This window comes from Cavia porcellus, unplaced genomic scaffold, assembly GCF_034190915.1.
Source record: "Cavia porcellus strain 051 isolate PalLab524CR breed Dunkin Hartley unplaced genomic scaffold, mCavPor4.1 scaffold_15, whole genome shotgun sequence".
NCBI classification, from domain to species: domain Eukaryota; kingdom Metazoa; phylum Chordata; class Mammalia; order Rodentia; family Caviidae; genus Cavia; species Cavia porcellus.
In genome coordinates, this window is record NW_026947498.1 from 66,452,364 (window position 1) to 66,513,311 (window position 60,948).

At 40.6% G+C, this 60,948-nt stretch overlaps 1 long non-coding RNA gene across 1 annotated transcript; it reads left to right on the forward strand.

Annotated features, from left to right (window-relative positions):
- Positions 1-33,182: 33,182 nt before the first annotated feature.
- On the forward strand, positions 33,183-58,079 carry LOC134470510 (uncharacterized). Its single transcript, XR_010039447.1, has 5 exons — positions 33,183-33,319; positions 49,086-49,311; positions 50,786-51,061; positions 51,635-51,721; positions 57,525-58,079. It is a non-coding gene; the product is annotated as an uncharacterized LOC134470510 (long non-coding RNA).
- Positions 58,080-60,948: the final 2,869 nt, after the last annotated feature.

The window sequence follows — 60,948 nt, forward strand, 5'->3', positions numbered from 1 at the left end:
GGAAACTGACATTAGAATTAGTGAAGCACATAAAATGCGAAATAGCCATAGCCAAAATAAAACTATACCCAGATATATAATAATTACCATCCCAGAAATCCAACAGAGAGAAAAGACATCGCCTGTAAAGGAAAACCTATCAGAATCACAGCAGACTTCTCCACACAAACAATGAAGTCAAGAACAGCATGGATTGAAGTATTTCAGATCATAAGAAAGATGATTCCCAACCTAGACTGATGTACCCTGAAAAACTGTCTTTCAAAATAGATGGAGAAATGAGATACTTCCATGACAAAGAACAGCTGACAAACTTCATAATCACCAACCCAACCCTGAAAAGAATACTGAAAGACAGTCTAGATACACATAGGAAAACACCACTAAGCAAAGCATACAATTCAACAGAATGTAAAGATAAAGATGCAACAGCAGAAAGATAATATGTCAAAAATAAATCAATATATAGCAGTTATAACCATTATTATAAATGGTCTCAATTCACCAATTAAAAGAAACAGACTGGCTAAATGGATCAAGAAACAACTTCCAACCCTATGCTGTCTGAAAGAAACCCATCTAACCCAAAAGGAAAGTCACAGACTGAAAGTCAAAGGATAGAAAACAATACTATATGCAACAGGAACCCCAAAAAAGGGAAGGGTAGCTATTCTGTTTGCAGACAATGTGAACTTCAAGCCAAGAATTATCCTAAGAGATAAAGAAGGTCACTACATACTGGTTAGGGGAAAGCTTCAAGAGGAAGAGATAACAATCTTAAATATATATGCACCAAATTCTAGAGCACCCAGTTATACAAAGCGAGTATTAATAGAAATAAAAAATGAAGTTAGCAATAACAATTATAACAGGAGACCTTAACATACCATTGACACCAAGGGATGGATCAACAAGACAGAAAATTAACAGAAGACCTTAACATGCCATTGACACCAAGGGATGGATCAACCAGACAGAAAATCAGCAAAGAAATAATAGAACTAAATCACACCAGTGAACAAATGGATTTGACAGACATATACAGAGTGTCCCATCCAACAGCATCAGAATACAGGTTGTTCTCAGCAGTACATAGCACATTCTCTAAAATAGACTACATAATAGTCCACAGAACAAATAAATTCAAAACAGTTGAAATAATCCCATGCATGTTATCAGATCATAGCACAATGAAACTATAAATTAATGATAAAAGAAACTGTAAAAACCCCAAAACACATGGAAATTGAATGATACATGCTCGAGAAATCAGTGGGTCACAGGGGGAAATTAAAGAAGAAATTAAACAATACCTACAGGCAAACAAAATGCAAATATAACTGACCAGAATCTGTGCGATGCAATGAAAGCAGTTCTCAGAGGAAAATTTATTGCAGTGAATTCCCACATCAGGAAAACAGAATGAACACATATAAACAAGCTGATGCTACACCTCAAACATCTAGAAAAAGAACAACAAGTCAAGCCCAAAGCCAAAAGAAGAGACAAAATTATAAAGATCAGAGCAGAAATTAATTCAATAGAAACTAAGAAAACAATCCAAAGAATCAATGAATCAAAGAATTGGTTCTTTGAAAGAATAAATAAAATTGATAACCCCCTAGCCAACCTTATTTTTTAAAAAGGAAAGAAAAAGCTCAAATTCATTCAATAAGGAATGAAAAATGCAAATATCACTATGGACTCTGTGAAAATACTAAAATCAGGCACAAAACAAGGATGTCCATTATCACCACTTCTATTCAACATAGTGCTGGAAATAGTCACCAGAGCAACTGGACAAGAGAGAGAAATACAAGGAATAAGGAAAGGAAAAGAGAAGTTAAATTATCCTTATTTGCAGATGACATGATACTCTACATAGAAGATCCCCAAAACTCCATTGAAAGACTCCTAAGTATAACAAATAAATTCAGTAATGTAGCTGAATACAAAGTCAACAGTCAAAAATCAATAGCAATCCTACACACTAACAACAAAACCACTGAGTGAGAAACAAGAGAAGCCACACCTTTACAATAGCATCCAAAAAAATGAAACACTTAGGAATCAATCTAACAAAAGAAGTAAAAGATCTTTTCAGGGAAAATTATAATACCCTGAACAAAGTAATCAAAGAGGACCTCAGAAAATGGAAAGGCATATCTTGTTCATGGATAGGAAGAATAAATATTGTGAAAATGGCTATTCTCCCAAAATTCTTATGCAGAAGCAATGCAATCCCAATCAAAATACCACTAGCATATGTCATAGATCTAGAGAAATCGCTCCTGAAATTTAATCTGGAACCAGAAGAGACCTAGAATAGTAAAGGCAATTCTTTTTTTTTTTTTTTTTTTGGCAAACTGTTGTCTTTGAAGGCAATTCTTTTTTAAAAAATTTAAAAGTGAATAAGACAAAACAGGGCATAACAAAGCAGATCAGAACAGAACAATGTAATCAGCACAGTATTTCACCTCAAAATAAGTCATAATTAACTCACTACCATAATGTGTCTTTCTTTGAAATAGTTAGCATAACTTCATATATAATAGTATCAAACATAACAAGATAGTATAAAACCATAAAAGAGAATGAAAGTTTTACAGGACATTCAGAACGAAGTAACAGAAAATGTACAATGGCTATTATATTATCTCATTTTCCATAGAAAATTTGCTTATGCTATCACACATAATACAATCAAATAAGATACAACATGATGGAACCAAAGGAAGCGGAAGAACAGAAGCATGGTAGGACTTCAGAGTAAGATGACATTAAATCAGCACTGGCTATTATAATGACTTGTTTTCTTCAACATAGCTGTTCATACCATCACAGATAATAAAATCAAACAAAACAGATTAAAACCATTCCAACTAATGAATGAAAACATTATAAGACTTCAAAGCAATGCAATGGGGAATCAGGATTATGGGATTATAAACTCTTATGTACTCTTACCATTTCTTACACTAGGGAGACTATATGGTATTTATACATGTGAGTTTGATTTATTTTGCTTATGAATATGGTCTCAAGTTGTGCCCATTTACTTATAAATATCTCAATGTGATCATTCTTTATAGCTGAATAGTACTCCATTGTATAAAAATACCACAACCTTTTTTACCCTTTACTCAGTTGATGGACACTTAGGTTGTTTCCAAGATCTGGCTATTACAAATTGTGGTGCTATAAACATGGGTGCACATATATCACTGTGGTATAATGCTTTCAATTCTTCTGGGAATATGGCTAGAAGTGGAATAGCTGGGTCAAATGGGACTTCCAATCCTCGTTTTTTAAGGAATCTCCAAACTGATCTCCACAGTGTTTGCTCCAGTCTACAATCCCAACAACAGTGCAGGAGAGTTCCTTTTTCCCCACAGCCTCTCCAGCATTTGTTGTTGGTACTTTTCTTGATCCTGGCCATTCTTTCAGGAGTGAGATGGAATCTTAGTATTGTTTTAATTTGTATTTCTCTAATGAGTAATGATGATGAACTTTTTTCATGTATTTATTTGCCATTTGTATTTCTTCATCTGAGAATTGTGTATTCATCTCAGATATCCATTTTTGGATTGGTTCCTTGAATTTCAGGGGTCTGATTTTTAAAAATTCTTTATATGTTTTAGACAAAAGTCCTCTGTCTGATGGACAGTTCACTAAGATTTTTTCCTAGTTTGTGCATTTTCTTTTCACTATGTTGGAGATTTCTTTTGACATGCAGAAACTTATTAGTAAGAGGTGATCCCAGCTATTGATTCTGGGAAGTATTTGCCATGCAGTTTGATTCCTGTTCATGAATTCTCTACCTACCCCTATGTTTTCAAGTTTTTTTTACCAACTTTCCAACAGTTTAGTGTTTCTGTTTTAAATTAAGATCTTTCATCCATTTATTTATTTTCTTTTTTAAAAATTTTATTTAAAGAAAGACTAAACAAAACAGAAAATGGGTAGAAATAATACATACTTTTGAAGAAAAAAATAAACAATAAGAAATTGCTGGTTGATGATTATAGATTGTCCTCTTACAGATAGTTATTCAAGATACTAAAGTGGAGCATACAAAGTGGGGATTCACACAGTGAGATTACAACCAATTCTGTTCAGTTATCCAACAAAAACTTACAAATATGGTTATCAATCCTGTACACTTAAACATACATGCAGTTATCCATATCTTCATTTATGCTGAGATCGAACAAACTCAAGCAGGCTAATATCGCTCTGAACAAAGAATAATACTATTGCTGGGTTTCACATTATGACACTCCAGGATCAGCACTGGGTACGTTAATGTCTCTTTTTCTTCAAAGTATCTGTTCACTTCATCATATGTCATAAGATCAGTTCTAATAAACCTTTTATAGGTTCTACACATGCATGAGTCTTAACATGTATTTTTATCCTTTCAATATTAGAGGGAGAAACAAAACAAAGCAAGGCAAAACAAAATGTATTCCTATAAACACATGAAATGAAAAAGACACATAAAGGGGCTGGGGATTTAGCTCAGCAGCATAAGCACCTGCCTTGCAAGCAGACGGTCATGAGTTCGATCCCCAGTATCCCAGATAAAAATGAAAAAGACAAAAAAAAAAAAAAAGAAAGAAAGAAAAAGGCATATAAGACCATTGTACAAGGAGTTCTATCATAGTTCCTATGTTGTCTCTTGTTATCTTCAATAGAATTGGCTATATCATCAGACATAGTATAATTGAATATATCAGTACATAACAGTATTAACAAAAACACAACTTTGTAAATACTATAAAACTTCAAAAACAGGCAGTTATCAAACCAGAATGTGTATCGTAGAGTCTTGTCATCTTCAGTGCAGTTGCCTATAGTCTCAGACTTGATAGTATCAATTGTATCAGTTTTGAATAAAATCTGTTGATACCAAACAGCAATCAAACAAACCAGATTTAACTAAGATCAGTCATGATAAAACAGTGGAAGTCATACAGGGCTTCAGATTAAGATAATAGGAAATTAAATATGATTATTGTGCTATATCCTGATGTTTTTGGGATAGCTGTCTGTTCCCTCAAATCTAATGCAAGTAGATAAGCTGGGACAGAATAAAATCTATTAAAAAAGAGTATAATCTATCTAAGCAGAGTGGTGAAAGTAATGTGGGTTTTAAATCCTGATACACTATTAACAATATCTTCTGCCATCTTTTTTAACACTCTCACCTCCCCTTTCACTTCCCCAGGGTACACTGTGCATTTTTGGGTCTGACCAAAACCCTTGGTTTCAAATTGATGGTGGGGGGCAACCTGCTATTTACCTAAGTGGTTCCGAACCTTCTCTCTCCTGGACTTGATCTCTAATTGTATTCCTTTACCTATTAAAGCTTGTCTTTCCAAACTCTTCACAAATACTGGTCTAGTTGCCCCTGTTACTCTCTGGTTCTCTGTCACATAGAGCATTGTTTTCTCATATTTGATTTTCAGTCCATGTACTCTTTTTCATGTTAATTATATTTCCTATAAATAACATCTCGGTGGACCCTACCTCCTGATCTATTCCACGTGTGGTTTTTTTTTAATTTAGTGTATCAAGGCCATCTATATTAGAGATTATAACCAATCTTATCCGCCTCATTTCTGTTATGCTCTTTTTTTGCCATCAGTTGTCTGCTTGTCTTCTTCATTCTGTTTTCTGCTCCATTCATTGAGGCCTCTCTGCCACTGTTCCTGGAATCCTAGTACTTTTCTTTCTCTCTAGAATGCCCTGCAGTATTCTCTGTAGAGTTGGATTGGTGGTTGTGAATTTCCCAAGTTCCTCTTTGTCTTTGTCTTGTTTCTCCATTAATTTCTAGAGACAGTTTAGCAGGCTATATCAATCTGGGATGGAGGTTATTTTCTTTCAGGGCTTGGAATATTTCACTCCAGGCTCTTCTTGACTTGTTGGTTTGTGTCGAGAAGTCTGCCATTATTCTGTTGGGCCTTCCTTTATAGGTTATCTGTTTCTTATCTCTAACAGCTTTTAATATTCTGTTCTTATATTGAATTTCTGGGATCTTGATTATTATATGCGTGGTTTGGCTCTGTTTTGGTTGTAGGTGCTGGAGTTCTGTGTGCCTCATACGTCAGAATATCATTTCCTTTTCCTACATTTGGGAAGTTTTCCTTAATTATTTCTGTGAATAGCCTTTGTAGTTCCTTTGTTTGTACCCCTGCTTCTTCATTCACATTCTTTTTTCTCAAGTTATAGATCCTCTTGCTGTCTTCTAGCCTTTGTGTTGTTACTGCTTGTTTCCTTGTTATTTTTAAAAAGTTTTTCCTTTAATAATCCCACGTTGCAAACCTGTCCTCCAGTTTGGATAATCTATCCTTAGATTTTTTCAAGCACATTTGCCATCTTTCCATAGAGTTTTTAATTTCCTGGTAATCTCTTTGAATCTGCTTCATGTATTTTATATTTTCTTTATATTCATCATCAAATGGTTCTCTCCTTTGTTTGAGTTCCTCCCTTCTTGTGTCTGTGTCTGCTTGAGGGGTGCTTAGTATCTCTTTTATTAATCTTCTTATATCTTGCTTTATTTGGCTAAATATTTCACTTTTGAACTCATCTATGAGGTCCCAAAGATATCTTTTTATGTCCACTGGTGCCGTGTCTGATATTGCATGTTTGCTGTTCTCATTCTCCTTTGTATTTGTCTGTCTTGGGTCAATGTTCTCAGGGTTGGGACCTGGGGACTTTTTGTTGTTGCTTCCTCTTCCTATCTTTTTTGTTTCTTCCAGGAGACCCCAGTTTGTTTATTGGTTACAATTCTTCTGAAGCACGCTGGCTAGATGACCCTTCCCACTGTAGTGTGCTAGTGAGTTGCAAGCAGGGGCAGTGTATACTAACCCCTCCCCTTCCAGTCAGTCAACTTCTGAGGCTTCACTGCATTTGTATATGTTGCCACATAGGGAATTGATTTCAGATAACCAACTTATTGGATCTCAGCCAGGTCACATGATCCAGGCCTACCTCACTCCACCAAGCCCATTCAGGAAGGGAACAACTTCCTGAAGTCACTACTTCCCCTTATACTTGCCAGTGCTGCCTGGTCCCAGAATGTCACCTGCCGGAGCCCCCTCTTCCATGGAATGGCTCCACTCCTGTCACTCACCACAGGTCTATGCAGGTTCCACACTAGCTCAGCTCTCTGTTCAGCTGGCTGACCCCCTACTCGGTGTGACTGCACCTCCAGTGAGTCAAAGCGGAGGGATCTTGGGCAGCTCAGCAAGTTGGCTGCTGTGGTGGGAGCACTAAACCTTTAGCTGTTCTGATAATTGCACCAGGACTGTATGTTTGATTGGTTCTTCTCACCTTAGTTTCTTCTTGGGACGAGAGAATTCATCTCCCTCTGTTTGGGGCTTCCCCTGCTGTATTATGTTGAATTCTAAGTTGACTATCTCAGGGAGCCTCTGTAGCCAGCTGTTATCTATCTGCCATCTTTGCACCCCCATTGATCCATTTAGATTTTAGTTTAGTACATGGTGATAGTCATGGGTCTAATTTTAGTTTTTGGCATATGTAGAGCCAATTTTTCCAGCACCATTTATTAAAGAGACTGTCTTTCTTCCAGTGAACATATTTGGCCCCTTTATCAAAAATAAGGTGGTTGAGTGTGTTTGTAGTTGTGGTTGTATCTTCTAATCTATTCTATTGATCTTCAGATCTGTTTTTATTCCAGTGCCATGTTGATTTTATTTACAGTAGCTTTGTAGTATAACTTCAAGTCAGGGATTGTGATGCATCCTGCCTTACCTTTGCTGCTTAGAATTGCCTTTCTGTTCTAGGTCTCTTCTGATTCCAGATGAACTTTAGGAGGGGTTTCTCTAGATCTATGAAGTATGTTGATGGTATTTTCATTGGGATTGCATTGAATGTGTGTAACAGTTTTGGGAGAATGGCCATTTTCACAATATTTATTCTTCCTATCCATGAGCAAAGGATGTCTTTCCATTTTCTGAGATCCTCTTTGATTTCTTTTTTTCAGGGTATTATAATTTTCCCTGGATAGTTCTTTTACTTCTTTTATGAGGTTAATTTCTAAGTATTTCATTTTTTTGGATCCTAGTATGAAGGGCATGGCTTCTCTTATTTCTCTCTCAGTGATTTTGTTGTTAGTTTATAGAAATGCTATTGAGTTTGTATCCAGCTACTTTGCTGAATTTATTTATTATATCTAGGAGTCTTTCAATGGAGTTTTGGGGGTCTTATATGTAGAGTATCATGTCAATTGCAAATAATGATAATTTAACTTCCTCTTTTCCTATCTTTACCCCTTTTATTTCTCTCTCTTATCTAATTTCTCTGGCTAGTATTTCCAGTACTATATTGAATAGGAATAATGATAAGGGACATCCTTGTTTTGTGCCTGATTTTAAGTTAAAGGCCTTCAGTTTTTGGCCACTTAATATGATGCTGGCTATTGGTTTGTCACAGATGGCCTTTATCATATTGAGGTAAAGACCATCTATTCCAATTCTCTGTAAGATTCTTATCATGAATGAGTGTTGGACATTATCAAAAGCTTTTTATGCATCTATTCAAATGATCATGTGATTCTTACTTTTGACTTTATTGATATTGATATAGTGGGTTACATTTATTGATTTATGCATGTTGAACTATTCCTGCATGCCTGGGATGAATCCCACTTGGTCATGGTGTATAATCTTCTTGATGATTTGTTGCATCTTGTTTGCTAATATTTTATTAAGGATTTTTGCATTTATGTTTATTAGGGAGATTGGCCTGTAATTCTCTTTTTCAGTTGGGTCTTTCTCAGGTTTTGGTACTAGAGTAATATTTGCTTCCAGGAATGACTTAGGAAGTATTGCTTCCTTTTTGATTTCCTTGAAGAGTTTGAAGAGTGTTGGCATTAAGTCTCCTTTGTATTTCTTTTAGAATTCTGCTGTGACTCCGTCTGGGCCAGGGCTTTTCCTTGTACATAAGGACTTAGTTACATTTTCAATTTCCTTAATAGAAACTGGGTTATTCAGCAGTTTTACATCTTCCTGACCCAGCTTTGGTACTTTGTATGTTTCTAGGAATCTGTCCATCTTTTCTGTGTTATCGAACCTATGAGAGTAGAGGTTTTTGAAATAGGTGTTGATGATGTTCTGTATTTTCACAGAGTCTGTAGTGATTGTTGCTTTTTTCATTACTTATTAAATGAATTTGAGCTTTTTCTTTCCTTTTTTAAAAATAAGGCTGGCTAGGCGCTTATCAATTTTATTTATTCTTTCAAAGAACCAATTCTTTGATTCATTGATTCTTTGGATTGTTTTCTTAGTCTCTATTGAATCAATTTCTGCTTTGTTTTTATAATATCCTCCCTTCTTTAGGCTTTGGGGTTGACTTGCTCTTCTTTTTCTAGATGTTTGAGGTGTAGCATCAAGTGGTTTATTTGTGTTCATTCTGTTTTCCTGATGTGGGAATTCACTGCAATAAATTTTCCTCTGAGGACTGCTTTCATTGCATCACACAGATTCTGGTCAATTGTATTTGCATTTTTGTTTGCTTGTAGGTATTGTTTAATTTCTTCTTTAATTTTCCTTGTGACACACTGATTTCTCAAGAATGTATCATTCAATTTCCATGTGTTTGTGGGGTTTTGCAGTTTCTTTTATCATTAATTTATAGTTTCATTGTGCTATGATCTGATAACATGCATGGGATTATTTCAACTCTTTTGAATTTATTTGTTCTGTGGACTATTATGTAGTCTATTTTAGAGAATGTGCTATGTACTGCTGAGAAGAATGTATATTCTCATGTTGTTGGGTGGAACATTCTGTACACGTCTAACAAGTCCTTTTATTAATAGGTGTGATTCAGTTCTGTTATTTCTTTGCTGATTTTCTGTCTGGTTGCTCTATCCCTTTGTGTCAATGGCATGTTAAGGCCTCCTGTTATAATTGTGTTGTTTATTATTCGATTTTTCATTCCTTTTAATACTTGTTTTGTATAGCTCAGTGCTCCCAAACTTGGTGCATATATATTTAAGATTGTTGTCTTTTCCTCTTGAAGTTTTCTCCTAACTAGTATGTAGTGACCTTCTTTATCTGTTTGGATCATTCTTGGTTTGAAGTTCACATTGTATGAATAGGTACCCTGCTATTTTTTGAATTCCTGTTGCATGTAGTATTGTTGCCCATCCTTTGACTTTCAGTCTATGAGTTTCCTTTTGGGTTGGATTGGTTTCTTGTAGATAGCATATGGTTGGATGTTGTTTCTTCATCCATTCTGCCAGTCTGTTTCTTTGAATTAGTGAATCGAGGCCATTTACATTAATGGTTATAACTGTTCTACCTTGGTTTATTTTTGACATGTTATCTTTCTGCTGTTGTTTCTTTACCTTTCCACTGTGTTTAATTGTGCACCTTGCTTTGTGGTTTTTTTCTATGTCTATCTTAAATGTTTTTCAGTATTCTTTGCAGGGTTGGTTTGGTGGTCATGAAGTTCTTCAGCTGTTTTTATCTAGAAGTATCTTATTTCTCCATCCATTTTGAAGAACAGTTTTGCAGGGTATATTAGTCTGAATGGGAAGTCATTTTCCTTTAGGATCTTAAACACTTCACTCCATGGTGTTCTTGACTTCACTGTTTGTGTGGAGAAGTCTGCTGTGATTCTGATAGGTTTCCCTTTATAGATGATCTGTCTTTTCTCACTAACTAGCTTTTAATATTCTCTTTTTATGTTAGATTTCCAGAATGGTGATTATTGTATGTCGGGGTATAGGTTTTTTGTTTTTTGGTTTTTTTTGGTTATGGCTATTTGGAGTTGCTTCACTGATCCATATGTCAGTTTCCATTCTCATGTTTAGGAAATTTTCAGCTATTACTTCTGTAAATAACCTCTTGATAGCATTTGTGTTGTACCCATCTTTTTCATTTATCCCTATGAATCTTATGTTGTTTTTCTTTGCATCATCTTGCAGCTGTTGAATTGGTATTTCCTGATTCCTTGTTATTTTTAAAAGATTTTGCTTTCTTGTTCACTAGCTCTAATCATGTCTTCAAGGTCTGAAATTCTATCTTCACTCTTGTGGCAATTTTGAAAACTTTCCGTAGAATTTTTGATTTTCTGTATATCTCTTTGAATTTGCTTCATGCATTCTGTTTGCTTCTTACATTGTTCATTCAGGATTTCCATCTTTTTACATTGTATTTCTTTTTTTAACTGTTAACTCTTTAGATGTGCTTAGCATTTCTTTCATTACATTTGTCATTTCTTCTTTCACCTGGGAGATTCTGATTTGAGTTCTTTTATAGCTTCCCAGAGTTGTTTCTTTATTTCAGTTGTTATCATTTCAGGTGTATGGCTTATATTTTCTTATATGTACATGGCTCCTAGGCTTGCTTGGGATGGGCTGGAGTTTTGAGATTGCATTTTGGTCTTTCATTTTGTCATTTTCCTATAATTCTAGGTTCTAGTGATGTTCCAAAGCTTCACCTGGGGATGCTGGAAATCATCTGCTCCCCTGGAACTGAATGGAGGTTGCTTGGCATGGTCCAGTCAGGCCCACAGGGGCCTCCTGGGCCTCCTTCAGTGGTTTATGTCACTGAGTGTGATCCTAACCACTGGGAACAATGGTCCAAAGCTCTCCCTGAGTGCAAGTTTGCTGGAACTCACCTAGCACACCCTTGGCTCCTGGGGCTGAATCAGTTTGCAAGTTTTTGACCTCACAAGGGTATGGAAGTGACATTGCTTTTATCAGAAGACATACTTTACATTTTGAATTTTGACCCTTCCTATTTTGATGCTGGACAGCAGTAATGAGCCTCAGTGCACAGCCAGCTAGTGATCACAAGACTTATCTTCCACAATGTACTGTGTTGCTGAGGTAGGAAGTGTGGTAGGTTAGGTTTGGCATTTATGATGAGTTTATCCAGATGTAATCTTATTGCAAGTTAAGTAGCACCTGCAGTTTATGAAACTTTCCACAATGACAGTCATTACTATTGCTTTTAGTTTTATTACTCACAAAATGTTATAATGATGAACTTCTGTGTGATTTGGGGGAACACATATAGGAATTTCTCTATGCTAGTATCTAGAACTGGAAGTACTATTTCAAAGGTGTGTACATTTAAGATTTTGGTAAAGAATGGCAGATTGTTTACTCAAATGATCACACCAATATATATCTCCACCCACACATACACAGGTAGCATTTCTCCACAGCTTTGGTAATGTTGACTGGAACTAAATGTAGTTTTGATTAATTTGAATTGCTACAGGTTCTAATGAGCTTGAGAATTTTATATTTCCTCTTCAAATAATTGCTTATTATTTTCATAATATTCTCCCAGCTATACCTTATGTTTTCATCATATGCACATCTAAACAGGTAATGAGAAAGGTAAGAACGTATGCAGGACCTCATACAGCTTAGCCAACCTTTCTCTATGATGAATATGGATCTAAGAAATGGTCAAATGTGGCAGTCTGACAGTTACTTGAATGCATTGCATCTCCCTGACCAGTCTATAAACTATACAACATCCCTCCATCTTGTTCAAATGAATATTTTGGGCATCTTTGAAGAAGAACACTGTTGAAAAGGAGATTCACTGCACTTGCTACTTCAATATTCTATTTTTTCAGTTGCATTGGAAAATAGTATGAAGGTGGTTTAGCCTCTCTCTGTGAATGATTAGCTTACAAATGTTGATGTAATATGCATTCTAGAATACTGTACAATGTAGTGCTGAGCTACTTTGTGGATCTGATAACTATTTTCTCTCCTTTAAAAAAATCTGCATCCTTGCCTCACTTAGATTGCTGACACCAGCCCCATTTTCTACTTCTGAGACCTACGATCTTTTATCCAGTCTGCAAAGCCTGTGTACCAAGTTATTTCAGACTTCCTCCACAGTTTACTTTCTGTGGTATCTGTCCTACCTTTCTCACTCTCAAGATCATGTTCCTTGCTGGAGAAGAGAGAAACACTGAATAGCTCCACCTTTTTTCTGTTAAAGGTCATTTAACAGATATCAGGTCTAAACTTTCAGTTTATCCTCCCCTATCTTATTGCTTGAAACTGTGTGTGTTTTCAAAGTCTTTTCTGGGTCCTCAATTAGAATCCCAGCTTTGCCTTTTATGTGGGGTTTATGCCACCATCTTACCTTGGTTTAGGTCCTGGCCCTGTTTGCATATGGCATTTCAAAAAACTGCCCATCAGAGAAAGCCCATAAGGTCATACTGATCTCTGCAGATAATACTGTTGTACAAAATTTAATTTTCAGTTTCATGTACTCTTTTTTTATTGTCTCTCTCTTTGCATTCTATTTATATTCCTGTGAACTTTTTGAAACTTCTTTTCTTAAAGCCTGAGTGATATTTCTGCCATGATCAGAGGTTTTTTGTTTTTTATTTCATAATCTGGTGTGATGTGATCTCTTTCTTTCATCTGTAGGAAGGGAAGGGATGCATTTTATTTCACGTATTTGTTGAAGTGAAGATTTCTATTATATAAATGTCACCAACAAAGCCTTCCTGGCTGGTTAAATTAAGTTTAGAGTATCAGTTCCTGTCATTTCTTCTTGCCCCTTTTGAAAGATGTGATTAATGAGAAAGCACGTCGGGAATGTATTAAATTCGAAGATTGCTGCAGACATTTAGAACAGATGTCTAAATAGCTGAAGTATCTCATCAATATTACATGTTGCCTCTGTGACATTTTTATCGCTTGATTTAGGAAAGCATCTTCCAGCGCCTCCATTTAGTCTGGCATCCTGAGTACACTTCCACAAATAACAGCACTGCCTCGCCCTTGTTTCTCTCCATATGCTCTCCTTGTGGATTCCATAGATTTGCAGTCTTCACACATGGTGGTACTATGCATCCATTTTTATTCAATCTATTTAGTACTGAAAAGCATACTCCATTCAATCATGTAAGCCAGTTCCATTTTCCCAGTAACATTGTCTCACACAGATATTATCTCTATCTGTGTGGTGAAGGCTGTGACAACCACTCTTTCCCCTTCAGGAACAAAGGAATTGAGCCTCCAGCTACCAGAAGTGTCACCAAAGGCAGTACTTGCTCAGTCTGTCCATTTGGGGGCTGCCTCAGTAAGAGGTGTCTTCATCTCCCCAAGATTGTGCCCTTGTTAGGATAGCCTATGCCCATTGACTGACTGATTGCAATTCAGGACAGCTTTGGAAGGGTTGTCACATCTTCAGAACTCCTCAGAAGGGTTGGATGAGGCATTGTACTGAGCCTCCCTGAGAGCACTGCTTCTCCCTCTTTGTACAACTGCTTCTTCCCTTCCATGGGTAACAATCCCAAGACCACTGCCTAACAAATTCCCCACCTACCAGGCTCCATCTCAGGGCCTACTTCCTGGGAAACCTACCCTGAAAAAACCTTTGTGTTTGAAAACTTTAGTTTAGTTATATTGTGTTTCCTTCTTCATTGAAATGGAAATAAGTGAGCTAGCTAGTTCTCATTTTCTTAGAATAACCAGGCTTCCCTTTTTCCCTCTGTGAATCTTCTATGTCTTTTATGTTAACTTTCTTTTATGTGAGTTAGACCTTTCTTCTTAGCCTTTTTTTTTCTCCCTGTCCCCTCAGACTTCTTGTGAGGAAGTCCCATCATCATTTCTGAAGCATTTTTCTAATCTACCTAACATGTACTCCTTGTTTTGTTAGCAATCTTATTTTGGAATTATAAACTCAGAGCTGAGAAGAAAAAATATAGTGCCATCTTCTGAGACAACTTTTTACTTCTAGCAGTCTTCGTTATCTTCCAAAACCCAAGCTTTCAACTAGAGAAACGAACTGAGCTGGAGCAGCCAGTCTCTGCCTGTGACCCTCCCAGAGCTGCAGCACAGGTGCTGGGTCTGAGTCTTGGCAGCCAGTGAGGTTCCAGGTCAGACAGCGCCTCTCAACATAGGACCATGGGGTCTCACATTGTTGGGTAGGTTCTGGGGAGGACGATGACTTCCTTGAGTCAGCTAGAATCTTTTGGGAGCATAAGATGTAGTCAAGAGTTGAAGATTATAGCCTAGGGTGCAGACCTGTAATCCTCAGCATTCTGGGAAGCTAAGGCAGGAGGGTTACACGTTCAAGGCCAGCCTGGGCAACTGAGTAAGACTTTGTCTCAAAATTTAAAAAAATTAAAAATAGGCTTCATTTGTAGATCAGTGTAAAAGCCTTAGGTTCAATCCCCAGTACCACAAAAATGTCAGGAGTCAAGAACAAGGGACAGGAAGCAAGCTGGGGTAAGAAAAGATTTCAGGTCATCATGAAAATCTGACACCACTGAAGGAAAAGTGAGTGAAGAGTAGAATTGGGCAGGGAGCAGTCCAGGCCAGGCTGTAGATCTGACCAGGTCTCAGCCAACCAGTGAGATGGCCTTGCTCTCCTGTGTTTGCTCAGTCACTGTCTGAGGGCTGCCTGAGAAGAGCCTGGGCCGGAGCTTGAAAGCATAGGAGGATCTTGATGGCTGAATGATGATCCTTTCCCTGCAAGGAGATGCAAGTGGTGCTCCTCCATGGATGCCCCAGTCCTCCTGCTGGCCATGGGAACCCCCTTCTCCCTACACAGTCAGGGAGCAGCTTCTTAGGATTCACTGGACTTCACTTCCTTGGGAAAACTTTGAAAAGGAAAATCGTGGGTCAAACTACCTCCTCCACCACTCCAATACCATCTGGAGGTTAACCTCTCATGGTCAACTAGGCAGGGACAATCCAGGCCTCCACCTCAGCACTTCCGTCTGTGAATCACTGCCTATTTAAACTGTGTATATTGGGTCCTCCAAAAAGATACTGAGTCACAAGTAGGAATGAAAGAGGTTTGAGGGAGGAGAGGCACCTAAGAAAAATGAAGGAAAGGAGGCAGGACAAGGTAGGGAAAGACCACAGTCTAGATCTAACCTTGGAGAGAAGAAGAGAGGGAAGCAGAAATGAAACGGTCTAGAACCAGACGACAGTAGAGAGCTGATATGCTTGGTCCACCCAATGAGGAATTCTGGATTCAAGAGATTTCATAAAGGAGTCCTGCACTGGGTAGAAGTGGCCAGGCTCTGACTGCCATCCCCCTGCCTTGGGAGAGTATGGTCTTGGCATTCTAGCTACAACCTGTCAGCTAACTAGATCCTTGCATCAGGGCAGCACATTCTGTCTCTCTCTTTTTTTTTTTTTTTTAACAGTGTCTTGCTATGCCATTCTGGCTGGCCTTGAGATCACTTGGTAACCCAGGCTGGTCTCAAACTTGCAGTGATCCTCCTCCTGCCTCAGCCTCTCAAGTGCTGGAAGCAAATTCTCTTTTGAAAGGAAATCTGAGCAATGCACTTCTGTAGTAAAAATGGTTCTTCAAACCCTAGCCCGCATACCTCCACACCCCCGTTTAGCTGCTTATTGGGCCCCCAATGCCTTATCCCCCACTGCCAGCTGCAGAGGCTGTGTGCCAGACTACAGCAGAACAACTCATCCATCCTTGTGGATGGACAGTGCTTACTGAGACTGGTAGAGCTTCCTGGTAAGAAAAGGATACAAGTGAAGTATGTACAATTTTTCCAAAGAACCCTTCTTGCTGTTTTAATCAGTGCACTTTAAAATCAGTCGCCTAGCCTAGGGAGGTTAATGAGTTTGATAGTATCATAGCCCACAAGTCATCCACTTCTCTGTATGTGTGCCCTAATAAACTCATTTGCATACCAAGCCAGACTTGTGTGAGTTGTTCCTGGACTGTTAGGTCCCTCTCAGGTTAGAGGGAGACATTTGTTTTATGTCTCCTGGGAAATTTGTACAACTTCCATTATCTCTACATCTGGCTCAAAAATGCTTTAGGCTTAGGAACCAGGTTTTTTCCTTCTCTTATGGGATGGTTATGTACTTGGCATGACCATGGCTTCACAAATGACCTACCATCAAGAGATATAGAAATCTAACTTGGGATAGAAGAAAGCAGCCCTTGTTTATAAACTTTCATCCATGGGGAAGCTTGCTTCTGAATGCTAACAGAACAAATGCTCCTCAGTGCCTGGGAAGGTTAACTCTGCTGCTATTTCTGCTGTTAGATTCTGAGGCAGTTGAAGACATTCAGCCATTCCCAAAGAAATGGCAGGGCGCGTTAAACATGGGAGACTTCATTAAGAGAGTGGACCTTAGACAGGTCACAGAGAGCCCTAGATGTCCTTCCTTCTGTCATCAGACGCCATGAATAGACTGAAATTTGGATGGAGTTGGATGGAGCAGGGGACCCAGAAGGGATCTCAGTTACTCAAAGGCCCAAGAGAAGAGAAGACATTAAATACCTGGAGAATAAATCATGCTTGAGATTTAGATTGTCTTCTAGGTGATATTCCTTGCATTCTCAGTTTTACTAGGCCTTATATAATATTCCTCCTTTATAGAGGCCATGTTTTTGTTTTCAAAGGAAAGATCATTAGTCTATGCTTTGGTCAAGAGCGTTTAAAAATGAGGTACTCAGTATTAAATGGGCAAACACAAGATGGCTGTTACCAGATGCTCTATTAGCTAAGCCTGAAAATGGCACATTTCCCACTTTGTTGTTTGTCAAACCTTATCATTTCCTCTCCTGAGAGGATGATCATTTTGCATACATACAATAAGTATGTGATTAGTCATTCAGGGAGGGAGACACAGCACCACCCATCAAGTTACAACATAGTCCACAGAAAGCATAATATTAAGCCTCAAATCCTCTTTCATAAAGAAATAATTTTATTTTTATTTATTTATTTATTTTTGTCTTTTTCCTTTTTATCCGTACCAGGAATCGAACTCACGACTGCCTGCTTGCAAGGCAGGCGCTTATGCCGCTGAGCTAAATCTCCAGCCCCCAATTTTATTATTAATAGTGGCCAACACTTAAGTAGTGATTACTATCAAGGACTGTCCTGAGTAATTTATAATTACATACGTTAACTCATTTTAACTTCACAACAGTAAATTCTACAAATGTGTGTATTCAGAAGATGACATGGGGAAGTAAGACAGATGCAGTAACCATTCAAAAGAGTCAGTAGGTTCCAGAAGAACATGGTGGATAGATAGCAGCAGCTTCGGAGGCTCTCTGAGAAACCGCACTTGAAATCCAGGAATGGTGCCGGGCAGGAAGTCCTAGGCAAGGGGGGATATTCTTTGCCGACCGAGGAACGAACTAAATTAAGAGAAACCAACTGGAAATGCAATCCCGGTGATACAGCAGGAACAGATAAGGTCTCAGCACAGAAGCTGGACCCCGCGCCACTGAAAGCTGTGATTTGAATTTTCTGCAGCCGCTGCTGCGTCCCAGTTGGCACAGCGGGGAGAGAGGCAAGAAGGCTCTGAGAGTGGGAAGCTTTGAATGGAGTTGGAGGCCATTGGGAGCGGGATTGACCGGGTGCCCTGCATCGACCTGCATAGTGAGTGCCCTGTATAGTGAGTGAGCAGATTGGGAACCTTTCCATAGAGAAGAAGGCTTCAGCAGAGGACATACTTGGACCAGGCAGACTACCCAGAATGAGATGCTGCAGTGAGTTCAGTCACATATCCCCTTCTCAAGCGGGATTGGTGGGGAGTGCCTGGCCTGCGTGATGCCACTGACTGAGACCCAGTAGGCTAGCCCAACCCAGGTCCCAGCACCTGGAGGTGCACCCTAGCGGTGAAGCCTTTGGTAGGTTGACCTGGAGGGGCGGGCCCGGCATAGGCTGCCTGGTCCGTATCTCCCTGGTGCGCTGCGATGGGTGGGAACACCTAGCCCACGCAACTCAAACAGACTGTGGCTGACAGGGAAGGAAGCTGGGCTTCCTATATATGCTTGTATATAAGGAACAAAGAATATGGGAAGAGGGAGCAACAAGAAAGGGTCCTCGGCCCCCAATCCTGAGAAACATGCAATAGCAGACATGGCACCAATAGACATAAAGCGCTGTCTCCAGAGCCTCACAGATGAGTTCAGGAATGAAGTTATTAATGACCTGAAGCAAGACATAAGCAGAATAGTTAGAGAAATGCTAAGCACCGCCCAAGAAAAAACAGATGGTGGAATGAAAGAACAGAAAAAAAGGGCAGAATTGTTTGGTGGAGAAAATAGAGAAAACATAGAAACAATACAAAGGATAGAAGATGATAAGAGAATCTATAACTTAAGAATTAAGAACATAAAAGAAGAAGTGGGGACACAAACAAATGGACTACAAAAGCTATTCACAGAAATAATCCAAGAGAATGTCCCTAATTTAGCAAATGGTAAAGATACTCAGATAAATGAGGCATACAGGACTCTAGCCACCTACAACCCAAACAGAGCTACACCCAGGCATATAATAATCAAAATTCCAGAAATCCAATATAAGAACAGAATATTAAAAGCCGTCAGAGACAAGAAACAGATCAATTACAAGGGAACACCCATCAGAATTACAGCAGACTTCTCAGCACAAACCATCAAATCATGAAAAGCATGGGGGGAAATAATTCAAGCTTTGAAAAATAATAACCTCCTGCCAAGATTGATATATCCTGCACAACTGTCCCTAGAACTTGATAGAAAAACAAGGTGCTTCCAGCATAAAGAGGAACTAGGGGAATTTGCAACCACCAATTCAACTCTACAGAGAATACTGCAGGATAATCTAAAAAAGGAAAATACCAAGATTCCAGAAATAATGGCAGAGAGGCCACAATGAATGGAACAGAAAGCGAAATGAAGAAGACAAACTGACAACAAACGACAGAAAAAGAGCTCAACAGAAATGAGGCAGAGAAGGTTAGATGGTAGGAACAGCTATTTTGGAGAAAACAAGACATCATAATAGCTAGTGCTGACTTAGTATCATCTTGTTTTGAAGTCCCATCAAACTTGTATTCTTCTGTCTCCATTGGTCTTAAAAGGTTGCATCTTATTGGATCTTATTATATGTGATAATATAAACAAAAACTTTTATAGACAAGGAGATTATACAGAAACCAATATTCATTTTCTACTAGCTGGTTCTAAATACCCTGTAATAATGTCATTCTCTTGAATGATTTTATAGTGTCTTGATATGTTTGGTGCTATAGTATACGAAGTTATACTCAAAGATTTCGAGGAAAGAGACACTATGGTTAACTATTTTTATGTCAGGATATCTTGTGGTGAAACACTATTTTGCTTAAATGGTTATGTTTTGACCTGCGCTGTTCTGTTGTTATGCCCTTTTTTATCTTAATTCCCTTTTTTAAAAATTATTTACTTTTTTCTCTTTATCTTTTTAATTAAGGAAAAAATAAATAAAAAATAGCAGGATACATTATTATAACCTACTTTGATTTCCTGTTAACTTGATTTGAAACCCTGTATTGCTCTCACCATCTTGTTTTGACTGATTTTCCTCTATTCTGCTTTGCTTGATAATACCAAGTTTGAAAGTATAGACATAACTGTGAAGACAATAAGAATCATTATGACACCCATTCCAGTTGACTATTATTTTCTTTTATAGTCCTGTAATGTCTCCAATGCTTTGGTTTTATTCTTTACTGGTTAGTTCAATTTTATTATAACTGGCAATTCTTAAAATAGCAAGAGGCAGTATGGTAACCATTGTTGATCACCTTATACTTTGTTTTTACATTATCTGTTATGTCCATCCCTTTGATTTGACTGACTGTGTTCTGATATATCACATTTGGTTTTACTCTCTTCAAAAAAAGTAATAAGAAATGTGGGAGTAATAAAACCCAAAATGTGTAATTGTCATTGTACAAAAGAAAAGAAAAGAAAGTGCTCTAAAGGTTATAACTGCATATATGTTTAAGTGCATAAGATAGATAACCATATTACTGAGGGTTTTTTGGATCATTGAACAAAACTGTGCACTCTCACTGTTTGAAAGTCCACTTTATATGCTTCAATTTTGTAACTTGAACAACTATTTCTAAGATGAGAATATGTAATCTATTAACTAGTGATTTCTTACTGTTTATTTTTTAAATTTTGTATTACTTGTACCCTTTTTCTGTTTTTTTCTTTTTCTCTTTAAATAAAAAGAAAAGAAAAGAGTCAGTAGGCAATGAAATGAGGTACACATTAAAAGTGGCTTGCCTCTACCTCTACTTAGGAACCCCTAGACTACCCCATCCATTAAAGGATGCATGCAGCTTTCCCATGGTGCCTCAAGAAATCTTATAGAAAGATCTGAGAATAGATGGTTATTTGATAAAAATTTAAGCCAAAGACAGGTCATTTGATGGAAGGGTTGCCCACTGTTTTCCCACTGGGAGCCCCTGCTGCTGTACGCCAGGCCTCTTCCCTGGGGCTGCTGATGTTGGGCTGATGAGAAGAATGAGAAGCTAAGACCAAAAACTGGTCTTTCTCTGAATTTGTTACTCTCCTACTCTACCTTTCTAAGCATCCACTGTCTATTCACAAAGCACTTAATACCTGAAAAGGAGATCCCTTCCCCAGTAAAGCAATCTACAAATTATCTTTGCCCACGTTTGCCATGATTATTCTATGAGCTTTTTGGTGTAGGAACCTGTGAGAAGTTTTTAAATTGACTTTTCTCTTTTCTAAGTTGTTATTTTCTACCCTTAGAAAACAAGCAGAGCAGTGAATGCTTCACAATAAATTAAGGTGGAAACTAATCCATTTTAGAAAGATTTTTGTACTGCAAGTTTTTTTCAGGTAGCTATTACACAGAAAATTAAATTAAAAAGAATGTCTAATTTCCTGAGAAACCTGGTTAAACCATATTTCAAGGCAAAATCAAGTTAATATTCACAGTCATTAATCTGATTTTTCTCTAGAGGGCCTATTTATTTGATTACTATTTCTTTCTTGTAGCTTTTCTCTTATCTTGTGAATATTTACAATCTAATTCTTCTTTGTTTGAGTGTGGATTAAGAATTCCATCCTTTGTATAAGAAACCCATTCTTGGAATTTGTCTATTGGATAAATATCACAGAGATATTCATGAATATGGAAATTGATGCCATTTTTCTGATGACCTAAACTGGGGCAATTAGACATCTATGAGGTTCTGGTTTGTGTTGGACAAATCAGTTGGCCGTAATGCTGAGGGTATACATTGTCAGGTTTTAGAAGTAACTGCAAATCTAGTGTCATGTATTTTCATCAACATTATGGCCATAATATATATTAGTTAACTTTCCTGTTGCTGGGTTAAAATACATGCACGTACAGCTCATACGCAGAGAGGTTTTAGTTCTGATTTGAGAAATTTCAAACCAAGTTTGGCTTGCTTGAGGGCAGAAAATTGTAGCAAAAGGGCATGACAGAGTAAAGCTGACTGCCCTATACGGATGGTAAGCAAGCCCAAGGGAGGAGCCAGAAAGGAAGAGGCAGGACCCAAGTCACACCCTCATGAAGCACCTTCTCCTAATAGCCCAGTCAGCTGTAAACTCTGATCAGCGAGATTAGCCCCCCACAATCCAATCATCTCTCCAGGAGTCTCTCAGTCCAGTCAAACTGACAATCAAGATTAACCATCGTATAATATTTATAAGATTTTTCAAAGGCTGTGGGGCATTTCCTAATTTCCAAGGAAGCAGAGACCATGTTTCTGAAATCAGAGTTTATAATCACCTTAGGGATGGTGTTAAAACTGGAGATGTCTAGGTCTTTTGTAGAAATACTGAATAAGAATATTCAGAGTAAAGCCTAGGCATGTGCATTTTTATAATTCTTAAATGTATTGAAGTTTATGAACCACAGGCTGGCAAAACTGTGCAAGTCAAAAATTAGCTAAAGGTAGAGGGACTTTTTTGGTAAATATGCTACAATATACATATTTAAAAAGTTGATTCTACAATTTACATAGAAAAGCAAATAAAAGTTGCTTTTACAAGTAAATGCAAAAAAAGTTAGAAGCGTCAACATAGTTCTGACAAAGAGTGGAAAAATTGGAAAAGTCATTATTATTTGTTTTCAAGATATGATAAAAAGTTACAATCTTCCCAACTGTGAACACGAAGATATGGACATATTCATAAAACCAGAAAGGTAGAAAGATAGTACAGCCATAACCCACACAAATATAGTCAACTGAGCTGTGACAAAAGAGCAAGTTCAATTCAGAGAAGGAAAGATAGTCTTTTCAACAAATTGTGCAGAAATAACTGGATGTTCATAGGCATGAAAACGAACTTCAAATTACACCCCAAATCTCATACAAAAATTAATTCAAAATAAGTCCTGTACATTAATACAAAACTTTGACAAGAAGATATAGGAGAAAATCTCTGTAAGCTTCAGTTAAGCAAAGAATTCATAGAACAGCAAAAATACAATATCTATAAGAAAAAAGTTAATAAGTGGGACTTTATCAAAATTTAGAATTTTGCTTTGCACAAATAATATTAAGAGAATAAAATTTTAGTTACATATTGAAATAACATATTTACATACCATACATGACAAAGCAAAATATATAAGAAAGTCCCAAAATAATAGTAAGAAATGAGTAAAACATTAGAGCACTAGTTTATTTAGGCAAATAATATACAAATGGCAAATAAATACATGGAAAGATGCTCAATATCATTATTTACTAGGGAAGCACATATTAAAACAACAAGATAATTCTCTACACTTGTTAGAATGCTTAAAACATAACAAAACAAGTTGGCAGTTCCAAAAGCTGTTGAAGATGATGTGGAGAAACTAGAACTCATGTGTTGCTGATTATACCATGGCACAATTATGTTGTATCTTTACATAATGTTGGGAGTTTCTTATAGAGCCAAACACACACTTAATGTATCATCTGAAAAACTTGATTTTATGTATTTGTCCTAGAGAAATGAAAATTTATGCTCACACAAAGATCTGAACACAAATATTTACCAAAGCTTTATTCATAATTGGCCTGGATTGGAAATAACCCAAATGTCCTTCAACTGGTGAATGGACAAACTGCATTATATTCAGACAATGTTATAGCACTCAGTACAATAAAGAATAAATTACTTTTTAAAATTTTATTTAAGGAGGAAAAAAAACAGAAAAAGAGTACAAGTTGTACAGAATTTTTTTAAAAAAGGTAGGAAATCACTAGTTAATAGATTACATATTGTCATCTTAGAAATAGTTGTTCAAGTTACAAAATTAAAGCATATAAAGTGGACATTCACACAGTGAGACTGCAAACAGTTCTGTTTAATGATCCAACAAAAACTCCATAATATGATTATCTATATTAAATATACATGTAGTTATATCCTCTAGAGCACTTTCTTTTCCTCTCTTTTTACAATGACAATTACACACTTTGGGTTTTATTACTCCCACAGTTCTTATTACTTTTTTTTTAAGAGAATAAAACCAAATGTGACATAACAAAACAGAGTCAGTCAAATCAAAAGGATGGACATAGTGCATAATGTAAAAACAAAATACAAAGTGATCAACAATGGTTACCATAATGCCTCTTGCTATCTTAAAAAGAATTGCCTATATCATCAGTTATAATAAAATTGAACAAAACAGTAAAGAACAAAACCAATAAAACCAAAACATTGGAGACATTACAGGACTTCAAAAGAAGATAATAGTCAATCAGAATGGGCATCATAGTGAATCTTATTGTCTTCACAGTTGTTGCCTACACTCTCAAACTTGGTACTGTCAAACAAAACAGAATAGAGTGAAATCAGTCAAAACAAGATGGTGAGAGCAATACAGGGTTTCAAATCAAGTTAACAGGAAATCAAAGTGGGTTACTATAATATATCCTGCTATTTTTAATTCATTTTACCTTAATTAAAAAGATAAAAATAAAAAAATAAATAATAAAAAAAGGAGATTGAGATAAAAGAGGACATAACAAAAAAAAAGCACAGGTCAGAACATAACCATTTAAGCAAAATAGTGTTTCACCATAAGATATCCCGACATAAAAGTAATTACCATAGTGTCTCTTTCCTCGAAATCTTTGAGTATAACTTCGTATACTGTAGCATCAAACATATCAAGACAATGTAAAACCATTCAAGAGAATGACAGTATTACAAGGTATTTGGAACCAACTAACAGAAAGTGAACAATGATTTCTGTATTATCTCCTTGTCTATAAAAGTTTTTGTTTATGTTATCACATATAATAAAATCCAATAAGATACAACATGTTAAGACTGATGGAGACAGAAGAACAAAAGCTTGATGGGACTTCAAAACAAGATGATATTAAATCAGCACTAGCTATTATGATGTCTTGTTTTCTCCAAAATAGCTGTTCATACCATCCAACCTTCTCTACTTCATTTCTGTTGAGCTCTTTTTCTGTCACTAGTTGTCAGTCTGTCTTCTTCATTTTGCTTTCTGCTCCATTCGTTGTGGCCTCTCTGCCACTGTTTCTGGAATCTTGGTATTTTTCTCTTTTAAAATGTTGTGCACTATTCTCTGTAGAGTTGAATTGATGGTTGCAAATTCCCCTAGTTCCTCTTTATCCTGGAAGCACCTTGTTTCTCCATTAATTTCTAGGGACAGTTTTACAGGATATATCAATCTTGGCAGGAGGTTATTGTCTTTCAAAACTTGAATTATTTTGCCCCACACTCTTGGTGATTTGATGGTTTGTGCCGAGAAGTCTGCTGTAATTCTGATGGGTGTTCCCTTGAAGGTGATCTGTTAATTGTCTCTGACGGCTTTTAATATTCTGTTCTTATATTGAATTTCTAGAAGTTTGATTATTATATGCCTGGGTGTAGCTCTGTTTGGGTTGTAGGTGGCTGGGGTCCTGTATGCCTCATACATCTGAGTATCTTTACCTTTTGCTAAATTAGAGAAGTTCTCCTTGATTATTTCTGTGAATAGCCTTTGCAGTTCATTTGTTTGTATCCCTGCTTCTTCCTTTACATTCTTAATTCTTAAGTTATAGATCTTCTTATCATCTTCTAGCCTTTGTATTATTGCTGTTTGTTTCCTTGTTATTTTTAAGAATTTTTTCCTTTCATGCTCCCACATTACAAATCTGTCCTCCAGTTCAGATAATCTATCCTTAGTTTCTTTCAAGCTGTTATGCCAGCTTTCAGTAGAGTTTTTAGTTTCCTTGTAATCTCTTTGAACCTGCTTCATGTATTCTACGTTTTCTCTATTTTCTCTATCAAATAATTCTCCCCTTTTTTTCTATTCTTCCATTCCACCATATGTTTTTTCTTGGGAGGTGCTTTAACTATTGTACTTATATCTTGCTTTACTTGGTTAAATACTTCACCTTTGAACTCGTCTATGAGGTCCCGGAGATATCGCTTTATGTCTATTGGTGCCGTGTCTGATATTGCATGTTTTCTGTCCTCATTCTCCTTTTCATTTACCTTTTCTAGATCAGTGTTCTCAGGATTGGGGACTGAGGACCCTTTCTTGTTGCTCCCTCTTCCCATACTTTTTGTTCCTCCCATACAAGAGTATATAGGCGGCCCAGTTTCTTTCTTTGTCACAGTTTGTTTGAATCATGATGGCTAGGTGTTCCCACCCACTGCAGTGTACTAGGGAGACACAGACCTGGGCAGCCTATGCTGGGGCTGCCCCTCCAGGTCAGTCAACCTGCTGAAGGTATCACTGCATTAGGGTGCATTGCCAGGTGCAGAAACTGGTTTGGGCTAGCCTACTGGGTCTTAGTCCTTGGTGTCACCAGGTCAAGCACTCCCCACCAATCCTGCTTGAGAGGGAGTCACTGAAGTCACTGTGGAGTGACTTAAGTCACTGCAGCGTCCTGTTCTGGCTAGTCTGCCCGGTCCCAGGATATCCTCTGTTGGAGCCTCCTAGTCTATGGAAGGGTCCCCATTCCTCTCACTCACTGCAGGTTGATGCAGGGCTCCCTGCCAGCTCTGTTCTCAATTTGGTTCACTGATTCCCTTTCTCAGAGCTTTTGTGTCTCTATCCCTGCTGTGCCAATTCAGATGCAGCAGTGGCAGCAGGGAATTCAAGTGACAGTTTTGTGAGGTGCGGGTTCCAGGTTCGGCACTGAGACTTTAGCTGTTCTAATTGTAGCACCAGGATTGCATTTCCAATTGTTTTCTCTCAGCTTAGTTCGTTCCTGGGTCAGCAAGGTATATCTCCCCTTGCTTAGGACTCCCCACACTGCACCATTTCTGGAATCTAAGCTGACTATCTCAGAGAGCCTTCATAGCTGCTGTTACCTATCCACCATGTTCTCCTGGAAGTCCAGAATAAATTATTGTAGGTGCACTAACATGAGTGGCTCTAAAGGGTACTTTGAAAGTGAGGCTCTATATACTATATGATATCTCCCATATGATACGTAGAGAAAGACTAACCTGGATAGAGAGTTGATGAGTGGTTTCCAGGGACTCACAGAAAGGGAAAATTTGGACTGAAGGGACAAAGTCTATATGGGAACTTTTAAAAGAAGTAATGAAACTATTTAGAATCTTTATTGTGGTGTGTATCTCATCTGTCTATGCATTCATAGCGACTCAGGACTATATGTCAAGCAGTATGAATTTTACTTACATGAATTAAAAGAATTTTATAAAAATCAGTGGAAGCATATCTGATTAAAACTACTAATAAAACAGAATCAGTATTTATTGAGTACCTGTTATGAGTAGGGCTTGGACCTGTGATATGAGGAAAACAAAGGTTTACATTGAACTCATTCTGCTCATTAACATCAACCTACTGGAAGATACAAGAAAACACAATAACTATTACAGGGAAGAGCAGGATATGAGCAAAGACCATGTGAGTAGAAAACACTGGGTCCTCACAAAAAGAATGGTAAGCACAGAAAACTGCAAAGCTGAGTCATGACAGAAATAAATCAGACTGTAAACTAATCACAATAAGACAAAAAATAGCAATGGACATTTAAAAATGTGGCTATTGATCAAGGAAGGTAAGATAATAAAAGCCAACCCTAAATCTAATAAGATTGAATCGATGAATGTGGTGCTATTTTTTAAAAGGCAATGAAAGTAATTTAGTATTGGTTCCTCTCAAGAAAAAGGAAATGAACAGGTAAAGAGAATATAGTTATGCTGGTTTCAGACTCAAGAACAATTTCTGTGTTCTTTCTTCACCTCCCATGAAACAGCCCCCTACTCTGAGAGCTACCGTTGAAAGAATGAGAAAGCTTTTATAAGTAAAATATGAAAGTTATTATTTGGAAAGAGCTCTGTCCTCTCTGGGTATGAGGGGATCATTCAGTATTTAGAGTTGGTACTGAAGAAACATAAAATTAAAACATTTTAGTTTGAGCCTTGTGTATCTAGGATAGCACTGCTAATAGAGTGGACCCTAACCCAGCTGTGGGCATCATTTGGCCCTTGCTTTTGAGGCTTAAAGCCAGAGTACTGAATCAGGAACTCTGGGATTGGGCCCGGCAGTTTGGCTTAAGCAAGCCCTCAGGTGATTATGACAAGTGTTTGAGAAGTCTGAGAGCTGAGATGTTGAAAGTAAATCTCTGCTTTATTGAAACCCACTGAAGCTTACAGAGGATTGTGACCCCTCAGTGATTCCCTCAGGCCAGCCCTGACTGGGGCTAAGGACTGTGTCCTGCCCAAAGCTTTTACCAAATAAGGAAGAGTCTAGGTTGGTCCTATAAAAATTTTCAATGCTTAGTTAGCATAACTACCTACCTGAAGTCCCCACCACCTTTCTAAAGCATTTCCAATATTCTGTCTTTTTCCTCTCAGCAAAATAATCAGTGAATTTTTAGAAACTTATGGATGTTCTCTTTTAGGCAAAGACATAAACTCCTAACTCTGCTTTCTTTGTAAATGGTAAAGGTCTGGTGGTCTTTTTTTTGTTCTTTTATAAATAGCAAATGACCAGTTAATGATTCTAGAATGCCAAGTTCTCCAGTTTACTTTTCACTTTAGGATAATTAGAAGACCTCTGTTCTAATTGTGTGCTAACCCAAATTGTTGGAAGGCCTTGGAAAAGCTACCAAACATGATACAAAGTCAGTTTATTCATCTGTAAAAAGCAAGAGACAATTACCTCTGCCCCCCTCAACTGATGTAACGACTGTGAAGTGGCTTAGTAAAGTGGAAAGTGGGTTCACATGTAAGCATTATTATCACTTTGTGAGTCTTTCTTAGTATTATTCTCAATATCCACAAATTTTCCCTTTGTCATCTGAATACCGCTAGAGAAAATCTGTGGTCTGCTCATGATCCAGACCCTTTTAGAGATCTACACAGCAATACAACCATTAGCATTTTGTAATTTCTCTGGGAAAATGGAATAACCAAAATTATTCCAGCCTAGGGGATGATGGATAAAAACATTAGATGATTATAGGATTATGTTATGGGCTTTTTATCAGAACCTGGAAATGACATTCCAAACTTATACATGATTTTATGATAAAAACTGCTCCAATCCTTGTAATAAGAAACTGACTTAGAGACTCCGGGAGAACATGGCAGACAGACAACAGCAAGTACCGGAGGCTCTCTGAAAGGCTCGGCTCAGAGGCCAGGAATGATGCGGACTAAGGAGACACGAACCAGTAGAGATATGCTCTGCTGACTCAGGAACGAACTGGGCTGAGAGAAACCAACTTAGAATACAGTCCTGGCGCTAAAATAGGAACAGAAAAGACTCGGTGTAGAGGCTCGACCCCGCGCCATTGGAAACTGCGATTTGGGTTTCCTGCCGCCCGGCGGCTGGCTGCCTCCACAGCGGCTCGGCAAGGAGAGACGCGCCGAGCTCTGGGAACGGGAGTCTGCGAACGGAGTCAAAAACAGGACGGACAAGGAGGCGTACACGAAAACTGACTGGTGGCGAGGTGAGTGAGAAACTGACCCCCTACCACAGTTTGACTCCAGCGGAGGTCTTTCTGGGCTCAGGCAGTCCTGTAAGAGCAGGGCGCGGTGGCAACTCCAGCCACACATTCCCCTCTCGGACGGGATTGGTGAAAAGTGCCTGGCCTGAGTGACGCTGCTGGGGGACTCCCTAGGCTGGCCTAACCCAGATCCCAGAGCCTGACGGTGGCCTGGAGGAGCGACTGACTCCCGCGTAGGCTGCCTCCTCCGCAACTCCCTGGTGCGCAGCGGTGGGCGGGAACAACTAGCCAGCGCAATTTGATCAGGCTGTGGCTGACAGGCAGGGAAGCCGGGCCTCCCATGTAAGCTTGCATTTTATAAGGAACAGAAAATATGAGGAAGGGAAGCAACAAAAAAGGCTCCTCGGCCCCCAATCCTGAGAAACAGGCAATAGTGGACACCGCACCAATATACATTAAGCGTCATATAGAGAGCCTCATAGACCAATTCAGGAATGAAGTTATCAATGACCTGAAGCTAGAAGTATGCAGAATAGTTAGAGAAATGCTAAGCATCACCCAGGAAAAAACGGATGGTGGAATGGAAGAACAGAAAAAGAGGGGAGAATTGCTTGATGGAGAAAACAGAGAAAGCATTGAGTATGTGAAGCAGGTTCAAAGGGACTATCAAGAAATTAAGAAGTCTATCCAAGACTGGCATAACAGCTTGAAAGAAACTAAGGACAGACTATCTGAACTGGAGGGCAGACTTGTAATATGGGAGAATGAAATGAAAAACTTCTTAAAAATAACAAAGAAACAAACAGCAATAATACAAAGACAAGAAGATGATAAGAGGAACCATAACTTAAGGATTAAGAACATAAAAGAAGAAGTAGGGACACAAACAAGTGAACTACAAAAGCTACTCAAAGAAATAATTCAGGAGAATTTTCCTAATTTAGCAAAAGGTAAAGATACTCAGATGTATGAGGCATACAGGACCCCAGCTACCTACAACCCTAACAGAGAAACACCCAGGCATATAATAATAAAAATTCCAGAAATTCAATACAAGAACAGAATATTAAAAGCTGTAAGAGACAAGAAACAGATCACTTACAAGGGAACACCCATCAGAATTACAGCAGATTTCTCTTCACAAACCATCAAATCACGAAGAGCATGGGGGGAAATAATTCAAGCTTTGAAAGATAATAATCTCCAGCCAAGATTGAGATATCCTGCACAACTGTCCCTGGAAATTGATGGAAAAACGAGGTGCTTCCAGGATAAAGAGGAACTGGGGGAATTTGCAACCACCAATTCAACCCTACAGAAAGTATTGCAGGATATTCTAAAAAAAGAAAAATACAAAGAACCCAGAAATAGTGGCGGGGAGGCCACAACGAATGGAGCAGAGAACAAAATGAAGAAGACAAACTGACAGCTATTGACAGAAAAAGAGCTCAACAGAAATGAGACAGAGAAGATTGGATGATAGGAACAGCTATTTTGGAGAAAATGACATCTTAATAGGTAATGATGATTTAGTACCATCTTGTTTTGAAGTCTCATCTAGCTTTTGTTCTTCTGTCTCCAATGGTCTAAACAGGTTGTATCTTACTGGATTTTGTTATGTACGATAGTATAAGCAAAAACCTTTTAAAGACAAGGAGATTATACAGAGACCATTGTTCATTTTCTGTTAGTCGATTCTAAATACTCTATAATGCTGTCATTCTCTTAAATGGTTTTACATTGTTTTGATATACTTAATGCTAAAGTATATGAAGTTGTACTCAAGGACTTCAGGGAGGGAGTCAATATGGTAACTACTTTTGGGTCGGAAATATCTGGTGGTGAAACACTATTCTGCTTAAATAGTTATGTTTTGATCTGCCCTGTTTCGCTGTTATGCCCTCTTTTTTCTCAATCTCCACTCCATTATTTACTTTTTTATTTTTATCCATTTAATTAAAGGGAAAAATATAGCAGGATATAATATAGTAACCCACTTTGACTTTCTATTATCTCTATTTGAAGCCCTGTATTACTCTCACCATCTTGTTGTTTTTTTTTTTTTTTTTTTTTGTCTTTTCCGTTTTTGTTGGTACCAGGGATTGAACTCACGACTGCCTGCTTGCAAGGCAGGCACTTATGCCGCTGAGCTAAATCCCCAGCCCCTCTCACCATCTTGTTTTTGACTGAGGTTCCTCTATTCTGTTTTGCTGGATAGTATCAGGTTTGAAAGTTTAGGCATCAGCTGAGAAGATAATGAGATTCATTATAACGCCCATTCTCGTTGACTTTTATCTACTTTTGAAGACCTACAATATCTCCAATTGTTGGGAGCCGCGGCCGAGCCCAGTCGCCTTACTTGGTGGACGTGAGGCTTGTAGGAAAGAGCAAAGCCTAAGCTAGATTACCCCTCCCATCGAGTGTGCTAAGATGGCGCTTGTCTCCTGCTTGTCTGCTTGGTAAATAGTCTGCCTAGCAACAACTGATGTTAGCCAATCAGCCCGCATCGCGCGCTTTGAACTGATTGGCCACTGTAACCTTATAAAAGTGAGTGCCTCTCCCGCCAGAGGGAGAAGCACGAAAGGAGCCGCGGGGAGCGGACCGGTAGAGGCTTCGGCCGGGAAAAATCCTGGGGCAGACTGTACGGAGAGGGAAAATAAAGCCCAGCCACTGCCAGATCTTGTCGTGTGTTCTTCCTGCCGGCCGGGAGCGACACCGACATCCAATGTTTTGGTTTTGTCGGTTTTATTCTTTATGGTTTTGTTCAATTGTATTACAACTAATGATATAGGCAATTCTAGTAGAAATAGCGGGAGGCATTATGGTAACCATTGTTGATCACCTTGTATTATGTTTTTATATTATCTATTATATCCACCCTTTTGACTTGACCGATTCTGTTCTGTTATGTCACATTTGGTTTTACTCTCTTCCAAAAAAGCAATAAGAACCGTGGGAGCAATGAAACCCAAAATGTGTAATAGTCACTGTACAAAAGAGAGGAAAAGAAAGTGCTCTAAACTATATAACTGCATGTATATTTAAATGTATAAGATAGAAAATGATATCACAGAGTTTTATTGGATCATTGAACAGAACTGTTTGCAGTATCATTGTTGGAATGTCCACTCTAGAAGCTTTAATTTTGTGACTTGAACAATTATTTCTAAGATGGCAATAGGTAATCCATTAACTAGTGATTTCCTACTGCGCATTTTTTTCTTCTGTAAATCTGTATAACTTGTACCCCTTCACTGTTTTTTTTTTCTTTCTTTTCTTTTCTCCTTAAATAAAATAAAAAAAAAAAGAAACTGACTTAGAGTGTGTGTCATGGTTTATGTCTGTGGCCCCCAGGCCTCATGAGTTTGCATTGTGCATTTGCATTGTCTAGTGCTGGGATTGATGGTGTCAGTGCTACTCCCAGCTAGGGGTGGCGCCAGGATGTGATATAATGGCAGGAAGAAGGTGCGTCTTGCTCTTTTGCTGGTTCCTGTTTGCTGTTTGCAGCAACCATGAACTGCTGCCCAGCCATGCCCGCCTGCCTTGGAGCCAACTGAGTGTGGACTGAAACCTCCAAAAACTGTAAGAAATAAACCTTTCCTTTCCCAACTTGGGCTTCAGGTATTTTGTCTCAGCGACGAGTAAAAAGTAACTAAGACAGTATGTAATGGATTAATCAACTTAACACCAAGTGTAGATGTTTCATCTGAGGAAAGTTGCCAGCATAGAGACTTGGAGAAGACAAGTGAGGTGTTGTGGGTTTCTCTAGGTGCTGCTGTTTGAGCTGTTGGTTCTCCTGGAGGAGCTCATCATGATTAGCCTCCGCAGTGAGTTTGACCATTGTCATCCGAGGAGCTCAGGACCTTGTTGGTGAGAGTGACTGTGGTTCACTTTGGGGAGCTCTGGTCTTTACATTGAGCATTGCTTCCTGACTCTGGAGGGAAGACGTGTGCGGTTTAATGTCCAGGACAAACTCATCAATTACGCTGGCTTCCTGGCATGTACTCGACTATTCTTATCATTGGAAGAGCTTGGGACCTCCATGTCACTGAGTTTGGCCATGGTGCTTTTCAGGACAGCTCTGTTTTTTATTATGAGTGTGACTTCTCAGCTCCAGTGTAGAACCCTCAATCTACCAGCACAGCTCCTTCACCCCGCTGGCATAGACTTTGTAGCTTCCACTGCTGACCTTTGGGTCTTCCCAGCACAGATCCATAAAACAGACTGGCGTGAGTCCTTCTTGTGGGCTCTAGGGCTCCAGTTAGACTCGTGGGAGGCATTGTCATAGGTTCTAGGTCTTCATCTGGACTCTTGCAGGCTTTGCTGTGGGATCCAGGTCCTTGGCTAAACATTCTGGGTCTTTAGTGTTATGGACAGATTTCCTGCACTTTCTTGTTAAACTCTGGGTGATCATCATAAATAATATTCTAAATTCTGTGTCCTGATTCTAATTGTTCTCTGCACAACCCCTGACTAGAACAGAGTACATCTGAGCTATCCCATCCTGCATGCTGAGCAACTCATTTCCGGCAGGAAACAGGAGACAGCTGATGTCAGTGTTTTGCTGTCCTAGGAGACAAACTGCTGCTTCTCATAAATAGGTGATAATTTATGCTGAATTATTTGCTAAGAGCCAAATTCTTCTCTGCAGTGTGTGTAGCATTTCTCAATTATAAAAAAAAAATGTTTTCCTGCTTAAATAATACCCTGCCTTAGGGCAATTATAACTATAAAGTATCTGAGACAAAAGAATCCTGACATTTTCCCAGGGCCTTGGAAAGTAAGAGAGGTTTTCTAATGCGTGCTTTCATTGGGACTAAAAGTAGATACCTTGGCTTGGTTTAAAAGAGGTAAACAAAGGGTATGTTTTATGGAATGGGGTAGGTACTGTCACTTATTTCCCTAGCATTTATTGTGTGCCAGACACTGGGCTAAATGTTACCGTGTTGACCTTATCCTTACAAAAACTCTGGGAGGTGAATATTGTTCCCCTCATTTTAACAGAATAAGACACTGTGGCTCAGCTGTCATGTGGCCTCTACGAAGTCACATAGGATGTAACTGGTGGCACAACTGAGATTCAAACTTGAATAGTGGTCTCTTTTCTAGATAGATGCATGAGAGTGCTGTGCTCAGTAACTGCCCCCTATTCCCTTTCAGCCCCCTCACTTTCCTTTTCTATCATTCTCCATGCCCTCGGGGTCTGGCCCAACCTGCCTTTCGCTTTCCAGTTGTGTTTGGGCCATGCATCTACTGACGCGAGGTGGGAGGGAAGGAGGGAGAGGCTGTGTATGTGCACAGGTCCTCCCTCCCAGCCCCTGTGGTTCCCTACCCAAGCCTACCCTGCTCAGCCTGTGCACTCCACGTACAATGCTTCCTCTGGGTTTTGATAACCCACTGTCCTCTGAGAGCCCACATCTCAGTCACCCAATTCCAGCGAGTCGTGGAGTCGGCCACCCTACAAGGCTGTTAGTCCTGATTCAAGTGAAGTTGTTGAGCAGTGGACACATTCCGCTTCTCTCTCTGTGTTCTCTCTAAATACCCCTTGCTTTATTGTTGAGACTGTGTCTCAGCCACTGGCTTTTGCTCACTGAGAAAAACAGAGGGTTTTTCTGAGATAAAGCCCCTCTCCATTAAAAGGTATATTAGAGCCTAGAAGCGTGTCCAGGAAAAAAAATCTGAATATAAAGCTACAATAATCTTTTAAAAGCCAAGATAAAAACGGCTGAACTATCAAGACAAGATAGCTGCCAAAGGCCTCCCTGGATGTGATTCATACAATTAATGAAACTGCTGGGCTTTGGCAGAGCTAGCTAACTGCTATCTTCTGACTGAATGCATTGCCCATGCTTTCAGAAGAACAAAGAGGAAATAGAGGCAGAACATTAAACAGGACAAATATGGTAAGAGTTTTTATACATATGTTAATTTTATATGCAAAAAGAAAACCTTTGCAGCAAATGCAATAGTAAATGTAATAGTCCTAACTTTTCAGAGATGTCATGCATAAATGGGGAATCATTTTTTAAAGACTGTTTCATCATATTTTTGAGTTTGGATAAGGTATCATCTTATCTGAGCACTTATTCTATTACTATATATCTTCCTCTCACAGTTTGCAATATATTTATTTGCAACCTAATTGTTTTCTTTTTAAACAAAAATTTGTGTGTGGTACTGCTGGTTGAACCCAGGGCCTTCACATTGGGCAATACCCATAGCCCTTCAAAAATTTTTTATTTTTTTATTGGTTTGTTTTTTGAGATCATGCTAAGTTGTTAGATTCCCCAGGCTGAGCTTGAACTTGCCATCCGCTTGCCTCAGTCTCCCAGAGTGGTGGGATTCCAGATGTGGGCGCTGTGCCCAGATCAACCTCCTTTTAAACAGAACCTGTTTGCCGTCACAGTCCTCTTGGTTTCTCCCTGCACGCCCCCCTTGTCATCTGAAATCACTTTCCTTCAGCCTCCCTAGCGTTTCTCTAGTTCTGAGCTGCTAGCATTGAAGTCTCTCAGGTTTTACTTTCCTGAAAACATCTTTGATTAGCTGTCATTTTCATTTTTACAGCTATGTGCATATTCTAAATTTTGGCCATTTTAAGTGCGAAGTGTGATGAATATTTGTAAGTGTGCACAGCCATGCAGCCACCTTCCACATACCAGTGTTAGAACACTGCCTCTGAAGTCCTTCAGCCTCTTTGAAGCCCATTCTCACCCCAAGGAACTTGAATTTATTTTAAAATTTATTATAACAGAGACTGATGTAGTATGTTGCTGTGACAGTAAGGCTGAGTTGGCTTGTGAGCCGCCTACGAGAACAGTAAAGCACGTCTGGGTATGTCTGGGTGGGCCATGGAAGTGTGACCTTGGACATCATTTCTGTCTGGTCCTGGCCCCTTTTTCCCTGGCATGGTTTTTCTCCTCTTTCCTGCTGACATAAACCAAGCAGCTTTTCTCTGCCACACCCTTCCACCATGATGTTGCTGCTCAGAAACCAGCCCAACGTGGACTGAATCCTCTACTGTAAAACCAGGCACAAAAATAAACCCTTCCTCCTTTAAATTGGAGAAACTGACAAATACAGTTGCCTTTTGTGACTTTTACTTAGCAGGATGTTTCTGAGATGCATCCACAGTATTATGTCTATCAGTGATTCATTCCTCTTCATTGCTGAGCAACATTCCATCTTAGGAATATACTACTGGTGTATTTTGATTACTGGTAGTGCAGACATTTGTACCACTATAATTTTTGACTATTAAGAATGTGTACCATGAATACTCATGTAAAAATTTTGTGTAGATGTGTTTTCATTTTTCTTGGACAAATAGTTTGGAGTTGTGAGGGTATATTTAATGTAGAAAACTGTAAAATTGATTTTAAAATGGTGCTGTTTTGCATATCTACTTACCATGCATGAGGGCCCCGTTGCCCTACACTCACTGAGGCATAGTATTGTCAGTCTTGTCAATTTTAGCCATTCTAGAGAACAAATTGTAGTTCCTATTTGTGTTGCTTTAATGATGACAGATTTAGGGCATATTTTTATGTCTATAGGCCATTAATACATAAAATGTCTGCTCAGGTATTGGGTTTATCTTTGTCCAGTCTTCAGATTTCTTTAGGTTGTCTAAGTTCTTTGACATGAATAAAGTTTTATTTTCCAAATGATTTTTCTGCTATGGTTTGTTTGCCTTTTGCTTTTCTTAATATTATCTTTTGATAGGATTATGGTAGATCATATCAAATGACTTTCAAATATTGAACCAACACTGCATTACTAGTATTAACTTTCTTTTGGGGAAGGTATCAGGAATCGATCTCAGGACCTTGCCAGGTAGACATTGTGCCAATGAGCTGCATCCCCAGGTCCCTATGATTAACATTTTTTAAAAAATTTTTGAGTCTTTCAATGGGCAGTGGAGATTAATTGATGAGTATTAACTGGAAAGGTGACAAATCACACCTGAGGGCCTGAGAACCCAGGGCAGAGTGAGAGTTCACAGGACTGGTGCAAGCTCCAGAAACCAAAGGCCAGAGAACCCAGAGTTCTGACGTCCAAAGGCAAGAAAGGAGGGTGCTCCAAGTCTAAAAGAGAAAGTGATTGTGCCTTTCATCTGCCTTGTGATTCTGTCTGGGTCCTCAGCCGACTGGATAACTCCCGCTCACACTGAGGGCACCTTCCCCACTGAGACCTTCAACTCCTAGGACCTTGCGCTCCTCTAGGACCAGCCTCACAGACATACCCAACGCTTCATCTAGTAAAGTTGACACTCAAATTAACCATCTCATCTCTTCTGGAGCACCCTCCTTTCTTGCCCTTGGACATCTGAACCTGGGTTCTCTGGCCTTTGGTTTCTGGAGCTTGCACCAGTCCTGTGAATTTTCACTCTGCCCTGGATTCTCAGGCCTCAGGTGTGATTTGTCACCTCCCCGTTTAGTACTAATCAGCTACTCTCCACTGCTCACTGAAAGACCCCAAACCCCTTTCTTTACTTAGACATTTAAGACCACTTGGACTCTTCCTTCTCCACCTCCCATGGATCTAAGCCATCAGTCCCTCCAAACTGCTTTCAGGTCCCAGAAACTACAGGAAGTTCCTTGCCTCCATGCATTAGCACATGCCTTCCATTCTTCTGAAATGTTCCTCTTTGTTGTGTCTACCACCCCTTAAAAAACTCTGTGTAAACATCTTCATTCGGCCTCTCCCCCTCCTTAAGAATCATCAACTATTTAATTCTTTTACGTCACCACTTCCCTAGCAAGGTCCTGTCCCTGAGCTGTAGTTTTATTTTTATGTAACTGTTTTCCCCTCTTTGAAATATGAATAGTTATAAGACCATAACTATTTCAGCATCTTACATACCCAATGCAGTGTCTGCCACATCATAAATAAATGTTCATGCAATTAATAATTAAGGGAATGAATAAATGAGGTTCAATTTCAAGTAATTATTACACTTAAATTTAACTTTGATATTTATTCAATATTTCAAAATTTTTGGACAAAATTGTGAACTCATACAACATTTACCTTATCTTCTTCTAATGAGGAATAATGGAGAAAAGGAATTGACTCCAAGCCTGACAGAGGTACACTCACATAACTTCGTGCTTTGGTGGGGAAAGCTTCTTTATATTCAACCAGTGAGCTTTATGAGGGTGATGCAAGGGTGGCTGCAGATACAGACAGGTAAAGTAACTCAGATCCTCACTAGTGTACAAAGACTAGCACAAGTTTCAACTCTGAGAGTCAAAGAGCAGACAGGACAATAGTAAAGGCTGATAATACTTGAGTGAGATATTTCAGCCTTTCATTTAACAATAAAGGATGCAGAAAGTAGTCTTGCTTCTCTGAGTGCTTTCCTTCTACGTCACCAAAATGCATCCAAACTGTATATAACACAAATCCAAGTTAACTGCATCTCATCAATAATTCTTTAAGAATCATCATATATCTATGTTGTATGTGGTAATTCTAAGATAACTGGACTATTCAATTAAAAAACACATCATTCCATCAAACAAGTTCATACAAGTGGAAATCCCTATATATTTAAAAATAGCAATACCCTGATGCCAGTGTTAGCTCTTCTTGACTATGAGTTATTGTCATAGTTTGGGTGATCTCCAAGTTTATCTGTGCTGGGACCTTGCCTCCCAGGGTGGGTCCATGGAAGGTAACGGGAACCTAGAGCTAAGCAGGACTCTGCTTTACCAAATCAAAACCAGAACCAGGAAAGCAATAGAGGCTAATGCAGAGCAGTAAAGGAATCTGAGTCTGTCTCAGTTCTCTTTCTGGCATCAGTTTTGGCAGGATACAGAAGCAGAAATAGGAAGCCTCCCTCTCCATGAATCTGGAGATCAGGGGCATATGGTCACCTTCTGAATTAAACTAGTAGAATCTACACACAATGGATACGATTAGCTGCCTGCTGCAGAAATGCTGGAGATTGAAATGGGCAGACTTCATGAAACTAAAATCAAGGTCAGTGATTTGAGTATAATCAGATGCGACTAGGTCTAGAATGTGAATGTCGGGGCTGGGGATTTAGCTCAGCGGCATAAGCGCCTGCCTTGCAAGCAGGCAGTCATGAGTTCAATCCCCAGTACCAATAAAAAGGAAAAAGACCAAAACAAAACAAAACAAAACAAAACAAAACAAAACAAAATAAAAAAAGAATGTGAATGTCATTGACAGAAGACTGTGTAAAGGCAGGTGAAGTTGGAGATAGTAGGACTGGACAGGAGAAGTGGTCAGCTTGGGTGTAGAAATGAAAGTTCAAAGAATTGTAACTTGGCAGTGCCTATACAAGCTCTGTGTAGGGGACAAACCCTGCCTTTTGCACCCTGTGTTCACTGGAGAAGTAACCACTGCATGGGACAGGAGTCCCTCTGCTGGGCTCTCCTCAGCTTCCAAATTGCCCTGCACAGCATTCATGTTCATCTGTTCTTGCACATTCAGGGCTTCTCTGAACAGTAGACACAAGCTTCTTGTCCCTGGGATGAAGATAAATCTCCTGGTATAAACTGATAACATAGCTGTAAGATGAGGGCTAGGCATTTGATGGATTTGAGTGATCCTGGATTCTGCAAACTTCTAAGATCCAGATGGAAGTAAATGGTGGAATTTGGAAAGTTGTCAGCTCTCAGGCACACACTGCCCATGAAACCTCTTGATGGGCAGCACAACCTTCCCTGAGAACACATCTATGGCACTCTCTTTAGTTCCTTTCTGGTTTTAATAGCCAGCACCACACTATCCACTTAGGCCATGACTTTCAACCCTAGCAAACTCAATGCCTTTTTGTTTATTATTAATTAATTTATTTTTCTTTAGGTGCCAAGGACCAAATCCAGGTACTTGTACACATGAGGCAAGTGCTCTACCACTGAGTTAAACTCCCCAGGTCAGAGGATTATTTTTAAATGGAGGTTTTATTGCATCTCCTTCACTACTCTGAAAATAAATTCAGAGTAGTAACACGTATATTAACACATATATTTGAAAAATTTAATGTAATAGCCTAACTCTAAAAATACTGGTAAAGAGGAACAATTTATATGAAAATACTATATACGTTATTGCTTAGGGTTGATTAACTAGAAGGCATAATGATGTAGTGGTTTTGAGAACAGAGATAATATGATGACACCAATGCAAATAGAGATAAGTGTGTTGCCACTATTAATATCAAGACTGATGTTACTGTCAGGAAAGTGCTTTTCCGGCATTGTGACTACCATCAGTAGAGTTCTGATCCAAACAAGTACAATCTTCTCTTGCTTTAAAACTATTTGGAGGACATTTACTGAGATATTTACTCAGATAGTTTGTCCTACGGACAGAAAATTGACATATAATTGATAGGATTATTTCCAAAAGATGAAAAATATTTCCAAAAGATGAGAAGTATACAACAAAAAGCGGCCTTTATTCTGAGAACACCGAGAGAGATGACCAGCACCCCCAACCGCTGGAGTCCGGTGATCTCTCCGCCAGACACGTCGTGTGGGGGTATGTAAGTAGCCTCTGTTTGGGGTGGAACCTAAGGCGGGCATTAGGGATGCACGGGTAGCCCATTGGTCCTAGGTTTCGCACCATAGGTAAATTTCCAGGGGTGGGAAGATGGCATCACAGGTAAATTCCTAGGGGCGGGGGGAGATAGGGGCTTCCTGCTTCCGGTTGAGGCTTTCCTGGCTACAGTGTCCTGTCTTGTCCAAAACCCTTTCAATAATATACTAGGTTTTTTCCTTTGTGCCTGAGATCCCAGATCTAGCTGAAATGAAAGAATTAAGGGTCCATCCATGAACCTAGGGGCATTTTCTGTGTTCCTGGAACTTGAGTCTGAGAATGTGATTTATTTCCAAACTCCTCATGCACAGCCCCTGTCAGAAATGCCTCACCATGAGTCATGAATTCAAGACTTCTCCAGTAGCAACAGCCAAGAGGAAGGTAGAGGCTGCAAAACCAACGACCTCAATTTCTCAAACATGTGCTTGAGGAGGGGACATCTATACCCTGATAGACAAGATTCCTGCGGAATTTTTTGGCTTTCACTTTAACACAAATGAATCAACTCATTAGTCAAACAAAAAAGAATGAGATTCACATTCCTCAACCCCCCACCCCACCCCATTTATCTATTGGCTTCCTCTGGGAGGATAGAAAACAGCTGCTTGGAATTCACATTTGCAGTCCATTTCCAAAAGTGGGGTCAGTAAGGTGTGGCCATAAATTCAGGCAATGTTTATACTGACTACCACAATTTACAAGGCTAAGTACATAATTTTTCTTGGAGCCCAGACTGGGTTCAGCCCTACAACCCATGCTTTGTGACTCAGAACTGCACAGTGCTCACACAAACCTGATATTCCCCGAGGTCCATCTGGACAGGATGATGGCTCATGCTGTGTTCTGTTCCCAAAGCCCTATCCAAGACAACTATCTCATCTATGTGCGGGATTCAGATTACTTGATCTTTTTTCCTCTGTGGGTTGGTCAGGCTTCTTTGTGCATACCATGTCTGGAAAATTAAAAAAAGAATCACTCTTATTTCAATTACAACCTTTTCAGAGGTTCCATTACTGCATTTGCCCAAGTTCATTATGGTGGAAGGTCCTGTAGAGTGGAGAGGCCTGGGAATCACAAGCTGGGTTTTATAGTCCCTCACGGGGTACACAGTATAGCAAATGGAGGCTTCAAGAGCAAGGAAAGTGTTTGTGAATGAAAAAAAGATCTTTCCACTTTAGCATATAAAAAGAGGGAAAGGAACAAAGAATAAATCACCCACCATTATAGAACAATGGAGGAGATAGGCTGACTTTTTTTTTTTTTTTTTCCTTCAGGAAGCTTTGACTCAATTATGCTTAAGATATTGCAGGTTTACTCATCAGGTCCTGAGCCATTCTGCTGGCCTCCTGCTTGCTCTTTGCTATCTTCTGTCCCTCCGTTCTCTCTTGCTGTCCCTGAGGTCTCTCATCTCCCTGGGTCTCCTCCTACCTTTGGAACTGAGGACCGTTTACCTCTAAATTGATCTCTCCTTGCCCCAGAAAAAGGATTTGATTCCTTGCCACAAACACATTTCTCTTAAGCTTTTTTCTATGTGAATGTGTCCTTTAGATTTTCTTCTTGTATATTTTAATTTAATCAAGATTCACTTCCCTACTCACCCCTTTTAATGATTCCATACTGCCCACAAAATCAAGTCCAAGTGAGGTAGTGAATACTGTATAGTGTTCAAGATCTTCTGTGATTTGCCCCAGTAAGTCTTTCTAACAATTCTACATTGCTGGGCTGGGGATTTAGCTCAGAGGCACAGGCACCTGCCTACCAAGTGCAAAGTCATGAGTTCCATTCCCAGTGAGTTCGATCTGCAATACCACAGAAAAACAAAAATGATACTACACCTCTGGTCAAAGTGAAAAAAGTTCTATAAAGCAGTGACTGAGCACATACCCCCAGTGTTACAGGCAGCTGAGTTAGTTAGAAATATAGGCAGTCGAACAGGACTGGGCTCTTGAAGGAACCAGGACAGAAGCCTAGATAACTTGCAGCACTGGAGAAGACAGACACCTCTGCTAGGTCCAGATCTCAAGACAAAAGACAAAACAAATACAACCACACCCTAAGTATAAACATCGAGGATTGATATTCTATATAGATGTGGCTCACCTTGAGGAAACAAGGAGTCACCATCCCAACCTTTACAGGAAGAGTCACTGCTCTTTAAGCATTCCTGATCGCTGTGTGACTGGCTTTCCCTTTTGTCCCTGATTTGGTAAATTTTATCTGAACAATTAATCTTACTGTTGGCTATAGCTCTGTCCCACCTCATGCCCACCTGCCTTGCCAGTTCCCATGTTTTCTCCATCTTGGACCCATCTCACCTCATAGTTTTGCTCTATCAAAGTCCCTAGAAAAAGGCGAAGTCTTTGGCAAGTCACTCAGGACCCCTTCTGTCTCTCTCACACAGAAGCTTTTTTTCCTCTCAATAAATGTATTCTGTTCTTAGTCTCCATTGTTCCTGAAATTCATTCTTCAATTTTAAAGAACACAAACTCGTATTGGAGGTCTAGTAGGTTGAGAGTTTCATTTCTCTATATCATCAGGACGCAAGTCCCAGCTCCATAACTGTAAAATGTGTTTTCAGCTAAGTTGCTTAAACTGGTGCATGCCTCGGTTTCCCCAAATGGAAAAATAATGGTAAAAATTTAAATTGTGTGAGAATCAGGAGAGCTGATAAATATTAGTTGTTGAGAACCATATGATTATTGGTACTACCCAGAGCAATCTTGACTTTTTCTGTCTTTATACATTTTCTCAGTTACCAATTTCTTTTTTTTTTTTTTTTTATCAGTACTGGGGATCTAACTCACGACTACCTGCTTGCAAGGCAGGCACTTATGCCACTGAGCTAAACCCCCAGCCCCTCAGTTACCAATTTCTGAAATGCTCTTCCCTTTTATTCATTCTTCTACATTCTATCATTTATAGTCCTACCAAATTCTTCCTCTTTGATGAACTCTGAAGTGTTTAACTCACTAGTTCTTTTGATCTAGTGACTTTGCAAGTAGCCATTTATTGTGCTGTGAAGCTTCTTAAATTGCTGCTTTGTGATAGAAATTTTGAATATAATTTGTCTTACTAATTAGCCTGTGAAGAACTAGCCTCTTTCTCTCTCTCCATCTCTCTCTCCCTACTCCCTTTCTTACTGAGGCTTAAAGATTGAATATAGGACCTCCACTATGAGCTACATCCTCAGCTCTTTTGATTTTTAAATTTTTATACAAAAAAATATTTTTTTGAGACAAGATCTTACTAAGTTGCCCAGGCTAGGTTTGAACTTGCAATCTTCCTGCTCAGCCTCTCACAGTACTTGTATTATAGGTGTGCACCACCATCTCTGGCCTCAGTTTGTCTTCTCACTGAGATCACTACCAGGCACATTGTCTTTCCAACTGGAGCTTAATGAATATTTGTTTATTTGGACTGATTATTTGTTGATGGATTCACATGTTTGTTTGATTGGATGTAAATTTGAAGGACCCTTTGAAAACAGTGAGCTAAAAGGTGGGCAGAAGAGCTGCCATCTTTGGGTTTACTTTTGGAACATTTGTAAATGTTTGGCAAATGGCAGCCAGAAGGACTGTTGAACAGCAATTTAGGTAGATTCAGGGCGGTTGGGCAGAGTCTCCTTGAATGGCTATCACACACAGAGTTGTCCCAGACAGCAGCTGACTCCACAAAGAAGTGTTGCAAATTCTAACTTTTCTTCCTTGGCTGCTCAGATTTTCCCTGGACTGGAAACCTTCGACGCTTAAGACTCCTAGTTCAGATTTTTCAATAAATTCCTGGGTGGCCTTGGACTCTGTCATAGCCATGCGGCTCCCTCATCTAGCAGCGAGGCTGTTGGACCAATCTGTAATTTTGCAGACCCGCCCTGACTCCAGTATTCTATCACCTTAGGCTCTTCTCACAGTCCTTAGTGTGGGGATGGGTGCGGACTTCTTTCGGATGCAATTCAGATTTTTCTTCCTGATGAGCACTAATCAGATTTTTGGCAGGCAGAACTCAATTGAGGCTATCAGAAGAGTATTGGGATGATGTTATTTTACTGAAAGTGGCCTTCCTTACCACAGTCTTGGAATCCGTTTTCTTCTCTGCCCCATTTGGGAAGATCAATATGGGGAAACTGGACAATGGAAGAAGGCAGGACAATAATGGTCGAAGGGCTTAAATCAGGGCCATCTGCATTTCCTGGGTCAATAGTCCTCGCCTCTGGATAGCTACCCAGTGTTCTCTGGCTCCTGTCCTCGGTGAAAGGACTGATGTCATGGTTGATGATGATGGTAGAGGTTGGGGAGATGAAGCAAGATTGCACTGGGGCTTGGTGCCAAGCATGTGCAAGTGGCCAGAGGATCCATCCAAGCCTTGGGCTTGGGCTTATTAGTGCTTTCTGCTGGCCTGCCTCCCCTCCCGCTGCCTGACTGTCACTCAGTTGTCCCTAGCAACCTTGTTCAGATACGCCTGGCTGTTCTCTCCTTCAGCATTGCCTCTCCCTCCTGACTGAAACCCACAGTAACCACTCTACCAATTCTCCTCTACTCCAGCAGCCAAGGCAGTGGATCTGCCTTCTTCCTTACATCAGGCTCCAAGGGCTGAGATCTGCTAGGCCATGACCTCATATCTGTAAGCCCCTCTTCTGTCTGCAAAATCATGCTGAGGAGGGAGATATTTCAGCTGCTGCTAATGCCACCCTGGGATATAGTGCTATGTTCTAGGGAGGTGAGGACAGAGCGCTATGCAGACTGTGTACAAGGATACTAGTTGTAGAACAAGTGGTCAAATGTGGAAAGAGACATCTGTTCTACCAAGCCACAGTCACCCTGCAGCTTTCCCTTCCCTCTTCTTAGCAATGCAACAGCTGGATGCTTGGCTCTGATACTGGCTGGAGGAAGAAGAAGAAAACACGTGGCCTGAACCTCCAAAGAATCTGCAATCTGTTCAAAAAAGCAAGATGCATGCACATTTATAAGCATCAAGAGGGCAGCACAAGGGGATTTCACATCCACATTAAGTATAAGGATCTAAAAACCACAAGTTAATTTTTCTGGGAAGAAGATCTATACTTTTCCAACAAATGTAAATCCATAAATGTAATATATCATATTAACAGAGCTGTTGTGGATTAAAAACTGGTAGTCAACTTAACCCCAGCTGGATTACATCTGCATGATGCTGAGCATAGATGTCCCATCTGAGGAAAGTTGCCAGCATAAATAGAGATGTGGAGAAGGGGAAGCTATTGGGTTAAGGCATTGAGGCACTGTGGGTTCTCCTACGAGTTGCTGTTTGAGCCATTGGTTCTCCTGGAGAAGCTCTGGTCCTCACATCGAGCATTGCTTCCTGGCTCCGGAGGGGAAGACATGTGCTGCTTGGTCTCCTGGATGAACTCATCACACTGCTTCCTGGCACGTACCCAACTGTGCTTGTCGTCAGAGAAGCTCGGGGCCTCCATGTTGCTGAGGACAGCTGTGGTGCCTTTCAGGACACCCCTGTCTTTGTTGTGAGTGTGACTTCTTGGCTCCAACGTAGAACCCTCATCCCACTAGCACAGCTCCTTCATCCTGCTGGCATAGACTTTCTGGTTTCCACCGCTGACCCTTGGGTCTTCCCGGCATGGATCCGCAAAATAGACTTGTGTTGGTCCTTTTGTGGGCTCTGGACCTCCAGTTGGACTCATGGGAGGCATTGTCCTGAGCTCTGGGTTTTTATCTGGACTCATGTGGGACATTGCTGTGGTGTTTAGGCTCTTGACTAAATAATCATGTCTTTGGTGTTCCAGATAGATTCCCTGCATTTTCCTGTGTTAACTTCTGGTGACTATTATAAAAATATTATAAACTCCATGTTCTAATCCTAGTTGTTCTCTGTGTATAACCCCTGACTACAACAACCTAAAATAGCAAAGGTGATCCTGGGCAACAAAGACAAGACAGGAGGCATCACAACCCCTAACTTGAAATTATACTATAAAGCTATTGTGATAAAAACAGTGTGGTACTGGAAAAAATCCAAAACCAATCAAACAAAAAAACAGACCTAAAGATCAGTGGAATAGATCAGAAGATTCTGAAATAACTGCAGACACATTAAACCACCTTATCTTTGACAAAGATGCCAAACACATTCACTGGAAGAGAATCTCTTTAAAAAATGGTGTTGGAAAAACTGGCTTTTCACATGCTGAAGATTAAAACTAGACCTATATCTTTCACCATACACTCAGCTAAAATCAGAATGGATTAAAGATTTTAATATTAAAATGGAAACATTAAATTTGCTGGAAGATAAGTTAGGTAAAACTCTTGAAAATATTGTGTAGGCCAAGACTATATCAATAAAACCCAGAGTGCACAGGACTTATTTCAAAAAGTCAAAAAATGGGATCTCATCTACTGAAAAGCTTTTGCACATCAAGGGAAACTATCAGCAAAGTGAAGAGACAACCTACTAAACATTGCATTGTTTCATTAGTACGATGAGGAAAAAACATGTATTTTGTCCCAGAGAGAATGACTCAGACAAGCAACAACTAGGGCGCACCTGCCTTCACTTTAACTAACCCACTGTGAACCGTTCTGAGTTGACTTTTGGATGTCCTAAGAAATGTTTGATGTGCTGTAAAGTTTGGGCTTTTTGCAGGTGGATATCCAGTGTCCCAGTATATTTGTTGAAGGTGCAGTCCTTTCTCCACTTAATTGCTTTTGCATCTTTGCCAGAAATCTATTGTCCTTTATGTGGGTATCTATTTGGGGACTTTATATTGGTACTTTGGTGGTTTGTCTATCTTGATGTCAATGCCATTTTGTCTTGATTGGTGTAACTTTGTGACAAGTCATGGAATTGGGGAGGGTTGGAGCTCCAATTTTGTTCCTTTATCAAAATTGTGTAGACTATTTTAAGACTTTTCTATTTTTGCAGAAATGTAAGAAATCCTTATGAAAAATGATGCTGGCAGTTTGAAATAAAAACCACAAGTTAATTTTTCCGGGAAAAAGATCTATAAACTCCCAATTTCAAAGGCAAAATGGTTCCTATTCCCCAAAAGGACAAAGACTCCAAGTCAAGTGATCTGGCTGAGGTCTTAGATTGCTTCTTGCTGTCTGTGAGTTAATTGCTTACCCTCATCCTGGGCAGGTGGCACAGACCTGTACCCCCAGCACTCTGGGAAGCTGAGGGAGGACAATTGCAGATTTGAGCCCACCCTGGGCAATTCAGTGACTTAGCAAAAATCTGACTGATACTACAAAAAGAATTTTTTAAGAATTGGGGTTGTAGCTCAGTGCAAAGGTCCCAAATTCAACCCCCAGTACTGAAAAACTTTGCTTAACTTCCCTGATCCTATGTTTTAATTTCTGAAACAGGGAGAATAATTTCCACCCCACTTATACATTAGGGTGCCTGTGAGAGTGTTTTATAAAACATAAAGTATCACACAGGTGGATGAACATAGAACTGAAACGTAGGACCATACAAAATGATAAATACAGGGCTTCTGTCTATAATAATATTTTCCACTTTCAGACAATGGAATTGAGAGGGAGGGGACAGACAGATAAACTGAGGCAGAGCCAAGACCAGAGACCATCATTTTCGGGACTGTGCCTTGGAGCCATGAGGGGAAACAGCCCCGGAGAGCCCAGGACAGCTCTCAGCCTCTGTGGGTCCTCTGTGGCAGGCAGGGCCCTTAGCTTTATAAAAATCACTATCTGGCTGAAACAAACCCTGAGTGATTGACCTCCTCGTGCTGCTCTGATCCAGCTCCATTTCTGTTCCTTACCTCCAGCCAACTCCTGTGGAAATGGTGTCCAAACCACTGGATTTCAAGTTACATTACTGCCATACAACTGATAACCGTGGAAAAGACCCAAAAATAAGTTGAGAACAGCTAGCAAAGGAAGATTGACAGTCTCTAGCAGCTAATCCAAATATTTCAGAGAAAATTCTCATAAACAAGAGCTTTCTAAAAAGTCATTTCCCAAGATGGCACACACCTTTGGAAAATGAACAAGGTAGGTACAAGCTCACGAGATGAATAATGCAAGTGGCTGGGTGGGAACTCCGTGCATCCGTGGGGGCTTTCATCTGTGCATTTGTCTCCAGCTACTGTGAAGGGCCTGGAAAGTTGTGAGAACTTTTTTTTTGTTTGTTTTCCAATCTAGAAAACAACCTGGGAAGTTAGCTCATTCAGGTCATGCTTTGGGTTCTAGCTGAGTGCTACCTGCAGCATTTCTGAGCATAAAGGTTTTGTTCTTTCAATAAATGGCTCTAGCCATTGTCTCTGACCCATTCCACTGTTAACTGCTGTCAAATCATGATTTTTTTTTTTGGCAATGCCAGGGATGGAATCCAGGGCCTCATGTATGCTAGGAAAACCTTCCACCTTTGATTTGATCTCAGCCATCAAATCTTGACAAGTGGCCCTCTGGGCAACCTTTAGACACCCCACTGGCAGTTCACTTTCATTTCTCTGGCTCCTCCAGAAATGGAGATTAGCCACACCTCAAGATTTCCACTTGAAAGTATGCTGTTAAATATTTGACCATAATGAGCCCTCTTAACCTACACTTATCCAGACCTAGTAATTTTAGAAATATTTTTCCACTTGCCTATTTCATCACACTCTGCCCAGCTTTCTGTGATGTCTGCTCCCTGATCATAGCTCCTTCTCCCCATGGGGCTCGACTCTGCCAGCAACTCACCTAAGAAAGAAACCAGCATCTCAGCAGCTGTATAAGCACAAAATGTTTAATTTGGGAACAGAGTCTGTGTGAAGGAATGCTTGGTTAGTTTCCAAAGTAATGCAAAGCTTAATTTAGAAAGGAATATACTGCAACCTTTTTTTTTTTTTTTTTTTTTTTTTGGTTCTGGAACTCATGAAGATTATAGATGGCACTGCAAAGGCAGCCTGCCTAATGATGCTAGTGTTTTGCAGCAGCAGGTTTGTCTGCCGCAGTTTCATTTATAGTCCTCCTCAGAGATACAATAGATCTGTGCAAGGGAAGCACTTGCTCCCTGGGTACAAAGCCTGTGTCTCCTTCAGCCTCTGCACGGCCAAGGCCTGCTGAGGATAAGCAAGTGGAAAGTGTTTTTAAATGCTGAACTGCATCACATTGCCTGCTGCATCCTACTCCTTACCTTGGTCTTAAACATGGTCTAATCAGGTCCTGGAACTAAGAAATGATAGCAGCTACTGAGCACAGAGCACAGCAGGGAGAGGTGTGATCAGATCACATCGCTGCTAAGTTCCTTGACATCAGGAGAAAGCAAAAGAAGCCTACATGTCCTATCAGATGGGATGTTAGTCTCTTCCTTTCACATATAACTAGGACCTGAAAAATAATGGGCATGTAAATAGAACAGGATTAATTTGGAGACAGGGAGCATGAAAACTAGCAATCAGGAGACTCCGGCACCCTGACCACCAGAGCAGCAGTATTTGGATCTGGAACTGAGTTTGGCTCCCTTTGTGCATCTCTTCCCCAGAGCCGTCTGTGGGCTCCAGGCAAAACCACCTTTGGTCATCTTTCAGGCTTAGTCACACGTCTTGATTCTGTCACCTGCAAGCATGAGAACTTGCTTTAGTGACAATGGAAGTTGACACTCCACAATGGTATAAAATTATAGGCAAAAACTTTAATTGGAAAGTAAGAGAGACGACAGGGAAAGGACTCTGGCTTGAGCAGCTGGCGGTAACATATCTCTGATGAAGAGGATCAGATTGGCTCTTCCATGCAAAGGAATGGAAACCAGCTTTATGGGGTAAGTGGTGACTGGGAGTCCAGCTGATGGAGATCTCATTTCTGGTCTTATAGGGCTAAAGGAATGCTATAGTCTGGGCCCTGTGAAATTACTATCTTTGTGGCAGGCTGAGCCCTGTAAGGATCCAATTGTCCTGGTATCCAGGTGATTATAGGATTGAGACAATGGCTGGAGACTTCTAAGTATAGCTCCAAGTGGAGAGGTGTGTGGGACCAGAAGTTGTAAGACCTGGTATTGTGCTTTGTATATTGATATCCCCTAAAGCCTCATGCCTTCATAGGTAAGCCTTTAGGAGGTGATTGGGTCATGAGAGTACTATACTTATCCCTGGATTAGTCGACTGACGAGGTTATAGCTAAATATGCTCCTAGGTGGTGGGGCCTGGAGAGGTCGGAATCGGTGGGCCACTGGGCCTGGGGCCTGGAAGGGTTAATCTCCCTCCCTAGCTCTTCCCTTCTTTCCCCATATCACGCCCCTCTGTTGTACCTTCCCGCCTTGTAGCCAGTTGGTTATGGAATGAAATGTGACAATATAAACCTCTTCTCTTTTTTAACTTTAATTTTTTGGTTCCAGGGATCAAACTCATGATCTCGCATTTGCCAAGCAGGCACTTATGCCACTGAGCTAAACCCCCAGCCCAAACCTCTTCTCTTTTAAATTGTGAGTATAAGATATTGTGAACCAGTGAAAAATAAAATGACCAAGACAGCTGGTAGTGGCTGTCCCTGTGACCCTTGGAAATTATTTTAATTATTTTTTATCTTGGTGCCTTCAGTCTTCAAGAGGGTTGAGATACTAGGTAAATGTCGGGCTAGTAAACGTTATTCTGCCTACTTTTTCTAAATGACTAATGTACCTGTCCCCAAAGTTTTGAGGTATTAACAGATAAAAAGTGAAGGTCACGCTTTGTTTTCTTTTTAGTAATATATTGAGCATCTGTAGTGAAAAGTCACAGATTTTAGCAGAAACCACTGTTAAGCCTCAGAAAACACAAATCATGTTTTTATTGAACAATAGGTTAAGGACCCAGAAGTTTGTCTGGTCATTTCTCCAGGGCCTAAAAGCCCACAAGAGAATTTAAATCCCATTCTCCTCAAGGGTTGAGAGGTATACAGCCACAGTGATAAGCAAAGTCCAATTTGGATAAAATGACAATGAAAATGATCCCCAAGAGAAAATCCCTCTGCCTAAAGAAAGGTTCCCTGGCAAGAGTGGCCAGACTGACCAGAGAAACTGCCTACGGGAGGACGAGAAACTGCAGGCTCAGGGTGAGGCTTGGCTCTGCAGTTCCTTTCTTGAGTCTCTCATCCTAAATTCCGGTACATTGTAGAAATGAGGGGGCTGTCCTGTTCAGAAAACAAAACAAAGACTCCCCCCGCACCCCCCCCCACGGTCCAGTAATATTAGTATGGCTGTTGTGGTGTAGGCATGTCCTGTAAGTGACCCTGGGAGGGATTGTGCAGCGGATCAGGAGGCAGACACCCCGGAGGCCCGCGGACTGCAGCAAGCTAGGACAGGCAGCAGGAAAACTGGGGTGGCAAGGGCGCCCCGCAAGGACAAGGACTTGGCATCTTGAGAGCCAAGATGCACAGCCAAGCGGAGGCCGTTAGCCTTTTGTTTACAGCGCGAGCTGGTGCTCGGGCCTTCAATCTTTCCGAGCTCATCTCCTCATATTGTTCATTAACTTGTATTGATAGGTACCGATCGGAGCCCCGGCAGGGCAGAGAAATTCTGGGGGACAAAAGGATGCACACAAAGAAATAGTGCAGAGGTGGGAAACGGAAGACAAAGCCGCTGGGCTCTAGCGAGAAAGCCCAGGAAGCTTGTTAAGACGGCGTCCTGGAGGACGCTAGCTGGCACCCGGGGACAGGCCGAAGCCTGCCAGGTTCAGGGCCACAAACGTTCTTTGTTTTGTGTCCGGGATTTGGCAGTCGGCGACCTGCGCGCCGGGATTCTGCCGCACGGCCCGAGCGCACCCTGCCGGCCGCTCTCGGAACCTCGCCCTCCGGATCCCAGGAGGAAAACGATGACGTAACCCTTTAGCAGCCCCGCCCCACCCCCACCCCGCGCCTTAAAAAAATAATCCTTAATTCTTGGTTTCTTCAAAGCCGCCAAACCCTGAACGCCCTGCCTGTCAAGGTCCTAAGGCCCGGGGGGAGGGAGGGGACAGTCCACACAGATCCATGCTGATGAGCCCCCTCCCCGCCCCGAACTGAAAAAGCATTCAACGAACACGCGCCACGTGAAACAGTGCTGCGGAAAGGCCTGAAAAGGGATCTCGTTTGTCCTTTTGTCTTCTTCCCTTAAAAGTGACTGTGGAATTAAACGGGCCCTCGGGACTGGGGGAAAGCAGGCCGCACTCGGGCGGCGGGGCCCCAAACGTCCTGCGAAGGCGCACCCCCTCTTTCTTTTCCCCTCCCCTGCAGGAGGTCTCTTCCGGTTCTGCATAAAGAGGAGGAATTTACCTCCGGGAGGGAGGACGGCGGCGCTGGTGTGCGCCAGGCCCAGGGATAATCAGGGTCAGGCAGCCCTGGTCTGTCGGTCTGTCTGTCTTTCTTGAGAAAAAAAAACAATAAATGATACAGAACTTCAAAACAAGCTAATAGAGAATTAACCATGGTTAATATATTGCATATTGTTATCTTCAAAGTAGTTGCTCAGGTTACAAATAGAGGCATGAAAAATGGATCAAAAATATAAGCAGAAACCTGGCGTTCTTAAAGTGAACGAGCTCGGAGCTACGAAGGCCTGAGGCAGGAGACGATGCCAGCTCTGAGGACCCGGGCTGCAGACGGAGGAAGGACCAGAAAGACAGGGGTCCAGGAGTCTGCAGCCCAGGCCGATGCACAGAGTAGTTACCCGCCAGAAGCGGCTCTGGGTCGGTGAGGAGGCCGGCTGGGGCCCCAGGCAGCCACCCCGACTCTGGCTGTCCCCGAGCATCACCTGGGCGGGCGGGGGCGGGGCAAACGCTCTGGCTAGGATGTGTGCTTACTGCAAAGAGGGCTCGGTGGTTCCTAAAACATCAACGCAGCGGGACGGGCTTCTTGTCAAGGTCTCTGAAAGGAAACTTTAGAAGGGGTTCCCTTGGCTTTGTGAACCAGCCAGAGCAAACCTCACAGTTAATTACCCTCTGGAGAGCAGTAGCAGACCCAGGGAAATCGCCCCCAGTACTTTAGGTCCCTTGTTACTTGCTCAGCCTTGGGGCACCATTTCTGCCTCTGGTCTGCCCTCCCTCCCTGGCTCTCCTCACCCTTTCCTCTCATCCTTCCATCAGCTTTTTGCTCGCACTGTCCCTTGCCCATCCCTCCTCCTGGATCTGCTTCCCTGGTCTGGGTGCTGACCTGGAAGAACAGGGCAGAAACCGGACCCCAGGGTCCAGTGCTCCGCAGAGGTCTAAGGATTTCTTTTGCTCAACATTCAGTCTGCAAACCACTTCTGAAAAATCACCAGCCAGCTGAGCTCACTCACCCACACGTTGTATCACCTCCTACCTTGAAGAGCCCTTGTACACTTCGACCAGTCAAAAGCATTGTGGTGACTCTCCGTTGGATAGGGACAGAGAGAACTTGGCAGACACTGCGTAAATACAAATAAGTGTTATTTACTGCAAACCAAAGTGGCTCATAGATCACTGAAATTGGCCCAATTTTGTTTCTGTTTAAGAGGAAAAATCCCACAAATATTAAAGAACACAGGAAGAATGCTCTGTAGAAGATGCTATTATTCTACATTGATCTATCCGAATAAATTAAAGCAGTTTATAAAATGCTCCTGGAGAAACAATCCAAATTTTAGAAGGAATCTGCCCAGATTCTGCCATTGTAGGTTTTGGCTGCTTCTGGCCTGCAGGGGACAGGCTTCGGTTATAAATGGGAGACTGCAGCACGGGGCTGGGAAATGGAGGATTTCAGATTGTAAACTGCTTATTTATTCAGTGGTGAAAAGACCTACTTCGGGCCTGTACACATGACCAGACATCACAGCCTAAGGTTCTTGGTAGGCTGAAAAAGACTAGATTTCAGATAACCAGCTCTGTGATGTAAAATTTTGTTTGCTTTTAAATTAAAGCCGGGGCTGAAGAGGCTGGCTCTGCACACCTTTCTCGGGGCAGCACAGTTGAATGTGCAGTCCCTGCAGCTACTTGTCCCTGTCCTCAGCCCCCTACTGCCACTCAAAGCTGCATATTGTTTGGAATGGGGATGCTTGGACCTGTATTCAACTTAGAAAAGCAAGTGATGGCTTAGAAACTTGGTGAAGGAGTCTCTGTGGATGGTCATTCCCACTGGTTTAAGGAATATGAGCAAACCCTAGGAAATGAAGAGTGCTGGAAATGTTTCCTTAGGGTCTGGGCCAGCTTAGCGTGGCACTCCTAGGCATATACCTGAAAGGGTTTGGGCCCAGGCCAGACACTGTAGCTGGTAAAGCCAGGAGCTCTATCTCCCCCACCCTTAGGAATCTACCTCTGGCGCCAAACAAAGACCAATGGGCTACCTGTGCATCCCTAATGCCCCCCTTAGGTTCCACCCTGAGCTGAGGCTACTTATGTGCCACGGAGAGATCCTGGGGTGAGATCCTGGGGAGATCCTGGGGAGAGACCCTGGGGAGAGACCCTGGGGTGGAGATGGCGCACCTCAGGTGGTCGGGGGTGTCTCTCCCCGCATTCTCAAAATAAAGGTAATTTATATTTCATACTTCTTATCTTTTCAGCTGCCGCTGGTCCCCCACAGTTCTATCAATACCCAAGACAACTGAAAACCTATGTCCACCCAGACCCAATACTCTAATGTTCACAACACCATTATACAGCATAACCAAAAGGTGGAAATAAACCAGCTAGCTGTCTGCTACGCCTATCTGCATTATGGAAGATTATTAAATCATAAAAAGGAAGTATTGATGACCATGGATGACCCTAAATGCTAGGAAGACCACATTGTGTGTTTATATGTGATAAGATTTTATAGTGCGTCCAAAAAGTATAAAACAAAAGAGGCAGAGAGAGAAAACACACACACACACACACACACACACACACACACACCACCACTGGAGTCGGCTTTCTTGCTTTGGGTAGTTCCCTAGGGCCATTAGAGATGCACAGGTATCTCATTGGCACTCGTTTGGCACCAGGGGCAGATTCCGAAGGGTGGGGGAGATAGAGTCACAGGTAAATTCCTGGAGGTAGGGGTGATGGAGCTCTTTGGTTCCAGCCGAGGCTTTTCTGGCTAGAGTCCTGTCTGGGCCAAAACTCTTTCAATATGAAATACCCATTTATTCCATTTATGTGAAATGTCTGGAATAGGTAAATCCATAGAAATAAAAAAGACTAGCCAATCCTGGAAGAGAGGAATTGGGGGCTGGTTCCTAATAGAATGGAATTTCTGCTGGGTGTGGGGGACATGTGCCTGTAATCCCAGCACTCAGAAGGCTGAGGCAGGAGGACTGCTGTGCATTTGAGGCCAGTCTGGGCTATAAAATGAATTGTTTCAGGCCAGCCTAAACTGCACAGTGAAACCCTGTCTCAAAAAAAGGGGGGGGGGGATTTCTTCCTGGAGCTATAGGAATGTTTTGAAATTAGTATTGATGGTTGTACCACTCTGTGAATAATCTAAAAGCCACTGAATTGTACACATCAAAAGAGTGAATCCTAAGTATACAAATTACATCTCCCTGAAACTATTACTTAAAAAAATAAGACCTGAAGCACAATAAATATTATAGAGGGAAACACAGCAGGAAACAGGAGAATGTAAAAATATTTAGGCCCTGGGAGAGCCAGGCCCACTTCCATTCAATAAAAATTATCATTTTGGATGAGAATAGAGTAGAATCAGTGAGGGTTGGAGACAGCACAGGAGACAGAGATAGAGAGTAGACCACAATGCTGAGCCATCCTGCATCTTCCACACCAGCCATTAGGCCACCGGTACAAAGTTGACACCTCGTTGGTCACACTGCCTGTGGTAACAGTGGGGGCTGTTCCAGTCACAGCAGGAGGGCTGCAAGCTGCTGCTGTCATGGTGACCCCCTGTGCAGAGGGAAATAAGAGAGAATCACACTCTTCAGGCCACAGCAACAAAAAAGAAAGACCCCAAGATCTCAGGAAGTGGCAGACTAGGAAGGTGATAATAGGTAAATCATCAGCTCAGCTGACTCACCCTCACACCCGAGTTTCAAGCTTATTATCAACAATGCCCAGGAAAGGCAGAGTCTAGTGCTCTTTCCCTCTGGAGCCCACACAGCCCCTTGCAGAGACTGAGCCCAGAGCACACTCAGTAAATGCTTAGGAAAAGAAGAGCAGTGAAGAAATAGATAGGCATATAACTGAAAAGTTTTAGGACACTATCCTGGGGTGGCTGAAGCCACAGGCAAGTGCAGCTGGGCTGACAATTTAGAGAAAAACTATTTCTGAATGAGGAAGATGAGGACAATTTTTTAAATGCCTGCTTTTTTTTTTTTTCAGAACCACCCAATAGCTCTGCCTTAATGTCCAGAGACAGTAAGCAGGGAGAGTTCCCAGCAGGCCTCAGCGTGCTGCCCCACTAAATTGCTTGATATGTCCTTCGTTTCGTATCTTCCTCCAATCCTGGACAGAAACTGCAATACACTGTTATCATTGTGTACCACTGAGTCAAAATTTGTTTTATTTCTAAGATGTGTTGTGGAGAAACAAAGAAGCACTGTGGAAAAACTACGCAAGTGTATGTATGTCTACCTGTGAAAATTTGTCTTTACTCATTTAAAAAAATACCTTCTTGTTCTGTAATAGGTCAAGGTGACCAGGGAAGGCAAAGATTCTAGAGAATGATAAGATATTTTCTAGTCTTGTGTTATTCTCCAAGTCTATTCCTCTGGGTGAATGTTACATACTTTTGGAACCAAGGAATATGTCTATGTCGCAAAATTTGTTTTAATTATAGATTCAGCCAAGGATGGGAACTTGACAACTAATGTAGCTATTGTTTGGAGCCCAAACTCATAATGCTTCTAACTATATTGTAAATAAAGAGCTAAAACACTGGTGAAATAAGGATTATTTTTAATAAATTGTATGAGTTCAGCTGGGAGTGGGAGATCTAGGGTTCAACCTGATCCTTTCCTTCAGTTAAATGCATTAGTGAATGCATATTGATCTCCTACCATGTACCAGGCAGGCCCAGCCTCTGCTGCCATTCTGGAGCATGGTGCTCTGCAGCTTTCTCCTCCAAGCAAAATCTTTCACTTTTGCAGTTTTGAGGCTAAATATGGTGGGGATTTGCTGCTGCTTCTTCTTGTGATGCCTGCAGGCCATCTTTTTGTAAAATTCCTTCTCAGCAATGAAGATCTCAACTCTATCTTTATAGTCCACAGCTTTCTAGCCAAACTTACAATGTTTTAAATCACCCTTCTGGACTCTTTGTGATTGATTTGCAACGTAAGTCTGGCTAAAAACTCCCAACAACAGCCATGCCACTGCCTCAACATCTGGCTGCCTTGGAATGTCTTCTTCCAGATTAGTCAGTCTCAGGCAAATCTCTGGACACAAGCAAAATGCAAACAAACCTTCTGCCAAGCCATAATACATGTCTGGAGTCCAGAAACCAGTGTAGTCCTTTTTCCCAGCAGAAACCTCCTGAGCCCGGTCTTTACTGCCGGGCTTTGTAACAGCCTCTGGCCTCCTGAGCTCTGACCAGAATCTCCCCTACAGAACAGCCTAAGCTGTCCCAGCACCATTCTTTCAGGTGACATCTCTGAACCTTTCCAAACTTTTTCCACCAGCCAGTTCCAAAGGCTCTTGAGCCACATGGTCAGGTATAATCACAGCAACAACCTCATTCCTCTGGTACCAAATTGGTTACTTTTTTTCATAGTTGAGACAGAATACCTGATGCCCCTAGGGAGGCAAAAAAAAAAAAAAAAAAAAAAAGGTTTATTTAGGTTATATGTTTTAGAAGTTTCAGTCCATACTCAACTGGCTCCAAGGCATTGTGGCATGGCTGAGGGGCAACTGTTTATGACAGCTGCAAGCAACAAGAGCAAAAATGGCAAAAGAGGAAAATCATGCTGTCTTTACTCCCTTAAATCACACAACCTTCCCTCCCTTATATTGTATGCTGATTACCTGGCTCTGGGGAGGTACAGTCCTGACACCACCAATCCCAGTGCCAGACAGTGAACCAATCACAGATGCTAGACTCAGCTGCCTTCATGACTGCATGAGGTTTGGGACCATCTGAACACAAACCATAACAAGGGGTATAGTAAAAGTCACTGTTATCTTATTCCTAAAATATCAGTTTTCGGGGATGGTACTAGTCTCGGTTAGCATCTTGGCCAGTTCCCCATCTTACAGGTAAGGAAATCAAGGTTCAAAGGAGTTTGGCCATATTATATTGGTGGTAGAGCAGGAATCTAATTCTTGCCCAGTGATCTCCATCCCAACTTCAAGGTTCACAGATGGATCAAGCTAAAGCATTGGCTCTGGGAATTATGCCTGCACACAGAAGGTGTGGTGGGGAGCCATGCTTCCTTCCTGAGTCCCATGTTCTTCTTGTACAGTGATGAGATGGTCACATGCCTCTACTCACACCCTTCTGAGGAAGACCTGGAGAACACAGGTGACCATGAGCCACTCCACCTGCCTTGCTAAGTTCAGGCTTCTAACTAACCTATTGCAAAATTAGGTACAAAGAGACCATTTTCCATTTTCTCCTCCATGCTTTTCTTTACAAGGCCACCATACCAAGCTTAGAGGTGACAGCTCTTCTGGATCACCGATCTTAACCTGTTAGTGAGTCCTGAAATAAATGAAATGGGTCAGTAAATAAAATAGAAGAGAATTAAACATGTCAAATGTATCATGAGTGGTAATAAGCATTATTTTATGACATTTTTGCTATGTATGCCATACATGTGTAAGTTGATTTATGTACTGTGATATTGCACTTAAAAATGTTGTTTGTGTAGACTTCTGTCTAAAGAGATGAAAGCGGGGGCTGGAGATTTAGCTCAGTGGCATAAGTGCAAGCCTTGTGAGCGGGCAGTGGTGAGTTCGATCCCCGGTACCGATAAAAACAAAAAAGACAAAAAAAAAAAAAAAAAAAAAAAAAAAGATGAAAGCTACTGCTTGAGGGGCTGGGGACTTAGCTCAGTGGCATAAGCACCTGCCTTGCTAGCAGGCAGTCGTGAGTTCGATCCCTGGTACCGATAAAAATGAAAAAGACAAAAAAAAAAAAAAAAAAAAAAAAGCTACTGCTTGAAAGCATGATCTATGTTACCTCCAATTATAATTTTTTTTCTGAATATTAGCCCAATAATTTATTCCTCAGCAACTTTTAAGTGCCAGGCACTGGGAACATAGCAATGAATAAAATAGAGAAAAAAATCTCTGCAGAGGTTACCTTCTAGTGAAGGAAACACAGTATACACAGCTAAGATACACTGTTTAGGAAATACAGATAAGCAGAAAAGCAAGAGGAAAGGACGGAAGGAACTAATTCAGGACATTGATAATGAACAACCCAGCAAAGACACTGTCAACATTTTGGTTTATGCCTAGACCTTTCTTCATATGCATGTACCATTTATCTTGGTCATTTTCAGGATCTTGGAGTAAAAGGTGTCACATAAATGTATAGGGAAGCTACCACCAAAACCTGGTTCTCTGGAGCTTGCACTTCTCTAATTCTTTTTTCCTCTCTCATTTATCCCAAAGCTGTCCCCATGTGGCCACTAGTTTCTCCTCCACAGTAACTGTACCACTAGGTCCTTTCCCTTGGGGAATGAGATTTCTATTGCATATTTAATAGGCCCAATGCCACCTTGACCCTGCTCACTGGAGAGTTCTGTGTCAGGATTCTGTTGAATACCAGCTTTATTTAATGGCTTTAATAATTTTATCACTTTGT